A 72,089-nucleotide genomic window follows, 5' to 3' on the forward strand; every position below is an offset into this window, starting at 1 on the left:
TTTTTTTTTTAGTATTACATAGCGCAAGTGACACAGTTACCTTTGTTGCTATAATCCACTAGGATTGATTCCTTGCTGAATTTTTTCAGTTTTGGAAGGTTTTAAGATTTGAGAAGTAAATTCTTGGTTGGCGATTTTTTTTTTTGTAACTAAGATGTTGCCTTGACAGGATGATAGTTCTCAGTGGTTGAAGGACTGACATTGTGATTCTTCTAACGCAGGAGTGAACATATAGTGGGATATTTTGCTTTATTCATTATTTCTGTTTTGGTGGAGCTACAAAATTTGGGGTTTATTTATTGGATATTTCTATGATGAAGAGGTTTTTGTTGGGAAAACTTAACAAAAGGTTCAAACAAGAACCTGTCTAAAAGCGGAAGCACCAAAAATAATTTTTCCACAACCTGTGCAATTAAATAGGCAATACCAAAGATACTCCAAGCAGCAAAATATAATGGCAGAAATTAAATAATCAGACACCAGAATTTTAACATGGAAAAATTTCCAAAAGAGGGACAAAAAATCTACGGGACCTAGTCTACAAAAATCTTCCACTATCAGAATAATGGGTACACAAACAGTCTTCCTAGTGACACTAGGACATCTCAACAATCAACAAAATATATCATCAAAACTGATGGAATCAACATAAACCCTCCACAAAAGTGGGTATCTCAAATCAGGTAAAAGAGAAGACAATACAACTAGCAAGTTATATCCTAATGTTCATCTCTACACCAGGAATAACATACTAAAATTTCATAAAAAATGGAGCAAGTTTACCGATTCAATGTGATCAAAGTTGGCTTGCCCTTTTTTCCAATTTTCTTCTTCCCTTCGGCGCTGCTGCTAGGTGCTTCACTTGCTTTCTTTCAAATTGAAAGAAGTGCTCACTCCCGTGGCCTTTTTAGCCACTTCTTTTATTTATTTATTATTTGTTTTTCTTTTAAAACTTGTGGGCCCCACTTGGTTGGGGACCCACCAATAAATTTCTCCCTCACCAACTCAAGTGGGGATAGGCTGCTCCACCAAGCCCGTCTTCTCTTTGCAGGAATCAAACTTCACTACAGGTAAACTTTTAGTCATCATATCTGAGCCATTATCATTAGTATGTGATGTGTGGAAAACGATCCAACACAAAACTCACCGACAAGTGTACCGGGTCGCATCAAGTAATAATAACTCACATGAGTGAGGTCGATCCCACAGGGATTGAAGGATTGAGCAATTTTAGTTTAGTGGGTAATTTAGTCAAGCGAATCAAGTTTTGGTTGAGTGATTTGTGTTTAACAAGAAGTAAATGACAGTAAATGTAAAGGGGGAAGGGAAAAGTGCAGTAAATTAAAGAACAGGAAAATAAATTTGCAGAATCTTAAAGAACAAGAAAGTAAATGACTGAAACTTAAAATGCAAGAAATGTAAATTACAGTAACTTAAATGGCAAGAAAGATAAATGGCTTGAATATAAAAGGGGTTTGAGGACTGGGATTGCAGAATCTAAACCAAGAGAAAGTAAATTGCAACAATTAAGAGAGCTAAAATTGAATCAGAAGCAATAAGCATTCAAACAGAAAGGAAATAAAATGCAGCAGAGGTTCACAGAAGAACCAAAAGTAAAATTGGGTCTCAGGTCTCAAGAGACTAGGTAGCAGAGCCTAGATCTCTATTTGCCTTCCTAGATCCAAGTTAACAAAGCAATTGACAAGAATTAGAAGAGAAAGCAGTAAAGAAAATGTAAATGGATTCAATTATGCAGAAAGAGAATTGAAGAGAATTTGAATGGGAATTGAGACAGAATTTCCTCAATTTCTCACACCCAAAACTCAGAAACACAAGAGTAGAATTGCCCAAGTAAGAATGAGGAAGGAGATCAGTCAATTCTCCCTTAATCCTCTGAGTGCTTGGTCAAGTCTCTCAAGAACAATTACAAGAAATTCAAAGCTCAAAAGAAAGGTCAAAGTAAAATTCAAAAGTAAAGGTAAAAATCAAAATGGTAAAAGGTCCTAATTACATCAAACTAGCTTCTATTTATACACTTTCTATTCTTGGATTTTGGGATTTGGATGGGCTTTTGATTTGGTGAAGAAATGAATTAAAATGGGGTTTTAATTTAAATTTTCGGCCCATGAAAGTTCACTCCCAGGAGGCTGCCCTGCCCTTGTGGAGGGCAGGGCAGAAAATTGGTGCTTGGTGCATGAGATTGGTGCGGCGTGGTGCGCAGAATTTGCTTCTTGGTGCGCAAGGTGCTGCCCTGCCCGCGCCAAGGGCAGGGCAGGAAAAGTTGGTGCGCGCTGGATGGTGCGTGGTGCTTGTTGGTGCTGCCAGGGACGAGAGTTGATGCGCCAGATGCTGCCAGGGACGAGAGTTGGTGCGCCAGGATCGTGCGTGATGCGCCAGGATCGTGCGCCAATCCAAATGCTGCCCTGCCCGCGCCAAGGGCAGGGCAGAGTTCTCACATTGCTTGTCCCGTGTTCGAAACACGGAGGAAGCACACGCTACAATAATTTTCTTGGTTTCTTGGCACGGCACTCATCCTTAAGTCCTAGCTTCCTCATGGTTCCTTGTTCGATCCTTGTAGCATGCATCATAGGCATTTTTCCTTTGATTTCTTTCCTTGGAGAGCCCGATACTGCCCTCCACAAGGGCAGGGCAAGGTTCTCTTATGTTGCCCTCCTAGAGGGCAGTGTGCCCTTGTGGAGGGCAATGTTGCCTCCCCCTTGCATGCGGCACGCTTCATATTGCTTTGGCCACGCTTTCCTTTCCTTAGGCTACACTTCTTAGGCCACGCTTTTCCTTTTCTTTTCTTTTCTTCACCTACAATAAATCAAAACAACCACTCCAAGTATCACTAAATTCAAGAGGTTTATAAATCAATTAAAATTCAATTAAAATTAGCTTAAACCTCATGATTTATCATTAATTCCATGGTGGTTGCTTGATTTAGAGAAGTTATGCATTTTCACTCCAAATCACTTACTTAGGATGCAAGAAAGTGCATAAATGCTAACAAAACAAGTGAAATTAGCTTGAAAAATGGGTATATGATGACTTGTCATCACAACACCAAACTTAAATCTTGCTTGTCCCCAAGCAAGCCTCAAAACTAAGAGTAAATGAAATGAATAAGAAAAGGATATTTATCCTTATTATGCAGATAGCAGAACTTGATCTATGGGGCATTTATGCAGACAATGACAACTCAAGTTATTGTTCTTGTTACATGATATACATTTTGCATCAAAGGTTTGCTAAACTTGCTGTTATAAGACTCACTTTTTGATTCCTCCCTTGCTAACTTTTCTTGGCTTATAATGCTTTAACAAGCTTATTATTCTTTTAGAGGTTGGGTGTCAAATGCTGCAGCATAGCCTTTGGCTTTATTTTCTTTTCTTTTTGCTCAACATCTTTCCACCACAGACACATGGCTCACTAATTCTTCCTAGGATCATTGATGCCCAGCATCTCTTTGGATAACTAAATGTTCTGTATCTAAGTTGCTCTTTATTGTGGATTTTCAATTGGCCATCCCAAATCAGTTGATCTAAGTGACCAGGTTTTAAAATACCCCTTAGAATTTACTCATCCAAGCAGATCTTAGTACAAGAACACCACAGGCATATGTCCTAAGGTTCAAGCTATTGGTGTCCAACCTTTATTCTTTGTTTTTCTTGCCATTTTGGCTTTTTCTTTCCCTTTTCTTTCTGTTTTTGTTACCAAGGTTGTTTCATTCTTGATAAGAATCTTTGTAACAGCAAGCTAACTCACACTTGAATGAGAATGATATTATGCAACAATTATTTCATGAGTTATGCATTTAATCAAATACATATACCACCACCAACTTCCATTCATACTTATGCAACATTGGATATTTCACTTTTCAATTCAAACCAAACTCTTTTATTTAAGCATATGGGAAACAAAACAATTTTCAAGCTAAGTGATGGATACAAGCAATATGCAGACTTGGCATTTTTAACAAACAATTTCACTTGCAACTAGATGAACACTTTAGCAAGACAAACAATAGTTCCCATGTTCGAAACAATACACAGCAGCAAGGATTAAGTTCAGATACAACCTTTGAAGTTGCAGCCCTTTGATTCTTCCTTCTGTTGTGTTCTCTTTGAGTTAAAATGCATAGTGTCTTCAATTGTTGACTCATGTCCTGCATAATCCTCAAAGTTGCTTGCTTCTCAAGCCCTTAATTATATGGTTAGTGTGTATAAACTGAGTGTGGTTCTTGGATTGATTTTGGTGTAGGGACACCAAACTTAATTGTTTGCCACTACCTCAGATGTAACAAGTTAACCATAATTGAAACCATGTATCCTTGCTAAAGGTTAATGAAATTAAAGATAGGAAACAATTCAACAGTTGAATAATATGTTTGATTGCTTGGAGCTAGAATCATGCAAGAGGTGAGAGTGTGTTTTTAAATGATATTTTTGGTGGAACACCAAACTTAGAAGTTTTCATTCTCCCTCAAATTGTTTTGGTGTGCAACACCAAACTTAGCTCCTTGCAATGCATACCAATTATTCAACATTTTTATTGAAAAAGCTATGAAAAGAAACTACCTCAGGTTGGGTTGCCTCCCAACAAGCGCTCTTTTATTGTCACTAGCTTGACATCTTCTATTTTTGCTTCAAGGAGGGTTTAGGTTCTGGACCTCCTTTTCTTTGTTCCATTGTCCCCCTAGATACAATTTTGCTCTATGACCATTTGCTGTAAACTGATTCTTTGTTGCTTCATCTAGCAATTCGATGCTCCCATAAGGAAAAACCTTAGTTACCAAGTATGGACCCGTCCACTTAGACTTAAGCTTACCAAGGAATATCTTGAGCCGTGAGTTATACAGGAGTACTTGTTGTCCAGGTTTGAATTCTTTCTTCAAAATCTTCCTGTCATGCCATCTCTTAGCTTTCTCCTTGTATATCTTGGTATTTTCATAGGCTTCTAGCCTAAACTCATCTAGCTCATTCAGCTGCAACAATCTTTTCTCTCCTGCTGCTTCAGAATCCAAATTTAGAAGTTTAGTGGCCCAAAAGGCTTTGTGCTCAAGCTCTACAGGGAGATGACAAGATTTGCCATATAACAGTTGAAATGGGGACTTCCCAATAGGAGTTTTGAAAGCTGTTCGGTATGCCCAAAGTGCATCTTCCAACTTCCTAGCCCAATCCTTTCTTGTGCTACCAACTGTTTTTTCTAGGATCTTCTTTAGTTCCCTGTTTGCTAGTTCTGCTTGCCCATTAGTTTGGGGATGATATGGTGTGGCTACCTTATGAATAACTCCATACTTGTGGAGAAGTTTCTCCATTTGTCTATTACAAAAATGGCCACCACCATCACTGATGAGACCCTTGGGCACTCCATATCTAGTAAAGATGTGCTTCTTTAGGAATTGAAGGACAATTTGTGCATCACAGGTAGTTGTGGCTATGGCTTCCACCCATTTTGAAACATATTCCACTGCTACCAAGATATATCTAAATGAATGAGAAGGAGGAAAGGGTCCCATGAAATCAATGCCCCATAGATCAAATAATTCTACTTCCAAAATGAAGTTCTGTGGCATCTCGTTCCTTCTTGTTAGTCCTCCTGCTCTTTGGCATTCATTACATTGGTGGACAAACTCCCTGGCATCTTTGAAGATGGTTGGCCAATAGAAACCACTTTGTAGTACCTTTGCTGCTGTTCTTTCTGGACCAAAGTGTCCACCATAAGCCGAGCCATGGCAATGCCATAATATATCTTTTGTTTCACTTTCAGGAATACATCTCCTGATTATTCCATCAGAACACCTTCTGAATAGATAGGGTTCATCCCACAAGAACTTCTTTGCTTCATTGATTAGTTTCCTCACTTGTTGCTTAGTGAATTCTTGCGGTATCTTTCTCCCTACTTTGTAGTTTGCTATATCAGCGAACCATGGTGTTTGTTGGATTTGCATGAGATGTTCATCTGGGAAGCTTTCATTCACAGGTAATGAGGCCTTTTGAATTATTTCTGGTGGCAGCCTTGACAAATGGTCAGCAACTAGATTTTCAGTGCCTTTCCTGTCCCTTACCTCAATGTCAAATTCTTGTAGGAGTAGAATCCACCTGATAAGTCTTGGTTTAGCATCCTGTTTTGACATCAAATACTTGAGAGCAGCATGATCAGTATAAACCACAATTTTAGATCCTATCAAGTACGATCTAAACTTATCAAATGCATAGACTACAGCTAACAATTCCTTCTCTGTTGTAGTGTAATTTTTTTGAGCTTCATTCAATACTTTACTTGCATAATATATGACATGATGCAAGTTTCCCTTCTTCTGTCCAAGTACAGCACCAATTGCAATTTCACTTGCATCACACATGAGTTCAAATGGTAAGTTCCATTCCGGTGGTGTGATGATTGGTGCTGTTGTGAGTTTATGTTTTAAAGTTTCAAAAGCATGCTGGCAATTTTTATCAAAAACAAAAGGTTGATCAATCATCAAAAGGTTACTTAATGGTTTGGCTATTTTAGAAAAATCTTTGATAAACCTTCTATAAAATCCTGCATGCCCCAAGAAACTTCTAACAGATTTCACATTAGTTGGTGGAGGGAGTTTTTCTATTATTTCCACTTTTGCTTTGTCAACCTCTATTCCTCTTCTTGAAACTTTATGACCAAGAACAATCCCCTCAGGTACCATGAAATGGCACTTCTCCCAATTCAAAACCAAATTAGTTTCTTGGCACCATTTCAAAACAAGAGTTAGATGGTTTAGGCAAGTATTGAAATTATCACCAAAAACAGAGAAGTCATCCATGAAAACCTCTAAAAAATTTTCAACCATATCTGAGAAAATGGAAAGCATACACCTTTGAAAAGTGGCTGGGGCATTGCATAATCCGAATGGCATTCTTCTATAGGCAAAAACTCTAACTGGGCATGTGAATGAAGTCTTTTCTTGGTCTTTTGGATCCACCACTATCTGATTATACCCAGAATAGCCATCCAGGAAACAATAATAAGCATGGCCAGCCAACCTTTCAAGAATTTGATCAATGAAAGGAAGTGGGAAGTGATCTTTGCGTGTGGCATCATTCAACCTTCTATAGTCAATGCACATCCTCCACCCTGTCACCGTTCTGGTGGGAATGAGTTCACTCTTCTCATTAATAATGACTGTCATCCCCCCTTTCTTTGGTACCACTTGGACTGGGCTTATCCATGAGCTATCGGAAATAGGATATATGATTCCTGCATTCCATAACTTCATTACTTCCTTCTGGACGACTTCCTTCATTGCAGGGTTGAGTCTTCTCTGAGGTTGAATTACTGCTTTGGAATTGTCTTCCAAAAGAATCTTATGCATGCATACTGTAGGGCTGATGCCTTTCAAGTCATCAATGGTCCATCCTAAGGCATCCTTGTGAGCTCTGAGAACATCAAGAAGCTCTCCTTCTTCTTTCTTTGTCAAAACTGAATTGATGATCACCGGGAGGCTTTCTGAAGTGCCAAGAAATGCATATTTGAGATGAGAAGGTAATGGCTTCAATTCTTGCTTTTGCACCTCTTCTTTCTTGCTTAGTTCCACTTCTTCGTTTATGAAAGCCTCAGCCACATGTTCCTCTATTGTTTCTTGATTATCTTCTTCTTGCTCATGCTGATCAATGTCTAACATTTCTTCCACCATGCTCTCTATCATGTCCACCCTCAAATGATCTTCCTTCTCTGGGGGGTGTTGCATTGACTTAAAAACATTGATGATCATTTGCTCATTGTGTACTCTGAAAATCATTTCTCCTTTTTCCACATCTATAATGGCTCTTGCAGTTGCTAGAAATGGTCTGCCCAAGATGATTGAATTGTTGCCTTCCTCATCGGTATCTAGGATTACAAAGTCTGCAGGGAAGATAAACTCTCCAACCTTTACTAGCAAATTTTCCACAATTCCATTTGGTGTCTTGATTGATCTGTCTGCCATGACTAGTGACATCCTGGTGGGTTTGAGTTCTTCTATGGCCAACTTCTTCATCATGGACAAGGGCATTAAGTTGATACTAGCTCCAAGATCACAAAGAGCTTTGTCCAAGGATAGTTTGCCTATAGTGCATGACACTACAAAACTCCCTGGATCCTTGAGTTTTGGTGGGATTCCCTTTTGGAGCACGGCACTACATTCCTCACTAAGCATCACCGTTTCCTTCTCATTCCAATCTCTTTTCTTGTTGATGAGCTCCTTTAAGAACTTGGCATACAGGGGCATTTGCTCCAAAGATTCTGCCAAAGGTATGTTGATTTCCAACTTCTTGAAAGTCTCAAGAAATTTGTGGAAGTGCTGATCCTTTGTTTCCTTGTGAAATCTCTGTGGATAAGGTAGTGGTGGTGTTGGGCTCTTCTCCACTTGATGCTGTTTTGGAATTGGTTCTTCCAAGATCTTCTTTCCTTTCTTCAAATTCTGTGGTTTATTGTCTTCCTCTGTGAGTTTTTCTGGAGCATTCTTGCTTTTCATGTCTTTGTTGATGGCTTCATCATTCTTTGTTGGCTCAGTGTCATTCTCCATAAGCTTCTTTGTTGCTCCTTGGTTACCATCCACTAACATCTTTCCACTTCTTAGTTGCACGACCTTGCATTCTTCCTTTGGGTTGGGAATGGTATCACTAGGTAGTGAACTTGATGGCTTCTCAACAGAAATCTGCTTGGAGATTTGTCCAATCTGCCTCTCTAGGTTCTTCATGGAGGCTTCTTGGTTCTTGGTTGTCAATTCTTGGTTCTTCATCAGTTTCTCCATGAGCAGCTCTAGATTGGTGATTCTCTGTGAGTCTTGTGAGATGGGTTGATTTTGGGGTGTTGATGGATGAAGATAAGTGTTTTGGTTATTTGGGTGGTTATTGGGTGGGTATTGGTTAGAATTTGGGTAGTTGTTTTGTGGTTTTCTGTATGAGTTTTGGTTAGTGTTTGGCTGGGGGTTGTGGTTTGTGTTTTTCCAATTGTTCTGACTTGTGTTTCTTTGCCATGGTTGTTGGTTTTGATTATGGTTGTCTCCCCATCTGAGGTTGGGATGGTTCTTCCAAGATGGATTGTAGGTATCCCCATAGACTTCATTTGTTCCAGGATTTTGGTTGTGCATGTATTGGACTTGCTCTTGTTGTTGCTCTTCTTGAGTTTCTTCACTTTGCACCCAAGTGGTTGGAGGTTGGCTTGTGGTGCTCACTGCTGCCACTTGCAAGCCATCAATTCTTTTGGCCATTTGCTCAAACTGTTGTTGAATCTGCTGCTGCATCATCTTATTTTGAGCTAAGATTGAATCCACTCCTTCCAACTCCATTACTCCTCTTCTCTGTGATGGTTGGCGTTGTCTTTGATGAGCAAAGAAATATTGGTTGTTGGCCACCATATCAATGAGGTTTTGAGCTTCCTCTGTGGTTTTCAGGAGTTGTAATGAGCCTCCGGCAGAGTGATCAAGAGCTTCTTGAGCTTTAAGAGTGAGTCCCTCATAGAAGTTCTGTAACTTGTCCCACTTAGTGAACATCTCTGGTGGACATTTCCTCAATAGAGCCTTATATCTTTCCCATGCTTCATATAAGTTTTCAGCCTCTAATTGAGTGAACGTTTGAACCTCAGTCTTCAACCTTAGGATTCTTTGAGGTGGATAGAATTTGGCAAGGAACATGCTCACCAAGTCATCCCAAGTGTTGATGCTTTCCTTTGGAAAGGTCTCTAGCCATTGAGTGGCTTTATCTCTGAGAGAGAATGGGAAGAGCAGCAACTTGTAGCTATCAGGGGGTACACCATTTGTTTTCACTGTGTCACAGATTCTCAAGAAAGTAGACAAATGTTGATTTGGATCCTCCAAAGGCCCTCCTCCAAAAGAACAATTGTTTTGAACCAGAGTGATGAGTTGTGGCTTGAGTTCAAAATTGTTTGCATTGACATTGGGAGGAAGAATGCTACTCCCACAATGCCTAGCATTTGCAAATGTGTATGAAGCCAAGACTCTTCTCTGTTGTTGATTATTGTTGGCTCCTTCTCCTGGTTGATTGGTATCTCCTTCCATGTCTTGGAATTCCTCCTCAGATTCTTCTTCTCCAACAACGTTCTTCCCTCTTTCGGCTCTTCTTATTCTCCGAAGAGTCCTTTGATCAATTTCAGAGATAATAGGGGAAGATCTTCCTATACCTGACATACAAACACACAACAATAAACACACAAACTCAGAAAGCCAATGAAACTTCAATCTATAGCTAGAATGAAGGTTTAGTTAGTTTAAGCAAAAATTCAAACAGTTAGTATGTTAGTAAGAATTAGAATAACAGAAAAGAAGAAGAAAAAAATGCTTAATCTAGACCTCCACTTCACTTAATCATTGTCAATCTATTTCAATCCCCGGCAACGGCGCCAAAAACTTGATGTGTGGAAAACGATCCAACACAAAACTCACCGGCAAGTGTACCGGGTCGCATCAAGTAATAATAACTCACATGAGTGAGGTCGATCCCACAGGGATTGAAGGATTGAGCAATTTTAGTTTAGTGGGTGATTTAGTCAAGCGAATCAAGTTTTGGTTGAGTGATTTGTGTTTAACAAGAAGTAAATGACAGTAAATGTAAAGGGGAAAGGAAAAAGTGCAGTAAATTAAAGAACAGGAAAATAAATTTGCAGAATCTTAAAGAACAAGAAAGTAAATGACTGAAACTTAAAATGCAAGAAATGTAAATTACAGTAACTTAAATGGCAAGAAAGATAAATGGCTTGAATATAAAAGGGGTTTGAGGACTGGGATTGCAGAATCTAAACCAAGAGAAAGTAAATTGCAACAATTAAGAGAGCTAAAATTGAATCAGAAGCAATAAGCATTCAAACAGAAAGGAAATAAAATGCAGCAGAGGTTCACAGAAGAACCAAAAGTAAAATTGGGTCTCAGGTCTCAAGAGACTAGGTAGCAGAGCCTAGATCTCTATTTGCCTTCCTAGATCCAAGTTAACAAAGCAATTGAAAAGAATTAGAAGAGAAAGCAGTAAAGAAAATGTAAATGGATTCAATTATGCAGAAAGAGAATTGAAGAGAATTTGAATGGGAATTGAGACAGAATTTCCTCAATTTCTCACACCCAAAACTCAGAAACACAAGAGTAGAATTGCCCAAGTAAGAATGAGGAAGGAGATCAGTCAATTCTCCCTTAATCCTCTGAGTGCTTGGTCAAGTCTCTCAAGAACAATTACAAGAAATTCAAAGCTCAAAAGAAAGGTCAAAGTAAAATTCAAAAGTAAAGGTAAAAATCAAAATGGTAAAAGGTCCTAATTACATCAAACTAGCTTCTATTTATACACTTTCTATTCTTGGATTTTGGGATTTGGATGGGCTTTTGATTTGGTGAAGAAATGAATTAAAATGGGGTTTTAATTTAAATTTTCGGCCCATGAAAGTTCACTCCCAGGAGGCTGCCCTGCCCTTGTGGAGGGCAGGGCAGAAAATTGGTGCTTGGTGCATGAGATTGGTGCGGCGTGGTGCGCAGAATTTGCTTCTTGGTGCGCAAGGTGCTGCCCTGCCCGCGCCAAGGGCAGGGCAGGAAAAGTTGGTGCGCGCTGGATGGTGCGTGGTGCTTGTTGGTGCTGCCAGGGACGAGAGTTGATGCGCCAGATGCTGCCAGGGACGAGAGTTGGTGCGCCAGGATCGTGCGTGATGCGCCAGGATCGTGCGCCAATCCAAATGCTGCCCTGCCCGCGCCAAGGGCAGGGCAGAGTTCTCACATTGCTTGTCCCGTGTTCGAAACACGGAGGAAGCACACGCTACAATAATTTTCTTGGTTTCTTGGCACGGCACTCATCCTTAAGTCCTAGCTTCCTCATGGTTCCTTGTTCGATCCTTGTAGCATGCATCATAGGCATTTTTCCTTTGATTTCTTTCCTTGGAGAGCCCGATACTGCCCTCCACAAGGGCAGGGCAAGGTTCTCTTATGTTGCCCTCCTAGAGGGCAGTGTGCCCTTGTGGAGGGCAATGTTGCCTCCCCCTTGCATGCGGCACGCTTCATATTGCTTTGGCCACGCTTTCCTTTCCTTAGGCTACACTTCTTAGGCCACGCTTTTCCTTTTCTTTTCTTTTCTTCACCTACAATAAATCAAAACAACCACTCCAAGTATCACTAAATTCAAGAGGTTTATAAATCAATTAAAATTCAATTAAAATTAGCTTAAACCTCATGATTTATCATTAATTCCATGGTGGTTGCTTGATTTAGAGAAGTTATGCATTTTCACTCCAAATCACTTACTTAGGATGCAAGAAAGTGCATAAATGCTAACAAAACAAGTGAAATTAGCTTGAAAAATGGGTATATGATGACTTGTCATCAGTATGGATCTTCTCAAGTGCATATGACTTCATCTCAAGCGCTTGACGTATCCAATGATACCTCACTTCTATGTGCTTCGATCTGGAATGAAACGTCGGATTTTTGCTGAGATGGATAGCACTCTGACTGTCACAAAATAACACAAACTTCTCTTGATTGATGCCTAACTCTTGTAAAAATATCTTCATCCACAAGAGTTCCTTAGAAGCTTCAACAACAACAATGTATTCTGCCTCTGTACTAGACAAAGCAACACATTTCTGAAGTCGAGATTGCCACGACACCGCTCCCCCTATAAAAGTCATCATATAACTAGAAGTAGACTTTCTTGAATCAAGATCCCCAGCCATATCCGCATCTGTGTAACCATCCAACACAGGTTGGCCACTCCCAAAGCATAAACAAACTCTAGAAGTACCATTAAGGTATCTGAGAATCTACTTCACTGCTTTTCAGTGTTCCTTACCAGGATTAGAGAGAAACCGACTAACAACTCTAACAGCATGAGCAATATCCAGCCTGGTGCAAACCATAGCATACATCAAACTGTCAACTGCAGATGCATATGGAATCTTCTTCATTTCTGCTTTCACTTTCTCACTTGTAGGAAATTGCTGCGAACTCAGCTTGAAATGACTAGCAAGTGGAGTACTAATAGGTTTGGAATTACTCAAACTAAACCTCTCTAAAACCTTCTCAATATACTTCTATTGTGACAACCACGGTTTTCTATTCTTCCTGTCACGAGTGATACTCATGCCAAGGATTTTCTTTGCAGGACCCAAATCCTTCATAGCAAAGGATCTGTTCAAGTATTTCTTAAGACTTTCAATCTTCTTAGTGTCATGACCAACAATCAACATGTCATCAACATAAAGCAAGAGAATTATAAAATCACCATCAGAGAATTTCTTAACATACACACAATAATCAGAAGAAGTCTTACTATACCCATGACCTTCCATGAAGGAATCAAACTTCGTGTACCACTGCCTTGGCGCTTGCTTCAACCCATATAAACTCTTCTTCAACTTGCATATAAGATGCTCCTTTCCTTTAACCTCGAAACTCTCTGGTTGCTCCATATAGATTTCTTTATCTACGTCACCATGAAGGAATGCAATCTTCACATCAAGCTGCTCAACCTTTAAATTCAAGCTAGCTGCCAACCTAAGCACAACTCGAATAGAGGACATCTTCACAACTGGAGAGAAAATCTCCTCAAAATCAATACCTTTCTTTTGCTCAAAGCCTTTCACAACCAATCGAGCTTTGTACCTTGGTCGTGAGACATTTTCATCTGCTTTCAATTTAAACACCCATTTATTCTTGAATGCTCTATTACCCTTTGGCAACTTCACCAATTCAAAAGTATGATTCTCATGCAAGGATTTCATTTCTTCTTGCATGGCCTTCAACCAATCTTCCTTATGCTCATCAGACATAGCTTCCTGGTAGCTCTTTGGCTCCCCAGTCTCAGTGTTCATCACATACTCATGAGGAGAGTATTTCTGAGAAGGATGACGCTCTCTAGTAGATCTTCTCAATTCAGGCTCAACTGGTGGTTCAGGTGGAACTTCAACATCTGGCACCTCAGGTTGAGGTGTAGGTTCATCATGCAAATCATCACCATCATTGTCAACTTGTACATCTCCTCTATCAACAGGAGGTCTAGTGGAAGGACCAAGTTCATCATCAACAGAACGTCTAACAGTTACTGTTGGCTTATCTGTCTTCTCAAGATCTTCAATAGTTTGGTCTTCAAGAAAAATCATATCTCGGCTTCTAATTATCTTCTTGCTCACCAGATCCCATAATCTGTAACCAAAGTCTTCGTGACCATAACCCATAAAAATACACTGCTTTGACTTTTCATCAAGTTTAGACCTTTCATCTCTTGGAATGTGAACAAAAGCTCTGCAGCCGAACACTCTCAAGTGACTATAGGAGAAATCTTTCCCTCTACAAACTTTCTTTGGAACATCACCATTAAGTGGAACTGAAGAAGAAAGGTTAATTAGATCTATTGCAGTCCTCATCGCTTCACCCCAAAAGGATTTAGAAAATTTTACATGAGAGAGCATACACCTAACTCTATCATTGATAGTACGATTCATTCTCTCAGCAACTCCATTATGTTGAGGAGTCTTAGGAACTGTCTTCTCAAGCTTGATCCTATTTCCTTTACAATACTCTTCAAACGGACCCCTGTATTCACCACCATTATCTGCTCGAACACATTTCAATTTCTTTCCTGTTTCTCTTTCAACACTTGCATGAAAGTGTTTGAAGATTCTGAGCACCTGGTCTTTAGATTTCAAAACAAAAGCCCACACTTTTCAAGAATAATCATCAATAAAAGTAACAAAATATGATGCACTACCTAGTGTCTTAGCATCCATAGTGCAAACATCAGTGTGAACTAAATCTAGAACATGTGATCTCCTATGAGGTCCAGAATTATGAAATGATACTCTAGCATGCGTATCAACAAAACAATGAGTGCAAGTATTTAAAGTTGTACCTTTCATGGGAAGTGAATGCTTTTTAGCCAAGACACTTAGTCATTTCTTGCTCAAGTGACCAAGATGTATATGTCACAAATCAGAAGAGGAATCATCAGCTACATTCACATCTTCTTTGCACAACTTTGCTTGCAACCAGTAGAGAGTAGTGAGACTATTGTCTTCTCTAGCAACAATGAGATCTCCTTTGGTAATTTTGTATTTTCCACTACCAAAGGAAGTACAATACCTCTCTTGATCTAATACCTTCACTGAAATGAGATTGAACCGCATATCTGGTGCATGCCTAACATTCCTCAACTGCAACTTGCATCCCATGTTGGTTTCAAGCCACAAATCACCGATACCAATGATATCACACACTCCTTTATCTCCCAATTTGATCTTGCCAAAATTTCCAGCAGTATAGAAAGTGAAAAATTCACGCCTCGGAGTGACATGACATAAGGCACCAGAATCCATAATCCAAGTGGAATCATCACAGACAAGATTCACATAATTTTCATCATATGTGATAATAACATCTTCATAAACAATAGCAGCAGTCTCTTTATCACTATCTTTACCTTTGTCTTCGTTTCTTTCCTTTGATTGTTCTCTTTTCAAGAATCTACAATACCTCTTGATATGCCCCGACTTGCCACAATGGTGACAAATGAACTCCTTTCTTAGCTTGTACTTTTCTCTTGACTTGCTTCGACTCTCTGACCTATCAGAACTGTGAGGTTTTCTACTTTGACTTCTCCCCCGTGACTCTGAAACAAGTGCATTTGACTGGGAGGAGATATTAGTCAAACATCACTCTCTTCTTCTGACTTCTTCATTCAACATGCTCTCTTTAACTATTGCTAACGTCAACTTCCCATTTGGAGCTGAGTTAGTCAGTGTCACAACCAGAACTTTCCAACTATCAGGCAAAGAGCTCAACAACAACAAGGCTTGCAACTCATCATTCAAAGTGATTTCATTATTTGTCAGTTGGTTCACCGTCTCCTGAAAAATGTTCAAGTGCTCCGGCATTGATTTACCTTCAACATATTTCATATTGACAAGCTTCCTAATCAAGAATGCTTTGCTTTGCACATTCTTTCTCTCATATAACTCCTTCAATTTCTTCCCCATCTTCTCGGCATTCGTTTCAGTGTCAACATGTGGATACACGCTAAGATCAAGCCATTGTCTAATCAAAGCAACTGCCTTCCGATTTAGCTTCTTCCATTCAGCATCGGATTTGGTACCTTTGGATTTATCCCCCTCCACATGATCATACAAAGTCCTTGCTATACAATAAATCTTCTATGAGGGTCTTTCAAATTGAATAATTTTGGAAATTCAGTTTGACCATATTCGGTCCATGAGTATTCAGCACAGAGATAAACAACCAAAGCCCTGGATACCACTTTGTTAGGAAAACTCAACAAAAGGTTCAAACAAGAACCTGTCTAACAACGGAAGCACCAAAAATAATTTTCCCACAACCTGTGCAATTAAATGGGCAGTACCAAAGATACTCCAAGCAGCAAAATATAATGGCAGAAATTAAATAATCAGACACCAGAATTTTAACGTGGGAAAACCCCCAAAAGAGGGACAAAAAACCCACGGGACCTAGTCCAAAAAAATCTTCCACTATCAAAATAATGGGTACACAAACAGTCTTCCTAGTGACACTAGGGCATCTCAACAATCAACAAAATACATCATCACAACTGATGGAATCAACATAAACCCTCCACAAAAGTGGGTATCTCAAATCAGGCAAAAGAGAAGGCGATACAATTAGCAAGTTATATCCTAATGTTTATTTCTACACCAGAAATAACATACTAAAATTTCATAAGAAATGGAACAAGTTTACCGATTCAATGTGATCAAAGTTGGCTTGCCCTCTCTTTTGCCTGATTTGAGATACCCACTTTTGTAGAGGATTTATGTTGATTCCATCAGTTTTGATGATGTATTTTGTTGATTGTTGAGATGCTCTGGTGTCACTAGGAAGACTGTTTATGTACCCATTATTCTGATAGTGAAAAATTTTTCTGGATTAGGTCTCGTGGGTTTTTTGTCCCTCTTTTGCGAGTTTTCCCACGTTAAATTTCTGGTGTCTGATTATTTAATTTCTGCCATTATATTTTGCTATTTGGAGTATCTCTGGTATTGCCTATTTAATCACATAGGTTGTGGGAAAATTATTTTTGGTGCTTCCACTGTTAGACAGGTTTTTGTTTGAACCTTTATATGGAGTATCTCTGGTATTGGGGACTGAGATTTCTCGAAGTATCTAATCCAACTTACATTGCGTTTGAAATCAATGTTTCCATCAAACTAGACAAATCTTGCAAAGAGGGAAATCATTCTGCTGGTCAGAATGCTGTTGAACACAGCAATCCTAAGACAAGAATCGATAAGGATTGCTCGGCAAGGGTTTTAGTGCCACTCAAGCATTTCAAATTACCTATTCTTGATGATTCCTTTTTCATAAGGGACAATCAGGCAGCTGGCAGAAGCACATCCTTCTCTCAAAAGAAGCCGAGCTTAATGCTTGTATCAACAACCTTATCTCCAGGATCAAGGTTCGGTGGCATTCGGGACGCAATAGCTCTGTCTAGTTGAATATCAAGGACACGATCCAGGCAGCATTGCAGACATCAATCATGGATGTCTTGATGCCTGATCCACTGACTTTCATGTTGAGGCTCACTGGACATGATGTTGAATCAGAAAAACCTGATCCTGATAAAGAATCTAATATCGGCGAATCTTCTGCTTCCAAAGGTTCAGTGATTGCACATGAAATAAAGCCAATGGAGGTTCTGGTTCGTACTAACACAAAGGATATGATCAAAATCAATTTTAATATTACATGCAGAGATGTAGCTGGGGAGAATTGTGTCGATGAAACCAAAGCAACTGTTTTATGGACAGGTAATGTCCATAATAATTGCTTTCCACTTTCGACCATTGGCATGCATTTGTAAACTTTTCTAACACTGTATTATGTTTTTGCTATAATCAATGTTTTTCAGGTGTGTTATAAGTGACATCAGTGTGGAAATTCCCCCGCTTCAACAAATCACACATTCTTTCTGCTTGCATTTTCTTGTCCCGGGAGAGTACACGCTATTAGCCGCAGTAGTGATTGATAATCCAAGCGACATTCTACGTGCTCGTGCGAAGGCCACTTCACCATCCGAGCCAATTTTCTGCCGGAGACCACCGTATCGCGTTCGTGTTCACGAAACTGCTTGACATTTTTGGTCTATAAATACGATGTGAACTTCATGAGCTTATATTTGTGGATTTAGGGTGTTATCATTTGTATGAGTTTTTCATATGATGCCCCCTGGGTGGTTCTGATTGATATTTCTTGGAGCTGTGCTCTCTAAATTAAGAAGCTTGAATTTGAACTTGGTGCAGCTCTTTAAAAGGCAGTCAAATCTATGATCTCATCCAAGCTTCAGTTGCGGGTCATGCATTCTTGTATAGATAAGTTTTCTGGTTGGGAGACAACGGCTAATCCAATAATCCCAAGTCGCGTTAGAGTTTATTGTTTCAGAGTATTGGACTTTCATGAAATCTGCTGCATATGCTAAATATTGCCACTACATAATTCGTGGGCCTACTTCACTACACCAAATTAGTCATATAGCTACACTTGATTTATGACCCTTATTTTAAGGGTCTCTATTTATTAATATAGTGACATTTATATATGTAATTTTTTAACTGTCACTGATCTAATCACTAATCACAGTCTCACCCTTTTTTTTATCCTATTTTTTCAAAAAGCATATTCACACTTTCACAGTGAGAAAGAGAAGAGAAACTAACAACCTCACCGTGCTACAGTTCCCGTTTGCCATCGCGGTTCAAGTTTGTCATTCGCCATTCACCGTCGCAGTTCGAGTTTGCCGTTCACCCTTCATCGTCGCGGTTCGAGTTCGCCATTCGTTGTTCACCGGCGCGGTTCGAGTTCGCCATTCGCCGTTCACCGGCGCGGTTCGAGTTCGCTGTTCGCCGTTCACCATCGCGGTTCGAGTTTGCCATTCACTATTCTCCATCGCGGTTTGAGTTCGCCGTCCCGCTCCCCCACGCTGTTGTTTCTCTTTCCCTGTTTCGTGAGTGCAAACCCTAATTCCCTCCTTTCGGCGACCATTTCTTCTCTTCCAACCACAATATTGAACACCAGTAGTGAGTATTTGATTATTCTTCTATTATATTTATTTCTCCTACAATTTCTTTGTTGTTCATCTGATAGTGAATAACCTATACATGATTGTTATTCTTTGGTACTGTTACTTGTGATTTTCAATTGTTCATTGATTCTTCATCTAAGAGATTATGCTTTATATCTTATTATATGGAGGATTGTTTTGTTGGAAGCTTTAAATTTTGTTTGTCTTAAAATTCATTTTGATTTTACTTGCACACAACCTGCTCGATGAAATGTTTCAACTAAAATTATGGTTGATTTGATGCATTTCTAATTAGAAGGATAGATAATAGTAAAATTGATGCACTGATATGGTAGACCTCTCCTCGTCATCTCTCTCTATTTCAAGTCTTCAAGCTCTCTCTTCGACAAGTAGCACTCCTCCACTGTAATAATATCCCCTTTTAGAGTGATTTTAATTTCATTTCTGTTGTGTTTCGCAGGGGATTACAAGATTCTTACTCACCTTAATTCCTCACTTCAGAAAGGTATGTGTGCTTTATCCTTATGGAGTTATGGTAATGCTTCAATAATTTCTTTCTTTGCCTTTTTAAATAGGAATTTATTGTGTGCTTTAATTATATGATTAATTTTTGAAGCATGAATTTGTGATTATGGTATGTAAGCATAATGCATTGTTGCCTTTGACTTTTGTGCAGATTTTGTTGTCGGATTTTGAGTATCCTCATTGTGGTGAGAGGTGAGTTACTCTTCACTGTGAACTGTGTTTATTGGATGCAATGTGATTGCTTGCTCTAATTTCATTTGATTTTTAATTAGAAAACAAAATAAGATAAGGCATAATGGAAATTACATAGCAAATGAAGAAAAAAACTAAGACAAATTACATGGCAATGATGCATGATGCATTAGTCAAACCAATACTAAGAGAAACCAAAAGAGGATATACATGGATACAGTAAAGTGGTTCATTCAAAAACTAATTAAGCATATTGTGAAGATGGATTTCGAAGATGGCAAGCAGCTTGCTCCATAATATAAACTAATTAAGAGCATTTTTAATTAAGGAAAAGTACTGGGTACGTTAGCTGCATTTCTAATTGTGTCTCTTCCGTACATACATGTAGCACACTCCAGATATATTAAACCAGAGTCTTATTTCATAATTAGCTTATTCTACTATTTCTTTATTTTGTTAAGTAATAGTCCTTACATTATATCACTGATTGTGTAACTATGTTGCTAAAATTTATTATTCTATAGTAAATAATCACCCAGGCTTTCCTCATTTTATTTCTTTGATAAAATGAACTTAATTAAACAAAACAAGATATTGCTATCAATCTTGATATATGAATTATATTTTTTCTGTATTGGAGTTATAACTTATTTTCTTTGTGCTTTGTATTTTTTTTCCAATTTAGGAACTTAGTGCCATTGTTCCATTTTGAGAAAAGCAAAAGATTGTAAGAACTGCTATCAGCAAGGTACAAAAGTTATAGGAGGATACCAGATAGAATTTGCAAACCAGTTCTTTACATTTACTATGTCCTTTAGCATATAACTTATTCTCTCTTCCACTTTTTAACTTTCCAATATTCTTCAATGCAGTTCCGTGCAGCTATTCAGTTACAATTTGATTTCCATCGGGCAATTTACAATCTTGGAATTGTTCTGGTCATAATTCTTCTCCATTTTACTTATATATCATGCAATTGTGCTTTGTTTTACTTTGTTTGTGTGCATGTAACAGTATTAAGAGTATAGAATTCACTTTCTTTTTTCTGCACTTAACATGTTCGATGAAATGCTTCAACTAGATTTCTTTGAATTCTCCCTTTATTATTTCTTCTCTTGATTTCTTTGATGTTTTTGTGCCTTGATGACATCATGAATCGGTTAGTCATCTTCCTGAATTATGCAAATTGCTATACTAGAAATGGAAAAGCTAATTAACTGAACTTTAGTCTTAGATTTCATCTCTCTATCTTATGTCCATCCTTGTAAAATCTGGTAGTTTATTGTTACTTTCTTTTTCTAAATGCTGCCAGCTTCTATTCTTTTGATTGCACTGTCAAGCAAATTATTCTGTTATTCTTATTGTTACTTCCATCAAAGCCATTTTTATACTGTTCATGTTTTTTATAATAATAACACTCATTTGCTTAAATAAGTGTTGAAAAATTTAAATTCTCTCTTGTATATATATTGATCCGATCCAATATACATGTGTATGAAATTAAATATCAATGTGGGACTCAGACCAAAAGATTAAAAGAAGGAACAATTTGGAAGCAGTGTAGTAGTGTTCCTTTTTGTACTTGCATGCATATAATTCATGATTTGTTAATGTTTATGTCTGCGTCATGAAATCTACATTCTTTTCCCATTGAACCAAAGTAGATGCCACTTTCCAACTCACTTCGATTGTGTAACAGAGTAACACTTCACACCAGGTTTTGTTTATTTATTTAGTTATTTATTTATTGTATATTGTCAAAAGAAAGAATTTGTAACAGCGATTACTTGATTTGTGACAGCTATTTTAAGGGTCTCTATTAATCAACATTATGACACTTATACTCTTAATTTTTAAACCGTCAGTACTAACTCTATATCTCTCTCATTCTTTTTCTTTCTTTTTTTTTAAAACTGTATTCAGTGATGCAAAAATTTTAGGTGAAGGAAACTTGTTTAGTTAACCAACTTGTTGACCATAGTGATGCATCTACATTGAATTGTTGCTCTGGTTTTGTGGAGCAAGCTGCTTGCCAAGAATTATTATAGTTATTAGTTTATCAGTTTGCATGTACATTCTTCCACCCCACTTCATCAGTTTGGATTTGTGTGTCACTAGTGTAGTTAGTGCAAAACTGGGTCATGAAGCTAGTTTTCTTTGCCATCATTGTTGGCATGTTGGATGAACGAAACTGGAATATGTGATCTGTATCATTAGTAGTGGTGGTTGGTGTTTCAGGTAAGGTAGAAACCCAAGAGTGAGAGAGTGCTCTTTGAGCTATAGCATTTGTTTTCTTGAATATTCTGCAGATTGCCTAAGAGTCCTGCATGTTGAAATTGAAGTTAGCTAGAAAGTGTGAGATCGATCTTGTAGAAGACCAAAGATTTCTTGAGTCCAATGGACTTTGAACCCTCTGAGGAGTATATAGGCCTGTCAGTCCCTGTGGCTTTCCAGAACCCAGCTCCAGTTACCCTATTTGGCCTTGCACTGTTCCTGTATTTTCTGTCTTTTGGGCTATATTTGGGTTTGCACTGTAGTTACCCAGCTCCAGTACCATACGTGAGGGCCATGACATGATTAATTTGAAGGGGACTAAGTTGGAATTGGTTGTGTGGAACTTAAATATAATTTCTTATTAGTTTTTAAGAGTATTTCTTAAAATTAATTAACATGGAACTCTTTAATTATATTTTTTACTATGTTTTTACAGGTATGAAGAGAAAAAGGTCAATAAAGAAGTATCAAAGTCCTAAAAAATCTCTCAAAGATGTTGAAGATGATAAATTAGTGTCATCTCCTAATACAAGAGGAAATGATCATATCTCAATTTTCAATTTTACCAAATTCTTAAAGTGTGAACTTATACATGATTGTTTTTTTTTATTTAAGTAATATAGTTTTCTCTTATTTCTTTTATGTTTTTACAGGTATGAAGAGAAGAAGGCTAATAAAGAAGTATCAAAGTCCTAAAAAATCCCTCAAAGATGTTGAAAATGCTAGACTAGTGTCATCCCCTAATGCAAGAGGAAATGATCATATCTCAATTTTCAATTTTACCCAATTCTTAAAGTGCCATCCCCTAATATTGTTTTTCTTATTTTTTTTTATATTATTGCAGGTATTAAAAGGAGAAGGCTTGTACAATTTGAAGAGGAAGAAGATGAACATATTGAACCGAATGTTGTATATGCTGGAGAAAATATTCATCTCTCAAATGATGAAAATGGTAACTATCTCCTCTTTTAGCATACTATGAAGTTTTTAATTCCTTTAATTAGGTTTCTAATTTTTTTACTTTGAAGTTATCTTTGCACGAGAAAAAAGACATCTTTCAAGTTATTCTAGGTCAACATCTTCTAAAGGCACGAGTCAACAAGAACATATAGCTCAAAGTTCATCCATTCAAAATGAAGTTCATAGTCATAGCCTATCAGATGCTGATTTTCTTAATAATGAAGAGGTAAATGGAGTTGCTATTTCTAGAAAGAAGTGGAACACCACATGGTTTGTCATTGTTGTAGGTATGTTATTTTTTTTTATTAATTTACTAGTTCAAATAATCTGTTTTCAATTACTAGCTGTCTTAAATAATAGCTCTTTTATTTTCTTTTTAGATGAACAAGGGGTTGAAAAGAGTATGCATCTTAAGGTAAAAGATGCATTTTCCCTTCATCATAGTAGGAAACGAGTTCTTATAGAATGGAATGGAAGTGGTCAGCCAATTGGAGAATCCGGTGGACTCTTGGGAGGTGTTTTGGGGCTCATTGCAAGTAATTTTAATAATTTTCCTATAATGTACAAAACATGGCATAAGGTTCCACTACAATACAAAGATGCTGTTTTTGAGAATACTATTAAGGTATGCTATTTTTTATTATATTTTTGTTTTGAAAAATATTATTTGTTGTGTTTACCTTAAGTTTTGTATACTAACTACATATTTATGTTTTTTTTGAAGAAAATATTTGTTGTTAATGATGATGAACACAAAAAGTATATCTTGTCAAATCTTGGAAATAAGTGGAAGAATGATAGATGCAAGCTATTCAATGAGCATTATAAATCGGAACTTGGTTGGGATGCAAATGTTAATTTGAATCCAATTGGAATTCCCAAAGACCATTGGGCTGCATTTTTGGAATATAGATTGAGTCCAAAAACTCAGGTAAACACATTTGTTATTTGTTAGTTTTTATTTGTGTTTAAGATCCATTAACTTTTATGTTTGTTAATGTGCAGGAATTGTGTGAAAAGAATGCTATAAATCGGCAACAATTAAAAATTCCTCACACTCTTGGCTCAAAAACACTTGCTAGGAAACGCCATGAACTTGTACATTTGTTTACTTTCTTAGTATTTTTGTTTTATTAATTTTTTGTGTTAGTTATATTTTAATTTGACCAATCTTATAATAATATTAGGAAGTTAAAACTGGGCGACAATTTAGCAGAGGAGAAATGTTTTCTATCACTCACAAGAAAAAAGATGGAACATTTGTCAATGAGGAAGCACAACAAAAGAATGTAAGATAAAATTCTAATCTATATTTATTCCCACAATGATATAAACATAGTTAGATAGAGTGGGGTGGGGATGGGGTTTAATTACTTGCTGCATATGTCCTTAATCAAAGGAACTAATTAATATTGGTTTCACTTTTGTTAACTTTTCTAAACTTAGGTTTATCTTGGGGTCAGTTATATATAATGATTAATGGTATAGATGGAAGAGAGGGAGATTATTATTATCATTTATTTTGGATTCGGATTATTTTTGTGTGTATGTTGAGTTTATGGACTAGTTTGGTTGAATTTGATTGATATGTTCAACATTGTGGTTCGGAATTTAGTCCATGCAAAGAAAGAACATTATATAGCATTATTGCTACTGAAATTTTTATGTATCCACTTTAGACAATTAAAGTTGAAACTAACCCTACCAAACATAGTAGTACTCCTGTTACTTAATAAACTCGTAGTACTTCTTTGCAAAATGATTGATAAATTCTATTGGACTAATATTGCATATGTCACATTATTATTTATCTATGAATCACTTCAGGAAGACTTACAAAAGGAAATTGGTGAGGGTGCTTCTGAAAATGAAGCATATGTTAAAGTATTTGGCAAAGAGAATTCAAGCTATGTTAGAGGTATGGGATTTGGTGTTCGTCCATCTCAAATGATTGGATCTTTATCCCGCTCAAGAGAGTCTATGCAATCTACTACAACTAGTGGACCATCAAGAACTGAATATCAAAACTTGAAGTTACAAGTACAATTGCTACAGGAACAAGTAAATTTTCTTGTGAATTATCAAAAGGGTCAATTGCCACCCGGTTTTTCTACTGAGGTAAGATAAAGACATATGTTATACTTAATTTTATAGACTTGCGTACTTAAGTTTCATCATTAACAACTTCTAAAATGATTGTAGTTTAATTTGTAATCATAGCCTCTTGTATAACACTTGTTGATTTGTTAAGTATCTTTCTAAAATATTTCCTAAAATATATATTTTTTATTTTCAATTGTAGGTTGCAGATTTTGAATCACCGACACATACAAGACCATATTCTTCTGCCAGTCATGAACCTAAACAACATAGGCCATCCAACGTTTAAAGGAGTTTTATGATTGAATTGTTAGGTTTACAAGTTTGGATTAAGTAGGAATTTTTTGAATTTACATATGGATTATTACTATGTAATTAAAACTTGTAGAATTCAACTTTTGAAATACATTGTTGCTATTTTTGTAAAACTTGGGGGATTGAATTTGGATTTGTTGAAAAACAGTCATTTATGGAGAATTCAACTTTTGATAATAGAAATTTTGATGTTAGAGAGATTATGACATTTTAAAATAGTCACTAAATACAGGAAAAAACTGTCACAGGAATAAATAACTTAGTAACGGTTTTAAATCGAAAAAATGTCACTAAAAATATTGTGACGGCTTAAATAGTCACTAAATATGCCTAAAAACTGTCATAAGAACTAGTAACATAGTGACGGTTTAAATAGTCACTAAATATGCCTGAAAACTGTCACATGATTTAGTAATTTAACGACGGTTTCAAAACGTCGCGAAATACAGTATAAAAAATACTTTTACAAGTGTTATAAATTAGTGACAGTTTTATACTTTAAAAACCGTCACAAACAATTTAGCGACACTCCTTACCAACGGTGGTCCAAAACCGTCACTATGCCAGTTGGCGATGCTCAAATCTGTGACGCTTTTTTAAACCGTCGTAAAACTATTTAGTGACAGTTAAAACCGTCACCAAGCATTAAAAAAAACCGTCGTCAAAATACTGTTTTGTTGTAGTGCTTATTGCTGGTTTTCCGAAAATAAAAACCGGAAAATACTCGGGCTATGTTGGTCAATACTCAATATGTCTTTGGAAAATTGTTTCAACTTTCAACTCTTTATATATTGATGATAATATAGTTTGAATTTAAAACCTTGTACACACGATCTGAACTGCGTGTCTTTATATTGTCATAACCTTGCAAACGCCCTTATTTAAAATTAACATTTAGACCGCAATGCTCTCATCATAAAATAATAACCTTTTTATATTTTTAATACATTAATATGTTCAAAATGTATTAAAAATATAAAAAAATTAAAATTTTTAAGATCTTTATTAACTAAATTTTTTAATTATTTTTTTTAAATTCTGTAATGGTACAAGTATCTAAGGTTTTGATTTTGAATATGACAAATTAGGATGTAAGTTGCTTTCACTGTTGTTTTAGTTGAAGAATTAATTATTCTTTTTCATTATAAATTACGAATTGCAAAAGCTACTACAAATTTAAGATTGGACCATATTAATTAGGAGAGTCTCCAATAGTAGCATGTGAAATAGACTCTTGTTCGGTTGTCGGGTTCCAGACAAATCGGATGTGCGGATGGAGGAGTGAGAACGCCCTAGCTTTGGTCGCGCTGGTGGCGGATTTGCCGGGTAGACGAGCACTCGTCCTGGAGAAAGGATGAGGGGGGGTGCCACCTGCAAAGACACTCCGACGCTCAAGTCAGTTAGTGTGCAGGCGGGAAAAGTGATGTGGAAAGGTGACCTACCTCGGGGGAAGAGCCAATCTTCCCCTTATATACATGTCAGTAGTGGGCCCCTCGTGAGGACAGGCCCATATTCCCAAGGACATTGTCCTGCCGCCGCGTGTGGGACGTACAAGACACGTGTCCGGGTCGTTCAAAGGGCGAGGAGCCGGGTCGACCCGTCGGGTCCTTGGGCCAGACCGTAACAGTGCCCCCACGCGCCAATGGTAGCTGTGGGAGCTATCAATGGCGTGTTGTCTCGTCTCTCATTTGGGGTCGTCTGGTCGGTCGTTCGTGATAAGGATGTGCCCTCTACGCGCGTGTCCTTTGATTGCACCAGCAACCGTTTCGTCGCATCGTTCCCCGTGCCGAGCATTAAATGCTCATAATGGGGTGAAAAACCCTTGCTGAAAAGACCATTCTGCCCCCAGACGTTTCGCGCTTCCTGGGGCAGTTTTTAAACGGATCAGTTTAAGCACTCCATTCTTTCTTTTGTATCTCCCTTTTTCTGCCTTCCTCTTGCTCCCAAATCTCAACATTCCTTTGCAGTGTTGTGGTGCGCCTCTTCCTTCGCATCTTTCTTTAACAATATTCAGGTAACCTTCGAATCACACTCTCTTTTATGCATTATTTTTGCATGTTTGTTGTTTGGTTTTTTGCTGTTGTTGTGTAGCCTTTTAATTGCGACTAGATGTGTTAGGGGGGAAAGTACCATTCCAGGGTAGGCTTTTCTTGTTCTTTTCGTGATTTAGTCTCGATTGGCCTTAGTCGGGGAGTCGTGGGGGGTAGTGTCTGTATTCGGCCTGAGCAACCGATCTCTTAGACTGACTGGATGGTCCCCCCATGTAGGTATGGCTCGCACGGTTTCCCGGGCTTCCGTTAACCCCGCGGCGTACGACCCCTATGCTTGGGTCGTTTCCGACGTGAAGGATTCGCCTAACCAAATGGGCGAGGAGGAGCTCACCGAGTTCCGACAGGCCGGGTACTTGTGTGGAGGGACTGATGAGGAAGCCAATTATGATGTTTTTGTCCCGGCTCCTCACGAGCGACTGTATGAAATCAACTTCCAACATCCCCGAGTTGCCAACTGGATTTGGTTCTACAAGTCCATGTTCACCCAAGTCGGAGTTCGTATCCCGTTTTCGGCCTTTCAAATGGCGCTTTTAAGTCGAATTTCCGTGTCGCCGTCGCAGTTGCATCCGAACAGTTGGGCCTCGATCCGCTGTTTCGAGATGGTTTGTGAGTACCTTGAACTGCCGGTGTCCGTAGATGTTTTCCTCTTCTTTTTCACCCTCACAAACCCTTCCAAGGAGGGGAAACACAAAAAAGGGTTCATGTCCTTCCGGTCTGCCCAGGGTCGGAGGATTTTTGGCTTGTTCGAAGATTCCTACCATGGGTTTAAGGACAAATATTTCAAGGTCCGCCCTGTCAAAGGTCGTCACCCCTTTTGGTTGTCGTTGGAGGGAGTACGGCTCATCCCGACCTATTGGAGTTTCGGGGCAGGGTCCAATACCTTTATTAAGGTAACCTATAATGGCATGTCAACGGTAGATCGGCAGATCGCCGAGGTGTTGATGGCGGTCTTTGGGAAGAATCAAGTGAATCCCCACCTCCTTATGGGTGATCGGGAGTCCGGTCATAATTATATTTGTGAGAAACTTGTACTTTGCCTTTTACCTTTGTGTTTTTGCTGATACTTTGTGGCGATTAACCGATCTTCTTACTTTCCTGCAGTGGAGATGTCTGCGTCGGTGACGGGTCTTCCCAACTTGTTCCAAACTTTCCTCTGCGCCAGCGACGACGAAGGGGATAATGAAAAATCGGCCGCCGAGAAGTCCGCAATTCCCCCGGAGGACAAAACTACTTCCGAGCAAGAAGCCGCGGTTGACGGAACCGGGACCTCGGCCCAAGCTGCCCAGGTCGAGGGTGATAAAACGGTTCACGCTTCTCCTTTCCGCGAGGTGATAGGCACCGGGGGTTCGACGTCTACCCCTGAGGTCGATGATGGTGTGGAGGATGTTCCTAACCCCAAGAGGAAAAGGAAGATGTCCTCCAGTCCCGAGGGGGTCCTTACCGTTATGGAGAGGAATTTTGACGCTGGGAACTTCATAGATTCCCAGCTGATCCCTAGTACTGAGGAGTACTTTCACGAGTCTTCCCTTGCCGGGCAGGCGAGGTGGATGTACCGTACTCTTCTGCGGGGCGCCGTGATAGCCCGGAAGGCTGAGTTTGAGCTGTCCGGGATGGAGTCCCTCCGCAGGAGGTTGGAAGCTAGTGGGAAGGCTAATAATGAGCTGAAAAGTGAAGTCGAGACTCTCCGGGAGCAGTTGACCCAATCAAATGAAAAACTTGACGCCGCCGAGAAGAGGGCCACTGCTGCCGAGAAGAAGACTGCCACTGTTGAGAATAAGTTAAAGGACTCGGTCGCCACGGTTTCTCGTCTTGTCGATCGTGAGATGACTTTGGAGAGCCAGGTCGGCGCAGCGCAGAAACGGGTGGCCGAGATGGAGAAGGAAAAGCAAGCCGTGGAGGCCGAATCAGCAACATGGAAGGCTAAGTACAAAGATATCGTGAAGCAGGGGAAGGGTGCAATTTTGGCGACCGAGGAGGCTCTCAAGGCTCAGGTCAAAGTTATTGCTCCCGAGTTTGATACGTCGGCGATTGGTGTTCTCAAGGTCATTCAAGATGGCAAGGTTGTCGACGCCCCCAAGAAATGAGTCTTCTGTTTAAAGTTTTTGTTTAGCCGTTTCATCTTAGCTTGCGAACAATTTTAACTTTAGCCGTTTTGGCTTGTGAATAGTTTGATTTTAGCCGTTTTATTTTGGCTTGTGAACAATGACCTTTTTAGTCGTTTGCTCGTCTAGTCGTGTTACCGTTTCTATTAACCGTTTTTGGTATATTGTCGTCATTTATATCAACGGCCCATGGCCTTTCGTGTAGTCGTTGCGGCGGCGGTTGACGGGTTCCCGGGGTGATCAGTCCCGGGGACGCGCGTCATCGTTGGTCGTGATGGGATGGTTTATCTGGAGAATTGAGTGATAAAACAGGAGAGAAAATTTGCACAAGTATATCTTATTCGATAAGTCGCTACGAAAAGTTCACAAGTTAAATTTGTAAATTAACTACTTAGCTAGGTTGGGCGGCTTGTCGGGCCCTCCTCTAGGAGTAGAATCTTCTTAGGTTGTCCGCGTTCCATGTTCTCGGGACTTCTTTACCGTCAAGCCTTTCTAGTTTGAATGCTCCTTTCCCCATCACTTTCTTGACTCTATAGGGGCCTTCCCAGTTCGCCGCTAGCTTGCCTTCTCCGGGGGTCGGTAGGCCGATATCATTTCGCCTCAGGACGAGGTCGTTTGGCTCGAATTCCCTCTTGAGTACTTTGGTGTTGTAGCGCAGAGCCATTCTTTGTTTTAGCGCCGTTTCTGTCAAATGGGCCATTTCCCTAGCTTCATCTATCAGGTCCTTTTCTACGGTTTCCTCCACTCCTTTCAAGAGCAACCGCGGGCTTGGTTCCCCGATCTCCACGGGTATTACTACGTCCACCCCGTACGTTAGTCGGAAAGGAGTTTCCTTAGTGGAGGACTGTTCGGTTGTTCGGTAGGACCAGAGAACCGCTACTAGTTCATCGGCCCAAGCACCCTTTTTATTGTCCAACCTCTTTTTTAACCCTGAAAGGATAACCTTGTTGGCAGACTCCACTTGTCCGTTCGTCTGAGGGTGTTCTACCGAAGAGAACCTTTGCCTTATACCCAGGCCGTTGAGAAATTCCGTGAACTTTTTGTCAGTAAACTGCGTGCCGTTGTCCGAGATGACGACTTCCGGTATCCCGAATCGCGTTATCACCTGCCTCCACATGAATTTCCTGCAATTGGACGAGGATATGCTAGCTAGTGGCTCGGCCTCTATCCATTTGGTATAGTAGTCAATTGCAACTATGAGGTATTTGACTTGCCCAGGGCCGACTGGGAAGGGCCCTAAGAGGTCGACTCCCCACTGAGAGAACGGCCGGGAGGTCGTTAGCAAGCTTAACTCAGAGGCCGGCGCCCTGGCAAAGTTGGCGTTCTGTTGGCACTTTACGCATTTTTTGACAAACTCTTTGGAATCCGCCATCATCGACGGCCAGTAGTATCCGGCTCGGATTAGTTTCCTTGCTAGGGCTTTGCCTCCGATGTGGTGCCCACAGCAGCCCTCATGGACTTCCCTAAGGACGTAGCCCGTCTGGTCGGGGTGTAGGCACTTCAGGGGTTGGCTGAGCCCTTTCCTGAACAGCTGTCCTTGAATGACGGCGTATTTGGCCGCTTCTCTCCTTAATTTCGCCGCATCCTTTTCATCACTAGGGAGTTTGCCGTGTTCTAGGAAGTTGGTGATGGGGTCTAGCCATGAAGAACTTAGGGTTGTCATGTGCAGTGCGATTGCTGGTTCTCTTGTCATGCCTTGGATGAGAGACCGGTTCCCTTCCCCTGGCTTTGTGCTGGCCAACTTTGATAGGAGGTCTGCCCGTGTGTTCCTTTCTCTAGGTACGTGATGGACCGTGACCTCTTCGAACTTTTGGCTCAAGCTTTTAACCTTTTCCAAGTACTTCTGTAGCAAGGGGTCTTTGGCCTGATAGCTGCCGTTTACTTGGGAGGTGACGACTTGGGAATCGCTGCATATTTCTAGTCTTCTTGCGCCGACTTCTGCCGCCAGGGTTAAGCCTCCTATAAGGGCTTCATATTCTGCCTGGTTGTTCGAGATGGGGAACTCGAACCTGACCGACTGCTCGTATACAATCCCAATCGGGCTTTCCAGGATGATCCCGGCACCTCCGAAGGTCTGGTTGGAGGCTCCGTCCACAAGGAGCTTCCACCGTGTACCCACCTCTTCGCTTGGATCTCCCGTCACTTCTACTAGAAAATCCGCCATTGCCTGCGCCTTGATGGCTTGCCGGGGTTTGTATCGTATGTCATACTGGGAGAGTTCGATGGACCAAGTCATCATTCTTCCCGCCAGGTCGGGTTTTTGAAGTACTTGCCGGATCCCTTGGTCCGTTCTGACGACAACTTGGTGACTCTGGAAGTATTGCTTTAACCTTCGTGAGGAAGTTAGGAGTGCTAAGGCTAGCTTTTCCAACTTGCTATACATTAATTCTGCCCCTTGCAAGGCCCTGCTTATGAAATAGACTGGCTGTTGAGCTTTTCCGTCCTCCCGTACCAGAACTGCGGCCAGGGCTTCACTCGTTATGGCGAGATATAGGTATAGTGGTTCCCCGTTTTTTGGCTTCCCGAGAACGGGTGGTGCTGCCAAGATTTCCTTGAAGTGCTGAAAGGCTTCTTCACATGCGGGTGTCCACTCGAACGCCATCCCTTTCTTCATGAGGTTAAAAAATGGCAGGGCCTTGGTTGCCGAGGCTCCGAGAAATCGGGATAATGAGGTCAACCGCCCTGCCAACCTCTGGACGTCCTTGATGCAACCCGGGCTCTTCATCTGGAGTATTGCCTGGCATTTCTCCGGGTTAGCTTCTACCCCTCTCTGTGTTATCATAAATCCCAGGAACTTGCCGGCTTCCACGGCGAAGGCGCACTTGAGGGGATTCAGCCTCATACCGTGTTGACGGAGGGAGGCGAATACACTTGCCAGGTCGTTCAAGAGGTCGTCAGGTCGTGTCGTTTTTGCCAGAATGTCGTCCACGTAGACTTCGACTGTTTTCCCTATGAGGTCGTGGAATATCCTGTTCATCAGCCTTTGATATGTTGCCCCCGCATTTTTCAATCCGAATGGCATTACCTTATAGCAGAAAGTTCCTTCTGGCGTTATGAACGCCGTCTTGTCTTCATCAGGACGGTGCATCGGTATCTGATTGTAACCGGAGTAGGCGTCCATGAAACTTAGATACCGATATCCCGCTGCAGCGTCGACGAGTGCATCTATGTTAGGGAGGGGGAAGCAATCTTTGGGGCATGCTTTGTTGAGGTCGGAATAGTCCACGCACATTCTCCACTTGCCGTTGTGTTTTCTCACCAATACCACATTCGAGAGCCATGTCGAGTAGTCTACTTCCCGTATGAAGCCTGCTTCTAGGAGGCTGGCCGTCTGCCTGGCCACCTCCTCTGCTCTTTCTGCCGACATCTTTCTCCTCCGTTGGGCCACTGGGCGTGCCTCCGCCTTGACGGCTAGATGATGTGAGATGATTTTTGGGTCTATGCCCGGCATGTCGGCTGGAGTCCAGGCGAACAGGTCCTTGTTGGCTCTTATCATTTCGATCAAAGGCTCCTTCAACTCATGTGGGAGGTTCTTGTTAACGAATGTGAATTTTTCCACGTCGTCGCCGATTTTAAACTTCTCCAGATCCCCTTTTGGTTCCGGTCTCGACTTGTCGTCCACTCTGGCACCAAGGTCGGCTAGGAACACGCCGGATGCCTCCTTGGACTTCTTTCTAAGGGAGAGGCTGGCGTTGTCACAAGCGACCGCCGTCTCGAGGTCTCCCCTTATGGTCCCTATGGATCCGTCATCGGTAACGAACTTCATGACTAGCAGCTTTGTGTTGATTATGGCTTCGAAATCATTGATTGTTTTTCTTCCTAAGATGATGTTGTAGGCAGTGGAATCTCGGAGGATTACGAACTCCGCCATCGCCGACCTTCGGCCTTGGGCTTGCCCCACCGAGATTGGTAGGGATATTACTCCGTCCGGTTTGATGAAGTGGTCGCCCAACCCAATAACCCCGTGCTGGTGAGTCGTCAGGTCGGCGTCTTTTAGCCCTAGTGCGTCGAACACGTTACGGAACATGATATTTGAATCAGCTCCTGTGTCGACAAGGATTCGTTTGACGAGGCCGGTTCCCACTCTGGCCGTGATGACCATGGGGGGGTTTTCCGGGGCGTCGTTAAACCATTGGTCTTCCGGGCCGAAAGAAATGGAGGGAGGTTTCTTAGAGTTTTGCACCTGCGGGGATGAAATCGTCAGAACCTTAGCGTCTTTCTTGTGTGCCGACCGGGATCTTGGCGCGGCGTTTTTTGCCGTTACCACGTTTATCACAGTGAGGCCGTGATCTCTGTCTTCGGGTTCTTGTCGCCGCTTGGCCAGATGGGCTTTGCCTTCCTCATCTTGATCGCGATAACGTCTTCTCGGCTCCCTGATGAGGTGGGAGAATGCCGCTAGCTTGCCTTCTCTTATTGCTTGTTCTAGTGCGTCCTTCAGGTCAAAACAGTCTTGTGTTTGATGGCCGTAACCCTTATGATAATCACAATAAAGGTTCTTGTTCCCTCCCGTTCGGTCCTTAAGTGGTCGGGGCTTCGGAAGGATTCCCTTCTCAGCTATTTGCTGATAGACTTCCACGATGGGGAGAGCAAGTGGAGTGTAGTTTGTAAATTTCCCGACTCGAGGGAACGGTCTAGGTGCCTTGTTAGTTGCCTCCTCCCTGACTTTTCCTTTTGTTCTTTCCTCATTACCTTGTTGTCGAGCCTGGCTATAACCGGACTGCCGCTTATTGGCAGCCACGACTCGGCTGACTTCCTCGTCGTTTATGTACTCCTTGGCCACCGTCTGGATTTCATGCATTGTCCAAACCGGCTTCGGGGTAAGGTGTTTTCGGAAGTTTTCGTTGAGGAGGCCGTTTGTCAGACAGAGACTGGCCACCGAGTCGGTTAGGCCGTCGATTTCCAGGCATTCGTCGTTGAACCGATCTAAGTACCTCCTGGTCGGCTCTCCTTGTCTCTGGGTTATCCCTAGAAGGTTGATAGGGTGCTTGGCCTTTGCTATCCGCGTTGTAAATTGGGCCAAGAATGCGCGACTGATGTCCGAGAAACTGTAAATGGAACCTTGAGGGAGGCCGTTAAACCATCTGATCGCTGGCCCTGCTAGGGTCACCGGGAAGGCGCGGCATCTTACTTCGTCCCCCACTCCCTCTAGATTCATCCTGGCCTCAAAGGCCGTGAGGTGTTCTAGAGGGTCTTGAGTTCCGTCGTACCTCATGTCCGTTGGTTTGTCGAAGTGTTTCGGCAACCGGACCTCGAGGATGGATCGGTGGAACAGGGTGACGCCCATTATCACAGGTTGTCACGTTCTCTCGTATCTCCCTTCCCCGTCTTCACGACCTCTCGCCGCTCGGCGGGTTGATCTGCCGCGGGAGTAGATGATCGTGTCATTTCGCCTTCTCATTATGGGTGACTCCTCCCGCGTGCTCTCCGCTTCCGTCCGGGATGCGGATGTACGTCGCGGGCGGCTTCTGTGAGAGTCTTCTTCCTCACTCCCGGGAGACGGGGTATAGCTGGGATCGGTAGATCGTCCCTCCCGCTCCCGGTCGACCAGCTGTCGTTCTAGGTTCTGGACTCTGTGGTGTAGCTCTTGCATTATTATGGCGCTATCGCCGCCCGTTCCCCCGAATGGTCGTGTTCTCGTGTGTTGTTGGGGGGACCTCCGCCGTCCCCTTGGCGAGGCGACGGAGGCTGCCCCCTCCGCTCCGGCTGCTCGAGCTTGGTCGCCGGGACCCAGCACGACTTCCATTTTGGCAGGGAGTCCCCACAGACGGCGCCAATGTTCGGTTGTCGGGTTCCGGACAAATCGGATGTGCGGATGGAGGAGTGAGAACGCCCTAGCTTTGGTCGCGCTGGTGGCGGATCTGCCGGGTAGACGAGCACTCGTCCTGGAGAAAGGATGAGGGGGTGCCACCTGCAAAGACACTCCGACGCTCAAGTCAGTTAGTGTGCAGGCGGGAAAAGTGATGTGGAAAGGTGACCTACCTCGGGGGAAGAGCCAATCTTCCCCTTATATACATGTCAGTAGTGGGCCCCTCGTGAGGACAGGCCCATATTCCCAAGGACATTGTCCTGCCGCCGCGTGTGGGACGTACAAGACACGTGTCCGGGTCGTTCGAAGGGCGAGGAGCCGGGTCGGGTGGAGCTCGGGCCAGGGTCGACCCGTCGGGTCCTTGGGCCAGACCGTAACAACTCTCTTTCTTTCTTGGAGAAAAAATATAAAATAAAATGTGAAAACAATCAACTTTTGTCATTTGGTGACTTTAAATACAACTAAAATAAAATCGGTATATCTAACATTTTCTAACAAAATAGGATCAATTAAAAATTTTTTAACATTTTCTAACAAAATTTTTTTTGTGTACATATATATTTTTTGTTAGTTAATCTTTTATATATTTTCATCCTATATATATTTCTATATATCTATCCAAACTTCTCTGTTTTTATTCTTTCCCTCTTTTAAATGTCATTATTCATATTTAATAATATAAATACATGATAGAGAGCAACTATACATTTTTTTTAACTTAACTTTATTATAAAATGGGTGGTGGTCCATGACTTGCTGACTCTCATGATGTCCGACATTTAGTAGTAATTCTTGGGTAGTTAGTTGACTCTTGTTTCCATTGACGCTAGCTTTTTACTAATTAATTTGGTAAGTTAATTAGGACTTATGGATTTAGGTCAATTATGCTTGTTTGACCTACTCCTCGATGTTAGGGGTTAACTAGACGAGATTGACTCATCATAATTATCATGGTTGTGGTTATGACGATGATAGAATTCCTTTGATTCTCATTTCCAAATCAATACTTTTTTATGCATTTTAGCATTTTTACTAAGTTTTTACCTTCCTTTTTATTTGTAATAATATCAATTTTGATCATTTTTTTGTTCTTTTATTTCTTAGTTTTTTATCTTTAGTTCTTTGATTGTAAAACTCCTTTTTTTTCACAATCGAAAATGTAATACTTCGATTACATCTTGGAAAAAACGATCCTAATTTAAATGACTTTCGGTTTAATAAATTTGTATTGAAAAATATTAAATTTTGATTGAAAATTGTTTGTTAACCTAGACAATACTTACAACGAGAACTTATATTTTATAAAATTTTAGATCGACGACAGTTCATCATCAATGACGGCACGATGATTAATTTAAAAAGTAAAAATCTAATCTAAGTATTCTTCACATTAAAAAGATTTCGTCCCACTACCGCCTGCAATGGCCAAACTATCTACTTATTTAATGTGTGTATTTAATTTAGGTATCCTTCCATCTCCGTTTTTACTCATTTGTTTCTAATTTTATTCAATGTAAAAATAGAAGATTAACTAAAGTTGTATTAATAATCACGAACGACGCGTTTATTTACACCAAAAAATATTTTTGAATAAAAAGACAAATAAATCCTTAATTCTTTAATTTGAAAATAAATAAATTTTTAATTAATTAAAAATATTAAAATATTTATTATTTTTTAAAATATGAGATATTTAAATTTATTTATTTAAAATATATGAAAAAAGAAATTAAATGTTTGATTTCATATTTAATTTTAAAAGATGAATGACATTTTTATATTTTTAATTAGTTAAAAATTTATTTATTTTAAAAATTTTTATAATCATATTTATTTTCGAACTAAAATGTCAAAAAATTATTTTTTAAAAAAATATATTTTAAATAAATAAAGATGACAAATGAAAATATAGTTGTATACCTTCCCAATCAAACCGAACAACCACAACTTCTACTTCACATTTGCAATCGGACCAAAAATATTTTATAACAAAATAAAATTAATTAGAGCATATTATAAATATCAATATAAAAATAATAAAAAATTAATTAAATAAAGATTTAGCTAACAAATACTTTTAAGATACTGTAGTTAAAAGATCACAATAAAAATGTTTACTGTGTGATTTTGACATCTCATGATCAGGAATAATTTTTCATAATAAAATTTGATCTTGATTTTTTGCCTTCCGTCATATTAAATGTGGTTTTCATTGATATATATTAGGTATTGGTGGCTTTATTGTGTTATATTAGAGAATTTTATTCAATTTTTTTGACTGTCGAACTCTTTCAACTCATTAATAAATAAGTACATATGATATTATATAGGATTTATGATATTATTCAATTTTATTCTTTTTCCGATATTACATGAGTGTATGAGTTGTGCGTGATTATGGTATATACAGGTGTTAGATGGAAGTGTGGGACAGCCTTTTTTTGAACAATAGCAGAGAGAATTCGGACCTTCCGAATTTTTTGTTTTGAAATTAATTGACCACCACTCGGACAGTACGAGTTGATTGCAGGAAAAATTTGAAATTGGCCAAGCTAATCGGACCATACAATTAGTAAAATTTTTTTTGTTAGAGTGAAGTCGGAGGGTCCGAGTTGCTAAAGAAAATATTATTTAATTTGCCTAAGACTAATCGGTGGGTCCGAGTCGTATATGTGTGTGTGGAACTCGGGTTCAACTTCTCAAATCTCGTTCTTCTTTTTGTTCTGTTTCTTCTTCTTCCCCAACTCCTGCGTCTCTCTATTCTTTCGTATGAACTTTAAGAATATGATAGTAGTGTAGTTCATATTTTGGAGAGTGTGAGAAATGGATGATATAGTTTCACTTAGAGTATATTATTTTGGTCAGATTTTATTACAAACGTATGAAGGAGTGAAATTTAGTTGCGAGAATCCGTTAGATATTGTTATTCCATTTACAATCTCATTTGAAGAGCTAAAATGTGTGATATGTGAGAAGATAGATTCTGAGATATCAAAAAAAATATCGTTTATTTTATACAGATATCCCGTACCGGTATTTGGTGGATTTGTGCAGTTTCAAACCAAATATGTAACCGACGAAGTGAGTATGCAAGAGATGTTTTCAATGTATATTGAAACTCGCGCTCAGATATCGGTCATCGACTTGTACGTTGAATTCGAACAATCTAAAGCCGACCGAAATATTGAACGCGAAGATTACAATAGTGCCAGTGAAAAAGAGTTTGAAAGCAATTACGAAGTTGTTACTCCAGACGGAGATGAAGATCAAGGTGACGGAGCCATGGATCCGAATGTGGCAGACGTTGCAAATGCGCTCGCAAACGAACATTCATTTGAGGAGTCGTCTTTCATGCAGGTTTTGGACTTGGAAGCCATGCATGCGTCGGAGTTTCCAGAATATATGAGTGCTAGTACGTAAATGTATATATTTATACAAAGAATTAGACTTTTGGTAATAGTCTGTATCAGTGTTATCAAAATCAGACCGAACCGGACCAGACCGGAAACTTCGACCGAAAAACCGGTGAATATTAAATAATAGTATAATAAATATAAATTAATTAATAAATTGTTGAAAATTAAAAATAATAGTTGTTTTAATATAAATAACAGAAAAAAATATGTATAATATAGTAAAAATAATAAAATATATATTGTTCTTGTTTCATATTATTGTAAAATAGCTTGAAATTCTTAAAATGTTAGTGATAATATGTATTTTAAATTTTAAGTTTGAATTTTTAATTATATTTTAAATTATTTGTTAGTTAATTTTAAATTTTTAAAATTAAGATAATAATATTTTGAGTGATTTATTGATTTAGTTAAATATTAATTAGTATGCAAACATCCATAACTAATTATGTGTTTATATTTTTATTATATTAAAAGTGAGATGATAACATGTTGGAAAGTGACTTTTTATTAATGTGCATGTAGTGAGCATTGATTTACTGTTAATTTCAGTTATTAAATATTTTTATATTAAATATTTTTTATATCGCTGTTGTTGTGGTAGAAATTTCCATGGTCGCAGATGGTGAATTTGCAGTTGGAATGGAATTTAGTTCAAGGGAAGCTGTTATTATGGCGATGAAAGATTATACCATCCGAAGAGGCATAGACTACCGTGTGTATGAGTCAGAGCCTTTGACTTTTTATGCAAAGTATACACAGTATGGATCAGGGTGTGATTGGCTTATCAGGGTTAGCATGATTAGCAGAAAGTACTGTTGGGTTGTAAGGAGGTACAACAGTAGTCACACTTGTACCAGAGCCACTATTTCTCAAGATCATTCGAAACTGGATTCGAATACAATTGCAAAAGCAATAAAGCCGCTGGTTGAGGCTGACCCCTCAATAAAGGTAAAATCAGTTATTGTGGAAGTGCAGTCGAAGTTCAATTACACCATCAGCTATCGGAAAGCAGTTGGCTAAGCAAAAAGCAGTGGAAAAAATATTTGGAGGTTGGGAAGTATGATATGAAGCTTTGCCTATATGGTTTGAGGCCATGTGTCATAAGGAGCCATCAGCAGTCATCCATTTTGAGACTATGCCTACATATCAAGGCAATGACTTGGTAACCGATATCAGGGTATTGCACATAGTCTTCTGGAGTTATTACTCATGCATTAGAGTGTTCAAACATTGCAAGCCAGTTGTTCAGGTGGATGGAACTCACTTGTACGAAAAATATAAGGGTTGTCTGTTGTTGTAATTTCACAGGACGATAACAATAATATCGTCCCAATTGCATTTGCAATTGTGGAGGACGAGACTTCTAATGCATGACACTTCTTCTTTAACAACCTACGACAATTTGTTGTGACTCGAAATAATGTGGAACTCAATATTATTACAAAAAATTGACCACCAACTTAATTTATTTATTGTTGAAAAATTTATCATAAGTCCAAATATTATAATTTCTAAAATTGATCATAACAGTTAATTAATTAATTACAATTTCTAAAACTACTACCAAAAAAATTTCTAAAATATTCTATAACTAACAACATCTAAACATAATAACAAAAAATTATCATAACCTAAAACTATAATTCCTAAAATTATACGTAAAAGTTAATTAATTAATTAGAATTTCTAAACCTATAACCAAAAAATTTCTAATAAAATATCCTCTAACTAACAACATCTAAACCTAATAACAAAAAATGATCATAATTCCTAAAATTACAATTCCTAACATTAATCATAAAAGTTAATTAATTAATTAGAATTCTTAAGACTATTACCAAAAAATTTTTAAAATATTCTCTAACTAACAACATCTAAACATAATAACAAAAAATTATCATAATTCCTAAAACTATAATTTCTAAAATTGATCATAAAAGTTAATTAATTAATTAGAATTCCTAAACCTATAACCAAAAAATTTCTAAAATATTCTCTAACTAACAACATCTAAACATAATAACAAAAAATTATCATAATTTCTAAAATTAATCATAAAAGTTAATTAATTAATTAGAATTTCTAAACCTAAAACTAAAAAAATTTCTAAAATATTTTCTAACTAACGACATCTAAACATAATAACAAAAAATTATAATAATTCCTAAAATTATAATTTCTAAAATTAATCATAAAATTTAATTAATTAATTAGAATTTCTAAAATTATTACCATAAATTACTAAAATATTTTCTAACTAACAACATCTATATCTATATATATATATATATATATATATATATAGATATATATATATATATATATATATATATTCAATTTCTAACAATAATACTAAAAAAATTCTTAAAAAATTAATTATAATTCTGAAATTTGAAAAAAATTAAAAAAATAAACTTACATAATTAGGATGACACAGATAATTTACAATGTGAAGTTCAAGATGATCAACATCTTTAACTTTGTGTTTTTTTGACATTGGGTTCAGATTTTTGGGCATACAAGCTGAAGAACAATGGAGGGAGAAGAAGAAGTATAGAGAATGCAGTGAGTTTGAGTGTTAGGGGGGGTTCAAAAGTGATATTTCGGATAGAGGGAGTGGGGGCAACAAAGGGTGTATGCTGGCTTCAGGGGCGCCATTCTGGGGAGCTGGGGTTGCGCGACACGTGGAATGGGTGAGACAAGTCGGACCGTGCGTTTGGTTCTTACAAATCGGACCGTCTGATTTCCTCCAACTCTGTCGCACCGTCCGATTTCCTTTAAACTGAACCCACAACCTGGTTAAGCACACACGCTCCCCATATCTGCGGCTAACACCATCAAGTGCTCCATACGAAAATTAAAAAGCAATATTATATACATAAATTTGTTTTTTTTTTCTAAAAAAAATTCTACTTTCTATTTGATAATGAAATTATAAATAAAGCTAAAGACAGAACATTCCATCAGAATTTAATGTATTCTTTAATTTATCTACATTATAAACTAACTAAATATTTACAAAATTAAAAAAAACGTCTTTGATATCAGATGGAATAAAAATCACAAAGCTACCTTATTTTTTTTCATACTCCTTGTCTTGAATTGAGACGTCCATTAATGAATAGTGAGCATAGTTAAAAAAATTGAACCGGACCAGTTGATTCCACCGAAAAACTGGTGAACCAGACTCTAAGCTAGTTTGATTTACTCTTTGAACCGTTTAAAGAAAAAAAACCAATGTGAATTGATAAGAACCAAATTAAACCGGTTAAAATCAGTACAAACCGGTCTGACCAAACTGGTCTGCTTGAAAATTTTTTTAAAATTTCTCCACCAAGTTTTGAACTAAGAACCTCTGAGCAAAAGTAGCTTCCACTTGCCACTAAGTCATTGCACTTCTTAATATTATATGTGACATGTATTAATTGTATAGTATACATAAATATCTAATTTAATTTAATCTTTGTTTTTTCTATTTTTCCAAATTAATTATATTTTAATTGTATACCATCATTAATATAAATATAAATTTCACTAAAATTTTATTAATCTACTTGATCTATTTCAATACTAGTATTGTGATTAAGGTTATTTGTTTTGATATTAGTATTAAAATCTACTGATATTATTGATGATAGGCTTTGTGAGTTAATTATTTTTTTATTGTGTCAAATTAAGATACTATTGTAGTATTATTGATAAATTTTATGGTTTTTTTTATATTAGTTATTTTTAGAAGTTGAGACTTGATTCTTCATAAAATATTAGTGAAGATATGTATTTCAAATTTTAATTTTAAGTTTTTAACTATTTTATATTTTATATTTATGTGAGATCGGTTTTACCGATTCAACCAGTAATTTATCGGTTGAACCAATAAACCATTGAACCAGTAACTTGACCGATTCGATCACCGGTTTGGCTTTGACAACTATGATAGTGAGAGTTAAATTAAGCCTAACATGTACAAAATCCCACCAACTTTTGTCACGTATTTTTTATTTCAATGGCTTTGGTAAATAGACTCAACCATGTGCTACTTCTTTTGCTACAGCAGATAGTATCAATGCAATAAGAGTTACTTGTAGCATGTCATTTTCATAAGAAAAAGGTAGTAATTTAAATGCACTCTAGTTATTTTTGTGGGTATTGATATTAACATATAGTATCATAGTACTACATGGTTTCATGATCACACATCAATAAATATAGATAAACAAAATCCTTTTCTTTTTGCGAGAACCAAAGTGCAGGATGGTCAGGGAAACATGATAATTACAACAGTTGGCATGAAGACTCAATGGGGGAAGTTGATCGAAAATTTAAGCGAGGGAGGTGAGGGGGAGACTCCATTGAAAAAATACTGAACAAAAAACTAAGTGATTGTACTGAAGGAATATTTAAGGGAATTGTCCACATCATTTTCATTACTGAATTGTTTCTTCATTTACAATTGTCATTGCCTTAATGACCATAACCATAACTATTAATGATTCACATTTTGTCTTTAATAGGAAGGTTTGTATGTTACTGATGCATGTGAATGTTTTTTATTTTGGCAGTAAAGACTGCTTTAGTTGCACTAATTGCATTCATGCCAACCAACCCATATGGTTCATTTGGCTCATTAAACTACAAGAAAGAAAAGAGGCACACATTGACAATTAAATCCTGATATTTTGTTCATCTATATTTTCTGTACCCAAGTGAATGATAGGCAAGAGAAGACACAGGAGTTGTCATCATGGTATAGTATTTTAATCGGTGTAGTGTGGGTAATTTATAACGACATAACATAATACCCTTATCTTATACTTCTATGCAGCTCTGGGCCTTACCTCTCTAGCGGTGATGAGCTGCATTTAAGAGGCTCATTGTAGAGAGGGCCTGTCCTTGAAAAGAAAGTAGCTGATATAGTAGCTTCTTATATAGTCAGTTCTCCCGGAGCAAGGGCGGGAAAACAGGCTGATCGCACCACCATGGATGATAATCTCTTCCTATCATAGTTATTAAAATCAGAATGAACCGGTCGGTTTGACTAGAAAATCGATAAATTGGACCTAATACCGGTCCGATTCAAGATTAGAATTGCTTAAGGTAGGAAATCATCACAAATTGGTCAAATCCGGTGAAAATTAGACCGGACCGAACCGCTTGGTCCAGTTGAAGACAAATCTATGACGCACCATAGTTCTACAAGTCCACCATGCTCCAAATGCTCCAGCGCCGCCAAGTGTCAAGGCTTATGATTTCTAAAAAATTTTTCAAAATGCATTAAATGGGTTTAACCCAAGGTTGCAGCAAAGACACTCTTACCATCAAGCTAGCAATGCTTCTTACTAATATGTATATACAAATTATAATACATATAGCAATCTTTTATTTTACTGTAGCATAGTCTCAATCCAACTCTACACAGAGTTCCTGGGTGATAGCTTCCACACCGCGCCTACACATTGTATCATTCTGAGGTTGCTTTCCATACCTCTTTCTTTGATGATTATTATTGTTGTTCCTTTGGAAGTTGTTTTAGACTTGCTGAGGTTGTTAATTGAAACCTTCTCTCTTAAAGTTCTGGCCCCTTAGAGCAAAGGATCTCGCACACTCTCGATTGTGGTAGTCACCACGGTTGGTCTTTGGAGTTTCAATCCCCTTGGAGAAATTCTCTACCATGCGGCTCTTGTTTACCAACTCCGCAAAGCTCTTGATCTCAAGAGGCGCAATATCTCACATGATATGTCTCTCAAACTATCTTGATACTTCATACATTTTCATTCCCCGTACCCTTCAGGGAACCTTGACAAACCCTCAAAAAGTGGCATAACTCTTCAAACTTGTTCGTGTAAGCAGCCATTGTCAAGGATCCTTGTTTTAATTGTAGCAATGACGAACTGATTTCTGCCGGTAAAGAATTTCATAGAAATAATCACGTTGTAAGTATAGTTTCTAAACCAGCAAAGAATCCCTTCGTACAAAAGTTTGGTTATCACTTAAGCAAACCCAATAAAATTTATAACCGAAGTATTGAAACTTCGGGTCGTCTCTCAAGGAATTGTAGGGAAGTATGATTTATTATTGGTTATAGAAAAAGGTATCTTTTTGGGTTTTTGAAATAAGGAACAAGTAATTTAAATGGAAAGAAAAATAAATTAATAATTAGAAAAGCTCTTGGCAAGATATGAAAACTAGAAATCTTGTCCTAGTTATCCTTATCACTGGTGATGAGAATTGTTTATTGCTCCCACTTAGTTAACCCTTACTAAATAAAGGAAAGTCAAGTGGACTAATCAATTTGATTCCTCAAGTCCTAGTCAACTCCTATGGAAAGACTAGCTTTAGAGGGATCCAAATCAATCAACAAATTCCAATTTTCAATCATCAGCTGAGTTTGATAACTCAAGTGTCACCAATTATTCAACCAAAGCCAAAAGGAAAAAAATCCAAATTATTTATATAATAAATAAAAGAAAGCAATTTATAGATCTGAAATACCTCAATGTGTATTAAATAGAAAATCAAATTAAACATAGGAATCTATAACCCAAATTGGGAAAATAAACAAACTAAAGTAATAGAATAATTAAAAGTAGAAGAGAAAATAATTTAAAAGAACATTGAACCTGGAATGAAGAAACAATCCTAAAACTAAGAGAAATCATGAATCCTAAGAGAGAGGAGAGAGCCTCTCTCTCTAGAAAACTACATCTAAAACCAAAAATTATGAATTATGTATGTTGTGTTCCTCCCCCTTTGAATGGATGCATTTTCCCACTTTATAGCCTCTAATCTGTGTTTTCTAGGCTTGGATTTGGGCCGAAAAGGATCCAGAAATCGCTAGGGGCGAATTCTGCAACTTTCTGCATGTGGCGTCCGTCACGCGTGCACGTGGGTCACGCGTGCACGTGGGTCACGCGTGCGCGTCATTTGAAAGTTTTTCTTGTCACGCGTACATGTCAGTCACGCGTACGCGTTGCTTGTACTTTGCGCTTGGCATGCGTTCGCGTCGTCCACGCGTGCGTGTCGCTTAGGTTCTGTGCGAGTCACGCGTCCGCGTCGTCCATGCGTGCATGTTGCTGCAATTTCTGTCAAAACTTCATTTTCACGCGTTTCTTCCACTTTTGCATGTTTCCTTTCTATTCTCTAAGCCATTCCTGCCCTATAAAGCCTAAAAATACTCAACACACGGATCACGACATCGAATGGTAATAAAGGATAATTAAAATTAATAATTTTATGGTCTAGGAAACATATTTTCACATATATTAAGGAATAAGGAAGGAATTGTAAAACCATGCAATTCATATGAATAAGTGAGCAAATACTTGATAGAAACCACTCAATTGAGCATAAGAAATATCATAAAATAGTGGTTTATCAACCTCCCCACACTTAAACATTAGCATGTCCTCATGCTTAATTCAAGAGAAATTATAAAGGGGTGAAGGTAGAATGGTGAAATCTATGCAATGAAATCTATCTAAATGTAAGCTACCTAAATGAATCATGCAATTCTAATTACTATTCACTTGTATACACATAGAGCTTACATGTGGTCAAGTTAAGTCAAAATTTTCAAGGAATCATATACGCACAACAAAGGTTGAACCATATTAAAATATACTCACAATTGAGTTGAGCTAATCAAAAGAATTCATAAACTTGCAAGACAAGCAATGATTAAAACATGGATATATGGAATTGAGCTATTGAACCCTCACTGGATTTGTGTTTACACTCTAATCACTCAGTGTTTAGGGTTAATCACTCTACTATTCTCTAGTCATGCTTTCTAAAACTTTGTTCTTCATCTAACCAATCAACAAATATTTAATGTACACATGCAAACATCATGAAGTATTTTCAAGGTTGTAATGGGGCTAAGGTAAAGGTGAGGGTGTATATATAAGGCTAAGTGAGCTATAAATTGAATCCTTGATTAGTCTAAAATCTCACCTAACATATACATACTCTATACAATTTTTAAAATTATGCCTAGCTACCCAATTTTCCCACTTTTGTATTACATACTCATGCATCAACCTTTCTTTTAATTTTTTTATTACATGTGTATTGATCTTTCACTAAATTTAACATTGGGGTAATTTTGTCCCCTTATCTATTTAATTAATCATAGGGATTTTGATAAGGAATTTACTTACAAAAGGATAAATAAGGTTTTCCTACTAGACCTCTAAGAAACCTGTTCTTAGCAACCTAGGTCACCGGAAAGGATTCCCTACTAGACCTTCAAAGAACTTGTCCTTGACAACCTAGATTAGAGGGGCGAAAATTGAAAGAAGCCACCACGCAGATCACCTTAGTGTTGGATCCTCCAATCTTCCTCATGCAACAAGTGAAGCAAATCACTCACCTCACTTCTCACACAATAAAAAGTGCTTAAAAAAAGCAACTAAAATTTATTCATTAAAGTTATGTAAATTGTCTCACCAAAGGTGTTTAAATAGGCACCTAACAATTAACTAAAAGATAAAATAACTAATTTAAATCAGATTTGATCTTATTGGATTAGATCAGATTTGATTTAAATTTTAAAATCCTAAAGATATGATAACTAATTTAAATCAGATTTGATCTTATTAGATTAGATCAAATTTGATTTAAATTTAAAATTCCTAAAAATACTACTAAGCATAGCAGATTTAAAATAAGTCTTCTAACAAACTTTTGACCACAAAACAAACTAAAATAAAAGTCTAGAATTTTGAAATTTAAAGATAAATTATGCCTCCCACTGAATTCGAAAAGCATTATTGGGCTTCTTGCTGTCCTGACTTAGCCCAATGGGCCTTGCCCATTCTTCCTTGGTTAGAACTTGATGTAACTCCATATGCACAAGCACTGCCAGGTTCCCAAAACTCTCCTTGAGCTTCTTTGCACGTGCTCTAGTGATGGGGCCCTCTGGAAGTGTGAAATTCCCATTTTTCCCTTTTGTCTTAGAATGCCCTTGTTGTCTTTCCGAGCATGTATCATTCCCTCCTTCCTCAAAAAGATTCGTCCTCGAATCTGTGTCCATATCAAAAGGAGAGAGATCAGAAACATTGAAAGTAGTAGAGACATTATACTCACCTGGTAGGTCAATCTTGTAGGCGTTGTCATTGATCTTCTCAAGCACTTGGAATGGGCCATCCCCTCAGCATCAAGTTTAGTCTTCCTCTGAGCAGGAAATCTCGCCTTCCTCAAATGTATCCAAACCCAATCTCCTGGTTTGAAGACTATATGCTTTCGGTTTTTGTTAACCCTTTCAGCCGTGGTTTTGTTCTTTCTCTCAATTAGGTCACGAGCCTTTGCATGTATTGCTTTAACTTTCTCAGCCTTGCTAGCTCCATCTAAAATAATAAGATCACTCAAAGGTAAAGGCATTAAATCCAAGATAGTGAGAGGATTAAAACCATAGACAAGTTCAAAGGGTGAAAAACCAGTAGAAGAATGGATTGTCCTGTTATAAGCAAACTAAATAAAAGGTAAACAATCTTCCCAGGTTTTCAAATTCTTACCAACAACATCACGCAATAAGGTTCCCAATGTCCTATTTACGACTTCAGTTTGACCATCAGTTTGAGAGTGGCAAGTAGTTGAGTATAATAATTTTGTTCCCACCGTACTCCACAACAAAAATGTGTGGCAACATCAGTTTTATGGCAAGCAATGAAATGAGCCATTTTACTAAATCTATCTACCACAACAAAAATGCTATCTCGACTTCTCGTAGTTCTAGGAAAACCAAGAACAAAATCCATAGAAATATCAACCCATGAATGCATAGGAACAGGTAAAGGAGTATACAAACCATGTGGTAAAGATTTAGATTTAGCTTGTTTACATGCAATGCATTTAGCACAAAATTTCTCAACAACTTTACGCATGTGGGGCCAATAAAAATGCTCACATAAAACAACCAAAGTCTTATGCACACCAAAATGACCCATCAAACCCCCCACTATGTGATTCTAGAACAAGTAACTCCCTAATAGAACAAGTAGGTACACAAATCCTATTACCCCGAAAAAGAAAGCCATCATGCTTATAGAATTTGTTATATGCACCATGTTCACATGCATCATAGATAGAGGCAAAAGCAGAATCAGTTGCATACAATTCCTTCATACACTCAAAACCTAACAGTTTAGAAGTAAGGGTGGTGATTAAGGAATACCTTCTAGATAATGCATCAGCAACCACATTCTCTTTGCCTTGCTTATAGGCGATTACATATGGAAAGGATTCAAGGAATTCTATCCATTTTGCATGTCTCTTGTTAATCTTCCCTTGGCCCTTCAAGTGTTTGAGGGATTCATGTTCAGTATGTACCACAAATTTCTTTGGTAGCAAATAATGCTACCACGCTTCCAAAGCTCGCACCAAGGCATAAAGCTCTTTATCATAAGTGGAGTAGTTGAGGTGGGCCCCATTCAACTTCTCACTAAAATAGGTGATTGCTTGCTTTTCTTGCATCAAAACAGCACCTATACCAATTCAGAAAGCATTACATTTGATTTCAAAAGTTTTAGAAAAATCTGGTAAAATAAGAATGGGGGCAGAACACAATAATTCTTTCAAGGTGTTAAAGGCAAGTTCTTGTTCCTGATCCCATTTAAAGTTGACATGTTTCTTGATGATTTCAGTTAAAGGTGCAGCAATAGTAGAAAAATCTTTAGCAAACCTCCGATAAAAACCCGCAAGACCATGAAAACTTCTAACATCAGAGACACTCTGAGGTGTGGGCCATTCTCTAATAGCCTTCACCTTCTCATCATCTACCTCAATTCCTGCAGAACTTATCACAAAACCTAGGAATACGACTTTACTCAAACAAAACGAGCACTTTTGGAGATTAGCATACAATTTTTCCTTTCTAAGTACCTCTAAAACAGATTGAACATGCAAAATATGATCATCAAGACATTTACTGTAGATAAGGATATCATCAAAATAAACAACCACAAATTTACCTAAAAACTCTTGCAAAACATGATTCATTAGTCTCATGAATGTACTAGGTGCATTAGTCAAACCAAATGGCATAACTAACCACTCATACAAACCATATTTAGTTTTGAAAGCTGTTTTCCATTCATCACCAAGTTTCATTCGTATTTGATGATAACCACTCCTTAAATCTATTTTAGTAAAAATAACAGAACCATGCAATTCATCAAGCATATCATCAAGTCTAGGAATAGGATGGCGATACTTTATCGTAATCTTATTTACAGCTCTACAGTCAACACACATCCTCCATGAGCCATCCTTCTTGGGCACCAATAGTATCGAAACAGCATAAGGACTCCTGCTTTCTCTCACAAAACCCTTAGCCAAAAGGTCCTCGACTTGCCGTTGCAGTTCCTTCGTCTCCTCATGATTGGTCCGGTAAGCTGGCTGGTTAGGAATGCTTGATCCGGGGACAAAGTCAATCTGATGCTCAATGCCTCGTAATGGAGGTAAACCTGAGGGCATCTCATCCGGAAACACATCGCCAAATTCCTGCAAGAGTGAAATAAAAGTAATAGGCATGTTATGGTTAGTTTCAATGGTAGAAAGTAAAGACCCTCTAAAACGTACTAACACCAATGCTTTTTTTCCTAAACTAGCATGCTTCAGATCCCTCTCTTTGGCATAAAAACATATTTTATGAGCACTCTCACTCTCCACAGATGCGTCTCTTTTAGAACTCTCTTTTTCACTTAGACCCTGACTCGTTTTCTCACACATTTTATCTCTCAAAGTCCTCTCATTACCCTCTTATTTTTCAATTTTCTCATATCCTAAAAATTATTTAGTAGATTTGTGCATGCTCAGTTGCTCCAGGTACACTTCTTTAGGTGTCAAAGGTGCAAGGGTAATCTTCTTCCCAAGATAAGTGAAGGAGTATCGGTTTGTGAAACCATCATGGACCACCTTCTGATCATACTGCCATGGACGGCCTAGGAGTAGATGACAAGCCTGCATGGGAACCACGTCACAAAGTACCTCGTCACTATATCTTCCAATAGAGAACTGTATGCGGGCTTGCTTCATAACCTTCAACTCACCAACATCACTTAACCACTCTAGTTTGTAAGGGTTAGGGTGTTTGGTGCATTTCAACCCCAATTTTGTGATCAAAGTAGAACTAGCAACGTTTGTATGACTTCCAGCATCAATGATCATGAGTCCAACCTTACCTCCCAATAAAACTTTTGTACGAAAGATGTTCTCTCGCTGTTCTAGACAATCATCCTTGGCTTGTACATTTAAGATCCGCTTAGTAACAAGGGTCTCACCACTAACAGCATACTTAACTATATCTTCATTATCTGTAGCATCATCCGCATGTGGCATGTCTTCATACCCATCTGAGTTATCAGATTCTGAGAAAATATCATTTGCTTTAATTACCATGGTCCTTTTATTTGGACACTCGGAAGCATAATGGCCTAATCCGCGGCACTTAAAGCAGGTAATATCACGATGCCGTGTAGGAGGTTTAGAAGTGGAAGTAGGTGTGTTCGGCTTCCTGTGCTGCTCTGTGGGCGTCTCCTTTGATTCGGTAGGTTTGGATCTAGTCTTCTCCCTGAAATTAGCACCTCTCAAATCCCACCTTGAAGTAGAATTACGCAGCCCTTTTGCCTTTTACTGTCTTTCCACTTTGATAGCTAGGTTCACCAAGTCTTCTATTGTCACAAATGGGAGATGTTCTACAGTATTTGTAATGTCTTGGTTCAGCCTACTCAAGAAACGTGCCATAGTAGCCTCAGACTCCTCCTCTATGTTTGCTTGGATTAGTAGCATCTCCATCTCTTTATGATACTCATCTACAGACTTAGACCTTGTATAACCGTTGGAGCCGTTGATGTAGCTCCCTGTAGTAGTAAGAAGGGACAAACCGTTATCGCATGACCTTCTTCATCTTTTCCCAAGACAGAATTGGTGGTTTTCCATTCCTTCTCCTCTGTTTGTCCAGCTCGGCTCACCAGACAAGGGCATAATCTGAGAATTTGACAGCCGCTAGCCTTACCTTTTTTACATCAGTGTAGTTATGACACTGAAATAGGAGCTCTACCTTGCGTTCCCATTCTAGGTACACCTCAGGGTCACTTCTCCGGGATCTGGATGAAGTCTCCTCCTCAGACTCCGTAGAATCATTATGAATAGATTCTCGTGACCATGCTTTTTACCCAGGGGAAAAAGAGTTAATTCGAGAATCCATGTCATCAAGACATTGTTGAATCCCTATAAGGATGCTGGCAAATGCGTCGAGGTGGAAAGTTAGTTGTGGATCGGGGTTTCCTTCAGTGTTAGCCATCAATGAACCTGTAAAAGAAAAAGACCTTACAACACTCTTCTCACGTGTATCACTCGGAATAGGACACTCGTATTTCACTCAATACGTGGCTTTTACCCTCTGATGAGCTTACCACTCTTGCGTTTTTTCACTCTTGGATTGCCTTAACAAGTTGCACTTCGGAAGATGAGGAATTGAGACACCAAACTAAGATAATTTGAATGATAGAAACGTTCAACTTGACAAGAAAACAATTAAAGTATGTGAAAAAAGGAAACAACGAGTGATACTAGGATGAAAAAACTAGCAAAATTGAATCCTACGTGGAACCCAAGGAAAATTTGAAAAGATAAAACAACAGGAAAACTTAAAATTTCGTTTTTTTTGTTTGTTTTTTGTTTACATTTTTTTTGTTAACTAGAATAAACAGAAATTGCAGTAATAGAATTTAAGGAAGATTTTTTTCGTTTTTTTTAATCTAAAGTAAATTTGTAGAAATTGAAGAGAAAAATAAAGAGATTAAACAAGACCCATGAAACATGTAGATAAATAAGAATTTACCTACGACCTATAACTGATACCAGATGATAAGGAATTTACTTACAAAAAGATAGATAAGGTTTTCCTACTAGACCTCTAAGAAACCTGTTCTTAGCAACCTAGGTCACTGGAAAGGATTCCCTACTAGACCTTCAAAGAACTTGTCCTTGACAACCTAGATCAGAGGGGCGAAAACTGAAAGAAGCCACCACGCAGATCACCTTAGTGTTGGATCCTCCAATCTTCCTCATGCAACAAGTGAAGCAAATCACTCACCTCACTTCTCACACAATAAAAAGTGCTTAAAAAAAGCAACTGAAATTTATTCATCAAAGTTATGTAAATTGTCTCACCAAAGGTGTTTAAATAGCACCTAACAATTAACTAAAAGATAAGATAACTAATTTAAATCAGATTTGATCTTATTGGATTAGATCAGATTTGATTTAAATTTTAAAATCCTAAAGATATGATAACTAATTTAAATAAGATTTGATCTTATTATATTAGATCAGATTTGATTTAAATTTAAAATCCCTAAAAATACTACTAAGCATAGCAGATTTAAAATAAGTCTTCTAGCAAACTTTTGACCACATAACAAACTAAAACAAAAGTCTAGAATTTTGAAATTTAAAGATAAATTATACTTCCCACTGAATTCGGAAAACATTATTGGGCTTCTTGCTGTCCTGACTTAGCCCAATGGGCCTTGCCCATTCTTTCTTAGTTAGAACTTGATGTAACTCCATATGCACAAGCGCTGCCAGGTTCCCAAAACTCTCCTTGAGCTTCTTTGCATGTGCTCTAGTGATGGGGCCCTCTGGAAGTGTAAAATTTCCATTCTTCCCTTTTGTCTTAGAATGCCCTTGTTGTCTTTCCGAACATGTATCAGATTTTTTTTTAAATCTGAGAAAATAAACACAACTTATCAATGCACGTAGTATTTTAATTATTTTGGTCTTACATGAGCACGCACCCAAATTTCAAATATTTTATCAATTCAATACCTTCCTATGAACCCAAGTTCCCACGGTTCCCCACACTTAATTGATACACAATCTCTTATTTTAAGCTAACGAAAGATTCAATTCCTTGGGATAATTAATTTGTTTTTCTTGTTAAGGCTAGTGATGTGGTAATATTTAGAATAAATGGAGATACCAAGACTCAAGGTGACTAAAAAGGGTGATTTAAAAGGGTATGCTATTTGGGATAAGTGAGCAAAAGCAAATAATGGCCTCAATCATATGCATGCATGTAAATACATTGAATATTGGACATATAGAACGAAACAAAGTAAAGTATGCAAGTATAGAGAAGAAAGGCAAAACACACAAGAATAATAACTTATGGTTAAATAATATAACCATGCAATTAAGCTCAAAAACTCACGGGTTATGTGTTCTTTGGCTCAAAAACCATAGATCAGTTATGTATATCATGCAAGTAGAAATTAAGAGTTTCCATTTAACTCAATGTGAATCTTTGAATGGCTCTTATAAAAATAAGTATCTTCCTTGAAAAATGTTGTCAATTTACCAACATTTATTGCTATATATGGTGTGTGGATTGTTGTGATTCTGAAAAATTAAAGTTTCTAGTTTACTCTTTATTCTCAATTAAACCAAATTATCATATGCTAAAAGGGTCAACTAAACTAAATAATCCATATTTTCTATATCACAACTAATAAGCTAGCCCAAAATACAAAATGTAATAAAGTAATAAAAAATACAGCAAAAGAAAATGTGCAAGTACTGAAAGACAAATAAGATAAAAATACAGAAAATCTACAAAATAGAATAAAAAGAGTCTGAAAGTAGTTCACCAAAATAAGATTCGCCAGAGATGGCAACCTCCCCACATTAAATAATAGCATCGTCCTCGATGCTCAATCAAGCTAGGTGTGAAGAAGTGTCATCTTCGGAAGGGTGTGCTGTAGGTGTCTCTGTGGTGGCATGAGGGTCTGCCTGTTGTAGCGGAGGCTCTGTCTGTAGAGGGACCTGTGGATCGGCTGGCTAGATCTACTGAGGCTCCTCATGGTGTGGCACAGTCTGATCGGGTCCTGCCTGTTGATGAGCGGATAATTTATACGCTTTTTGGCATTGTTTTTACATAGTTTTTAATATGTTTTAGTTACTTTTTAGTATAATTTTATTAGTTTTTATGCAAAAATCACATTTCTGGACTTTACTATAAGTTTGTTTTTCTTTGATTTCAGGTATTTTCTGGCTAAAATTGAGGGACCTGAGCAAAAATCTGATTCAGAGGCTGAGAAAGGACTGAAGATGTTGTTGGATTCTGACCTCTCTGCACTCGAAGTGGATTTTCTGGAGTTACAAAAGCCCAATTGGTGCGTTCTTAATTGCATTGGAAAGTAGACATCTTGAGCTTTCTAGATAATAGTCCATACTTTGCCCGAGATTTGATGGCCCAAACTGGCGTCCAAACGCCCACTAGAGACCTTTTTCTAGCGTAAAACGCCAGAACTGGCACTAAAGTTGGAGTTAAACGCACAAACTGGCACCAAAACTAGCGTTTAAACTCCAAGAAGAGCCTATACATGTGAAAGCTTCAATGCTCAGCCAAAACACACACCAAGTGGACCCTAAAAGTGGATTTCTGCACTATCTACACTTAGTTACTCATTTTCTGTAAACCTATTTTACTAGTTTAGTATAAATAGCACTTTTTACTATTATATTCATATCTTTAGATAATTTTTGAGACTATCTTTGGATCACTTTTGATCTATTGATCATATTTTGGGGGCTGGCCATTCGGCCATGCCTGGACCTTCATCACTTATGTATTTTCAATGGTGGAGTTTCTACACTTCATAGATTAAGGTGTGGAGCTCTGCTGTTCCTCATGAATTAATGCAAAGTATTATTGTTCTTCTATTCAATTCACACTTATTCTTGTTATAAGATATTCACTCGTACTTCAACCTGATGGATGTGATGATCTGTGACACTCATCATCATCCTCCCTTATGAACGCGTGCCTAACAACCACCTCCGTTCTATCTGTAAGAGCTTGAGTGTGTATCTCTTGGCCTCCTGGTTCACGACGCATGGTTGCCTTTCCTGACAACAGAGCCTTCCATTTCATGAGATCAGAGTCTTTGTGGTATAAGCTAGAATCAATTGGCAGTATTCTTGAGATCCGAAAAGTCTAAACCTTGTCTGTGGTATTTCGAGTAGGATCTGGGATGGGATGACTGTGACGAGCTTCAAACTCGTGACTGTTGGGTGCAGTGACAGTGTGCAAAAGCATCAATGGATCCTATTCTGACACGATCGAGAACCGATAGCTGATTAGCCATGCGGGAAACCGTAGCAGATATGTTTTCACTGAAAGGACGAATGGTAGCCATTGACAACGGTGATCCACCAACATACAGCTTGCCATGGAAGGGAGTACGCATGATTGGATGAGGACAATAGGAAAGCAGAAGCTCAGAGGGAACAAAGCATCTTCATACGCTTATCTGAAATTCCGATCAATGAATTGCATAAGTATCTCTATCCTATTTTATGTTTTATTTCTCTTTTAATTATCAAAACCTCATAACCATTTGAATCCGCCTGACTGAGATTTACGAGATGACCATAGCTTGCTTCAAGCCGACAATCTCTGTGGGATCGACCCTTACTCACGTAAGGTATTACTTGGACGACCCAGTGCACTTGCTGGTCAACTGCACATAGTTGTGAAAAAAGTGTGAACTCATGATTTTGTGTACCACCTCCTCAGCCTCAGCTTCTACCTGCTCCTCCTGGACATCCGCCTCTTCCTCAAATGGCTCTGATGGTGTGTCAGGCTCTGAGGGGATGTCATGGTGGTCGGACCGGATCATTAACTTCAAATGCTTATAGCAGCACTTGCTGCGACGCTCAGACTGCTCATATCGCCACTGGTTGCGGCACTCCATCTGGTCCAAGCGCTCGAATAGGCGGTGCACAAGGTGGTAGACGGGCTCTAAAGCAGGTGGAGGTCCTGTGGTGGTGGCTGGTGCCGTAGGTGCTGAAGGGGCAATAGAAGATGTGGCTGCCTCCACGGAGGCAGTGAGAAAGGGTGGTCTGTAGCCCAAAGTCTGGAATTTCCTGCTGTGTGGGATAATCTACTTGCAGTCGGCCACAGGTGGCTTTTCATCCGCAAGCTCCCAGGGCACCTCAGCTCGGCGGCCCAACTCAGTAATCAGATAAGGGAAGGGCAGAGTGCCTCTATCCCTCTAACATGAACTTTAGCCATGGAATGCCTGATGAACCGAGAAAGGTACAAGTCCTTGCCTTCCATCACGCACCAGATAAGAGTAATCATGGCAGCTGGCACCTCCGTCTCATGAGTGCTTGGCATCACATAGTTGCTCAGAATTTGCTGCCATAGGTGAGCCTCATCATTCAGATACATGATTTTGATGCCTTTTGGGTTTACTGTTGACTTACCCATAACCCATAGGGCAGCTGGGTCAATGGATATGGTTCGCTTCACTGGAGGATATCTTCTGATAACCATCTAGCTGATCGGATTTAGGCAGGAACTGGAGGATATCTTCAATTGCCTCCTTAGTGACTAGAATCTATTTTCCTCTGAGCTGCACTGCATCCAGGGTTGTCTTGTAATAGTTGCAATAGAATTCCTGGACCCAGGATGCATTAACTTTCGTCAAGTCCCTCTCCAGAAAGAAGCAACCTCTCTGTTTTATCTGTTCTGTAGTGTACGGTTGTAGTTCACCTGGAATACGGAGGGTCTTTTCCAGGTATAGGTGCCTTTTAGTCCCAAATACATCATATTTTAGTTCACAGTAACGATTTACGAACTTGATCAGATCAGTGGCAGAAATCATCATGCAGGATATCTAACAGGGCGGTAGATGATTCTTCTCTCTTTCTTTTACCCGTGCCTGCTGTAGTTTTTCCTTTCCCCTTTGGATCAGACATCCTGAAAAACAGAAGTTTCAAGATATAATTTATCCACTCAAAGCAGAAAAATAGGAAAGCATATAGTATTTAAGCAATATAAGCATAGAGGGGAAAAAAGAGGAATAAAAGAGCAATATAAGCATGTAGTGAGTTAAATATATGTAAAATTTTGGACTATATGCAAGTTAAAAGTCAGAGATTAAAAATCACAATCCAAAATCTATGATATTCGGAATTCTTGTTAATCAGGAACAACAGTAATAACGCCTTGAAATGGTTTGAAAGTAGTCAGTTGAAAACTAAAAGAGAAGTCAGAAACTTAGTGCAGTTAAGAGTTGAAAAGTGAAGTTAAAGTAAGTGGCATGGTGTTGTGGTTCCTAGTTAACAAAAATTTGCAAAAACTTGAAGAACAAGCAACTCACATTCAGGCACATATTGCAAATTATTGATGATAAATCATATAAATAAAAGAAGAGCAAAATGAATAAAATCATCAATAATGTGATTTAACTAAGAAGGGAACTAGAAGGAGAAGGAATGCTAGCCCATTCGTCCATGAATTGGCTTGGTTGAAACCAATTAGTGCATAATTCAAAAGTACTAAAGCCAATTATGAACAAGTTGTGGAAAAAATTGGGCAGCACTTCGGCTATAAATTGGACGTTCTCGGGTAATAAACAGCAACAGAAAGTAGTTCATATGACGATAAAGTAATGCAGAAAAGAGTAACAAATAGTAAGGCACATCAATTCAGGAGAAACAAACTCAATCTGCAGTAAGGAATGCAATTCAGGTTGAATAGTGTAACAACAGCATTAAACAATAAAGAACAGCATATGAACAACATTATCATCACAGCAGTTTCAAAATTGCGAAATGGAGAAAACAAGCAACAAGAACGGCGCAATTATCAGGCCTAAATCCACTAACCACATCCTAGCTACCTAACCACCTAAAATTTACTACAATCATGCATTTCTAACTATCCTAATTTGAATATAATTTGAAATAAAATATGCAACTAACTAACTAACTGGGAAAGGAATTGGTGTTTGGCGGAACCTGGAGGGCAAAGGAACAGAAATAGAACTCAGAGAGATAGTGATGGTGTGGTAGTGGTGGTGGCGATGTGGGGGCACTGGGAGGCGGCACGGCAACGCTGTGCCGGTCCTTGGGGGAGGCAGGGTGGCGGTTCGGTGGTTGGGGAAAGAAAGAGGGTTATGGAGGGGAGAAGAGAAGAAGGGGGCGATGAGGGTGAGGGTTGTGGGGGGTGGTGGTGGCCGGCGGTTCTGGGTGGTGGCGGTGGGGTTGGTTTGGCTCGGTGGGGGCAGGGGAAAGGGGAGGATGGAAGAGGAGGAAGAGGAAGAGAGGGGGGAAAGAGGGGGTGAGGGCGGTGGTGGTGGGATGGCAGGGGCACGGCGCGACGGTGGAAGTTGCAGAGGGGGAGAGGAGAGTGGAGGGGGAAGGCTGTGAGGGAGGAAGTGGGGAGGGGGGAATTGACCCAAAGGGGGCTAGGGTTCCACGTCGGGGGGTAAGTGGATTCAAATCCACGTGGACGTGTAGATTACGCGAGAGCGTGGGTGGGGCGAAAGTGCAACGACGCGAAAGCGTCATTGATGCTAACGCGTGGGTAGGGGTGGGTGGAAATGACGTGGCCGTGTGAGGCACACGGTCACGTCAACCAGAATCATGCCAAACGCAAGAAACTAGCATCGTTCTGGCACAACCTTCTATTTCAATTGAGGGGGCAATAATCTCCACGTGACGCATACGCGTCGCTCACGCTTTCGCGTGGTGTGTGTGAAGTGAAAGTGACGCGTTCGCTTCACTGACATGAACGCGTGGCCCAAATTGTGCCTAACGCATACCAGCCGCATGATTCCAGCACAACTTTCTGGGCGTTTGATGGTGACGCCGATTTGGAATCGACGCTCACATGTGGCCCATGCCAACGCGTGGTTTGGCGCTTTTTTTGTGCAAAATGCAAAATACAATGCTGATGTAGATGTTATGAATAATTCCAAGTTCAATAAAATAAAATAAAACTTAAAAATAAACAAAATAAAATGAAATTAAAATTGAAAAAGGAACGATCCTACCATGGTGGGTTGTCTCCCACCTAGCACTTTTAGTTAAAGTCCTTAAGTTGGATATTCTGGTGAGCTTTTTGTTATGGTGGCTTATGCTTGAACTCATCCAGAAATCTCCACCAATGTTTGCAATTCCAATAGCCTCCGGGATCCCAAACTAGGTGCAGAAAGCCTTCAAGCAAGTTAAAGCAAGTGACAAGGCCCCAAGAGTATTGATTACTAGACTGAATTCTGGGATCCCAAATCTTGCCTTTGCATCCGTCTTCTTGTTGAGCAATATTGTTCCATCTGGGTGGCAAGCAGTCTGAATTCTCACCGAAGTGGCCAAACAACATCCTAGACCCATTCAATTGAACTTGATACCAATCCTTGCACTTCAAATTGAAGCGTGGAATGGTGGACGAAATTGTGATCACTATTCTTTGTACTTGTATGGATTTATTCAATAATTGTCTTTATTTGAATTCACAACTCCGTTCAACTAACCAGCAAGTGTACTGGGTCGTCCAAGTAATAAACCTTACGTGAGTAAGGGTCGATCCCACAGAGATTGTTGGTATGAAGCAAGCTATGGTCACCTTGCAAATCTCAGTCAGGCAGATTAAATTGGTTTATGGGTTTCTTTGAAAATAGAAATAAGAGAATAGATTATAAAAAGGGATAGAAAACTTATGCAGATTCATTGGTGGGAATTTCAGATAAGCGAATGGAGATGCTGCATGGCTCAAGGACGCCTGCTCTCCTACTGCTTCTACTCAATCCTTCTTACTCCTTTCCATGGCAAGCTTTGTATAGGGGTTCACCATCAGCGGTGGCTACTTTCAATCCTCTCGGGAAAATGATCCTATGCGGCTGTCACTCGCACGGCTAATCGTCTGGAGGCATCACCCATGGTTGATGGCTACATCCCATCCTCGCAGTGAAAACTAATGCTCACGCACTCTGTCACAGTACGGCTAATCACTGGTTGGTTCCCGCTCCTACTGGAATAGAATCCCTTGATTCTTTTGCGTCTGTCACTAACGCCCAGCACTTGCAAGTTTGAAGCACGTCACAGTCATTCATTACCGGAATCCTACTCGGAATACCACAGACAAGGTTAGACTTTCCGGATTTCCAGGATCCTACTCGGAATACCACAGACAAGGTGAGACTTTCCGGATCCTCATAAATGCCTCCATCTATCTAACTTATACCACGAAGATTCTGTTGGGGAATCTAAGAGATACGCATTCAAGCTCTGTTGCATGTAGAACAGAAGTGGTTGTCAATCACGTGCGTTCATGAGTGAGAATGATAATGAGGGTTACTTATCATCACATTCATCATGTTCTTGGGTACGAATGAATATCTTGGAATAAGAATAAGAGAGATTTGAATAGAAGAAAATAGAATTTCATTAATACTTGAGGTACAGCAGAGCTCCACACCCATAATCTATGGTGTGCAGAAACTCCACCGTTGAAATTACATAAGTAAAAGAGGTTCAGGCATGGCCGAATGGCCAGCCCCCCTAACGTGATCAATGATCTCTTAGGATGAAGAATAAAACAAAACTGAGACCAAAGATGTCTAATACAATAGTAACTTATCCTATTTATACTAGACTGGCTACTAGGGTTTACATGAGTAAGTAATTGATGCATAAATCCACTTCCGGGGCCCACTTGGTGTATGCTTGGGCTGAGCTTGATTAATTCACGAGTTGAGGCATCTCTTGGAGTTGAACTCTGAGTTATGACGTGTTTTGGGCGTTCAACTCCGGATAATGACGTTTTTCTGGCGTTTAACTCCAGACAGCAGCGTGTACTTGGCGTTCAACGCCAAGTTACGTCGTCATTCTTCGAATAAAGTATGAACTATTATATATTGCTGGAAAGCCCTGGATGTCTACTTTCCAACGCCGTTGAGATCGCGCCAATTGGAGTTCTGTAGCTCCAGAAAATCCATTTCGAGTGCAGGGAGGTCAGATTCCAACAGCATCAGCAGTCCTTTTGTCAGCCTTCTTCAGAGTTTTGCTCAAATCCCTCAATTTCAGTCAGAATTTACCTGAAATCATAGAAAAACACACAAACTCATAGTAAAGTCCAGAAATGTGAATTTAACATAAAAACTAGTGAAAACATCCCTAAAAGTAGCTCAAACTTACTAAAAACTATATAAAAACAATGCCAAAAAGCGTATAAATTATCCGCTCATCACAACACCAAACTTAAATTGTTGCTTGTCCCCAAGCAACTGAAAATCAATTAGGATAAAAAGAAGAGAATATACTATAAATTCCAGAATATCAATGAATATTAATTTAATTAGATGAGCGGGACTTGTAGCTTTTTGCTTTTGAACAGTTTTGGCATCTCACTTTTTCCTTTGTAGTTTAGAGTGATTGGCGTCTCTGGGAACTTAGAATTTCGGATAGTGTTATTGACTTTCCTAGTTAAGCATGTTGATTCTTGAACACAGCTACTTATGAGTCTTGGCCGTGGCCCTAAGCACTTTGTTTTCCAGTATTACCACCGGATACACAAATGCCACAGACACATAACTGGGTGAACCTTTTCAGATTGTGACTCAGCTTTGCTAGAGTCCCCAGTTAGTGGTGTCCAGAGCTCTTAAGCACACTCTTTTTTTGCTTTGGATCACGACTTTAACCACTCAGTCTCAAGCTTTTCACTTGGACCTTCATGACACAAGCACATGGTTAGGGACAGCTTGATTTAGCCGCTTAGGCCTGGATTTAATTTCCTTGGGCCCTCCTATCCATTGATGCTCAAAGCCTTGGATCCTTGCTACCCTTGCCTTTTGGTTTTAAGGGCTATTGGCTTTTTCTGCTTGCTTTTTCTTTTTCTTTCCATTTTTTTTCGCCACTTTTTTTTTTCAAGCTTTCTTTTTCACTGCTTTTTCTTGCTTCAAGAATCAATTTCATGATTTTTTTTCAGATCATCAATAACATTTCTCTTTGTTCATCATTCTTTCAAGAGCCAACAATTTTAATACTCATAAACAACAAGATCAAAAATATGCACTGTTCAAGCATTCATTCAGAAAACAAAAAGTATTGCCACCACATCAATATAATTAAATTAAATTCAAGGATAAATTCGAAATTCATGTACTTCTTGTTCTTTTGAATTAAAACATTTTTTTCATTTAAGAAAGGTGAAAGACTAATGGATTTTATTCATAGCTTTTAAGGCATGGTTACATACTAATGATCATGAAGTAGAGACACAAAACATAGATAAACACAATAATTAAAAACCGAAAACAGAAAGAAATAAAGAACAAGGAATGAATCCACCTTTTAGTGGCGTCTTCTTCTTGAAGGACCAACAATGTCCTTAAGCTCTTCTATGTCCCTTCCTTGCCTTTGTTGCTCCTCCCTCATTGCTCTTTGATCTTCTCTTATTTCTTGGAGAATGATGGAGTGTTCATGATGTTCCACCCTTAATTGTTCAACATTATGGCTCAAATCTTCCAAAGAGGTGCTGAGTTGCTCCCAATAGTTGTTGGGAGGAAAGTGCATTCCTTGAGGCATATGTTGATGATGAACTTCCTCATGTTCTTCTTGAGGGCCGTGAGGAACTTCTCTTGTTTGCTCCATCCTTTTCTTGGTGATGGGCTTGTCTTCTTCAATGGAGACATCTCCATCTATGATAACTCCAGCTGAGTAACATAGATGGCAAATAAAGTGAGGGAAAGCTAGCCGTGCCATGGGTGAGGACTTGTCGGCTATTTTGTAGAGTTCATTGGAGATGACCTCATGAACTTCTACTTCCTCTCCAATCATGATGCTATGGATCATGATGGCCCGATCCACAGTAACTTCAGATCGGTTGCTAGTAGGAATGATGGATCTTTGGATGAACTCCAACCATCCTCTAGCCACAGGCTTGAGGTCCAGTCTTCTTAGTTGGACTGGCTTGCCTTTGGAGTCTATTCTCCACTGAGCTCCTCCCACACATATGTCCATAAGGACTTGGTCCAACCTTTGATTAAAGTTGACCCTTCTTGTGTAGGGGCATTCATCACCTTGCATCATAGGCAAGTGAAGTGCCAACCTCACATTTTCCGGACTAAAATCTAAGTATTTCCCCCGAACCATTGTGATATAGTTCTTTGGATTCGGGTTCATACTTTGATCATGGTTCCTAGTGATCCATGCATTGGCATAGAACTCTTGAACCATCAATATTCCAACTTGTTGCATGGGGTTGGCTAGGACTTCCTAACCTCTTCTTTGGATTTCATGTCGGATTTCCGGATACTCATTCTTTTTGAGCTTGAAAGGGACCTCGGGGATCACCTTCTTCTTTGCCACAACATCATAGAAGTGGTCTTGATGGCTCTTGGAGATGAATCTCTCCTTCTCCCATGACTCGGAGGTGGAAGCTTTTGCCTTCTCCTTTCCTTTTCTTGAGGATACTCCGGCCTTAGGTGCCATTGATGGTGATGGAAAAACAAAAAGCTTAGGCTTTTACCACACCAAACTTAAAATTTTGCTCGCCCTCGAGCAAGAAAGAAAAGAAAAGTAGAAGAAGAAGAAGAAGAAGAGAATATGGAAGAGAGGGAGAAGAGGTGGTTCGACTATGTGGGAGAATGTGGGTTTGTGATGTGTGAAAATGAAGAAGAGTGGAAGGGTATTTATAGGGAGAGGGGAGGGTATAGGTTCGGCCAATTTGGGTGGGAATGGGTGGGAAAATGAATTTGAATTTTATGAGGGTAGGTGGGGTTTATGGGGAAGAGGAGGTTGATGTGAATGGTGAATGGGGTAATTGGGAAGAGGAATTGAGGTGATTGATGAAGAATATTGGGAATTGTGACATGGGGTATTCAAATCACAAAAATAGGATTAGGAGGTAAGGTGGGAATATGGTAGGTGGGGATCCTGTGGGGTCCACAGATCCTGAGGAGGATCCTGTGGGGTCCACAGATCCTGAGGTGAAAAGAAATACCATTCCTTCACCATATAGGCATGTAAATTGCCTCCATGCATCATTCTGGCGTTCAAACGCCCATTGGTGCATGTTCTGGGCGTTCAACGCCCATGTAATGCATGTTTCTGGCGTTGAACGCCAGTTTCATGCTTGTTTCTGGCGTTCAGCGCCAGCTTGTCCTCTCTGTGCACCTTCCTGGCGTTTAACGCCAGGTTGTTGCTTGTTTCTGGCGTTCAGCGCCAGAATGGTGCTCTGTTCTGGCGTTGAACGCCAGCCAGATGCATCTTACTGGCGTTGAACGCCAGTCTGCGCTGCCTCCAGGGTGAACAATTTTTTTCTTCTGTTTTTGACTCTATTTTTAATTTTTTTGATTTTTTCGTGACTCCTCATGATCATGTACCTAATTAAACACAAAAATAACAAAGAAACAAAATAAAATAAAATTAGATAAATAAAATTGGGTTGCCTCCCAACAAGCGCTTCTTTAATGTCAATAGCTTGACAGTGACTCTCATGGAGCCACAAGATGATCAGGTCAATTTTTGTGTGTAGTCCCAACACCAAACTTAGAGTTTGGATATGGGGTTTGAACACCAAACTTAGAGTTTGGTTGTGGCCTCACAACACCAAACTTAGAGTTTGACTGTGTGGGTTCTTCTTGACTCTGAACTGAGAGAAGCTCTTCATGCTTACTCTCTTTTGTCACAGAGGGATGGCCATGTGCTTTAAACACAAGGTAGTCCCCATTCAATTGAAGGACTAGCTCACCTCTATTGACATCTATCACAGCTCCTGCTGTGGCTAGGAAAGGTCTTCCTAGGATGATGCAATCATCATCTTCCTTCCTAGTGTCTAGGATTATGAAATCAGCAGGGATGTAAAGGCCTTCAACCTTTACTATCACGTCCTCTACTATTCCATAAGCTTGTCTCACTGACTTGCTGCCAATTGTAATGAGAACAAGGCAGGTTGTACCTCAATGATCCCCAGCTTCTCCATTACAGAGAGTGGCATCAGATTTATCCCTGATCCCAGATCACATAGAGCTTTTTCAAAGCTCATGGTGCCAATGGTACAAGGTATTAAGAACTTGCCAGGATCTTGTTTCTTTTGAGGTAGAATTTTCTGAATCCAAGTATCTAGTTCACTAATGAGCAAGGGAGGTTCACTTTCCCAAGTCTCATTACCAAACAACTTGGCATTCAGCTTCATGATAGCTCCTAAGTATTGAGCAACTTGCTCTCCAGTCACATCTTCATCCTCTTCAGAGGAAGAATAGTCTTCAGAGCTCATGAATGGCAGAAGGAGATTTAATGGGATCTCTATGGTCTCTATATGAGCCTCAGATTCCTCTGGATCCTTAATAGGAAACTCCTTCTTGCTTGAAGGACGTCCTAGGAGGTCTTCCTCACTAGGATTTTCGTCCTCCTCCTCCCTAGTGCATTCGGCCACTTTGATTAAATCAATGGCCTTGCACTCTCCTTTTGGATTCTCTTCTGTATTGCTTGGGAGAATACTGGGAGGAGTTTCAATGACTTTCTTACTCAGCTGGCCCACTTGTGCCTCCAAATTTCTAATGGAGGATCTTGTTTCATTCATGAAACTGAAAGTGGCCTTTGACAGATCAGAGACAATATTGGCTAAATTAGAAGTGTTTTGTTCAGAATTCTCTGCCTGTTGCTGAGAAGATGATGGATATGGCTTACTATTGCTCAGCCTATTGCGTCCACCATTGTTAAAGCCTTGTTGAGGCTTCTGTTGATCCTTCCAGGAGAAATTTGGATGATTTCTCCATGATGGGTTATAGGTGTTTCCATAAGGTTCACCCATGTAATTAACCTCTGCCATGGCAGGGTTCTCAGGATCATAAGCTTCTTCAGAAGCTGCCTCTCTAGTACTGTTGGATGCATGTTGCAATCCGTTCAGATTTTGAGAGATTATGTTGACCTGTTGAGTCAACATTTTGTTCTGAGCCAATATGGCATTCAGAGCATCAATTTCAAGAACTCCTTTCTTCTGAGGTATCCCATTATTCACGGAATTCCTCTCAGAGGTATACATGAACTGGTTGTTTGCAACCATGTCAATGAGTTCTTGAGCCTCTTCAGGCGTTTTCTTCAGGTGAATAGATCCACCTACAGAATGATCCAGTGACATTTTCGAAAATTCAGAGAGACCATAATAGAATATATCTAATAGGGTCCATTCTGAAAACATGTCAGATGGACATCTTTTGGTCAGCTGCTTGTATCTTTCCCAAGCTTCATAGAGGGATTCACCATCTTTTTGTTTGAAGGTTTGAACATCCACTCTCAGCTTGCTCAACTTTTGAGGAGGAAAGAATTTATCCAAGAAGGCAGTGACCAGCTTATCCCAAGAGTCCAGGCTATCCTTAGGTTGTGAATCCAACCATATTCTAGCTCTGTCTCTAACAGCAAAAGGGAAAAGCATGAGTCTGTAGACTTCAGGATCAACTCCATTCGTCTTTACAGTCTCACAGATCTGCAAGAACTCAGTTAAGAACTGATAAGGATCTTCAGATGGAAGTCCATAAAACTTGCAGTTTTGTTGCATTAATGCAACTAGTTGAGGCTTAAGCTCAAAGTTATTGGCTCCAATGGCAGGAATGGAGATGCTTCTTCCATCAAACTTGGACGTTGGCTTTGTGAAGTCACCAAGCATTCTCCTTGCATTATTATTATTATTATTATTATTTTCGGCTGCCATCTCCTTCTCCTGTTCGAAAATTTCTGAAAGGTTATTTCTGGATTGTTGTAATTTAGCTTCTCTTAATTTTCTCTTCAGAGTCCTTTCAGGTTCTGGATCAATTTCAACAAGAGTGCCTTTTTCCCTGTTCCTGCTCATATGAAAGAGAAGAAAACAAGAAAAGAAAGAGGAATCCTCTATGTCACAGTATAGAGATTCCTTTATGTTAGTAGAAGAAGAAAGGGGTGAAGAATCCAAATACAAGGGATATAAGAAGTTTGGATTCTTAGATGAAGAGAGGTGAGGAGAAGTGTGATTAATTAATTAATTAAATAGAATAAGAGAAGAGAAGAGAAATTTCGAAAATAATTTTTGAAAAAGAGGTTAGTAATTTTCGAAAATCAAAGACAAAATATAATTAAAATTAAAATTTAAAACAAAAAGAATTTTTGAAAAAGAGAGGAAGAATTTTCGAAAATTAGAGAGGAAAAAGTAGTTAGGTGGTTTTGAAAAAGATAAGAAACAAACAAAAAGTTAGTTAGTTGATTGAAAAAGATTTGAAATCAAATTTTGAAAAAGTTAAGAAGATAAGAATTTAGATAAGATATTTTGAAATCAAATTTTGAAAAAGATAAAGTTTTTGAAAAAGATAAGATAAAAAGATAAAAAGATTTTTAAGAAAAAGATATTTTGAAAAAGATTTAATTTTTAAAATTGACTTAACTAACAAGAAACTACAAGATAAGATTCTAGAACTTAAAGATTGAACCTTTCTTAACAAGAAAGTAACAACTTCAAATTTTTGAACCAATCACATTAATTGTTAGCTAATTTTCGAAAATTTGATATAAAGATAAGAAAAAGATTTTTGAAAATATTTTGAAAAAGATTTTTGAAATTTTCGAAATTTATAAAAAAAAATGAAAAAGATATGATTTTTGAAAAAGATTTTGAAAAGATAAGATTTTTAAAATTGAAATTTTGACTTGACTTGTAAGAAACAACTAATTTTAAAAATTTTTGACCAAGTCAACCCAAAATTTCGAAAATTTGGAGGAAAATAAGGAAAAGATATTTTTTTGATTTTTTTGAATTTTTAATGAAAAACACAAAAATGACCCAAAACATGAAGATTTTGGATCAAGACACAAGATGCATGCAAGAACACTATGAATGTCAAGATGAACACCAAGAACACTTTGAAGATCATGATGAACATCAAGAACATAATTTTGAAAAATTTTTAATGCAAAGAAAACATGCAAGACACCAAACTTAGAAATCTTTAATGCATGGAAAATATGAATGCAAAAGTGCACATGAAAAACAACAAACAACACAAAACAAGAAATCATCAAGATCAAACAAGAAGACTTGTCAAGAACAACTTGAAGATCATGAAGAACACTATGAATGCATGAAATTTTCGAAAAAAATGCAAGAAAAATTTTAAAAGCATGCAATTTTACACCAAACTTAAAAATTAACACAAGACTCAAACAAGAACACAAAATATTTTTGATTTTTATGATTTTCTAATTTTTTTGTATTTTTATTAATTTTTTTCGAAAAACATTTTTGGAAAAACGAAAAAGAAAAGAAAAATTTTTGAAAAAGATTTTTGAAAAGAAAATTACCTAATCTGAGCAACAAGATGAACCGTCAGTTGTCCATACTCGAACAATCCCCGGCAACGGCGCCAAAAACTTGGTGGACGAAATTGTGATCACTATTCTTTTTACTTGTATGGATTTATTCAATAATTGTCTTTATTTGAATTCACAACTCCGTTCAACTAACCAGCAAGTGTACTGGGTCGTCCAAGTAATAAACCTTACGTGAGTAAGGGTCGATCCCACAGAGATTGTTGGTATGAAGCAAGCTATGGTCACCTTGCAAATCTCAGTCAGGCAGATTAAATTGGTTTATGGGTTTCTTTGAAAATAGAAATAAGAGAATAGATTATAAAAAGGGATAGAAAACTTATGCAGATTCATTGGTGGGAATTTCAGATAAGCGAATGGAGATGCTGCATGGCTCAAGGACGCCTGCTCTCCTACTGCTTCTACTCAATCCTTCTTACTCCTTTCCATGGCAAGCTTTGTATAGGGGTTCACCATCAGCGGTGGCTACTTTCAATCCTCTCGGGAAAATGATCCTATGCGGCTGTCACTCGCACGGCTAATCGTCTGGAGGCATCACCCATGGTTGATGGCTACATCCCATCCTCGCAGTGAAAACTAATGCTCACGCACTCTGTCACAGTACGGCTAATCACTGGTTGGTTCCCGCTCCTACTGGAATAGAATCCCTTGATTCTTTTGCGTCTGTCACTAACGCCCAGCACTTGCAAGTTTGAAGCACGTCACAGTCATTCATTACCGGAATCCTACTCGGAATACCACAGACAAGGTTAGACTTTCCGGATTCCCAGGATCCTACTCGGAACAACCACAGACAAGGTGAGACTTTCCGGATCCTCATAAATGCCGCCATCTATCTAACTTATACCACGAAGATTCTATTGGGGAATCTAAGAGATACGCATTCAAGCTCTGTTGCATGTAGAACGGAAGTGGTTGTCAATCACGTGCGTTCATGAGTGAGAATGATAATGAGGGTTACTTATCATCACATTCATCATGTTCTTGGGTACGAATGAATATCTTGGAATAAGAATAAGAGAGATTTGAATAAAAGAAAATAGAATTGCATTAATACTTGAGGTACAGCAGAGCTCCACACCCTTAATCTATGGTGTGCAGAAACTCCACCGTTGAAAATACATAAGTGAAAGGTTCAGGCATGGCCGAATGGCCAGCCCCCCTAACGTGATCAATGATCTCTTCGGATGAAGAATAAAACAAAACTGAGACCAAAGATGTCTAATACAATAGATAAATGTCCTATATATACTAGACTAGCTACTAGGGTTTACATGAGTAAGTATTTGATGCATAAATCCACTTCCGGGGCCCACTTGGTGTATGCTTGGGCTGAGCTTGATCAATCCACGAGCTGAGGCTTTTCTTGGAGTTGAACTCTGAGTTATGACGTGTTTTGGGCGTTCAACTCCGGATCATGACGTTTTTCTGGCGTTTAACTCCAGACAGCAGCATGAACTTGGCGTTCAACGCCAAGTTACGTCGTCATTCTTCGAATAAAGTATGGACTATTATATATTGCTGGAAAGCCCTGGATGTCTACTTTCCAACTCCGTTGAGAGCGCGCCAATTGGAGTTCTGTAGCTCCAGAAAATCCATTTCGAGTGCAGGGAGGTCAGATTCCAACAGCATCAGCAGTCCTTTTGTCAGCCTTCTTCAGAGTTTTGCTCAAATCCCTCAATTTCAGTCAGAATTTACCTGAAATCACAGAAAAACACACAAACTCATAGTAAAGTCCAGAAATGTGAATTTAACATAAAAACTAGTGAAAACATCCCTAAAAGTAGCTCAAACTTACTAAAAACTATATAAAAACAATGCCAAAAAGCGTATAAATTATCCGCTCATCATGGAACCTCATTGAATCTTGCATACCAGCTCTGAGTACGAACTATTTCCCTCTTACTCTTAAAGCAGCAAAGAGCTCTAAGCTGGCCATCTATTTCAAGCAAACCATATTCAAGTGAAAAAGTAAAGATAAAGGCTAAGGATTTTACCCACTTGAAGTTTGTATTGGGTGGTAATGGCCTTGGGTAGGTATTTCCAGTGGTCTTGCAAGCTCTACTCTCTTGTATTCTTCTGTGAATTCTTCCACTTCTTTGCAAACTTCTTCAACTACAACCACGTCTTGATCCAAGTCTTCGATTTCTTCCTCATCACTAAAGTCATAAGTTGGAGGTTGAGAAAAATCTACCTCAACATCATCTTTGTATTCATGATAAACCCTATTTGTAGGCTTTATCTTGTGTTGAATTTAAGGGATTTTATGACCTTTTACCCACATTTATTCAATGAAATAGCATGGTTTCATGATTGTCTCCTAATTTGTGCTTAAGTGTGAAAATATGCTTTCTAAGCCCTAAATTAGCTAAATTTAATTCACCTTTGATTCCACTAGATGCCTTGACTTGTTTGTTAAGTGATTTCAGGTTGAAAAGTGCTAAGGAAGGATCAAAGGAGTGAAAGGAAAGCATACAAAGTGGAGAAGATCATGAAAAGCCAACAGAGTTGAACTCGCCCATGGACGCGCACGCGCACCTGGCGCTTACGCGCACCCTGCGAAATGGCCCATGGACGCGTACGCGTGCTGTGCGCGTACGCGTTGATGCTGATACTTGATTTTTAAGTGAATTCACACCCAACAAATTCTGAGGAGTTGTGGGGCCATATCCCAACCAACTTTGGCGCCTAAACTGCTATTTAAAGCCAAGGATTGGAGAGCAAAGGGGACTTTTTGATCATTCTTACACATTAGGATTAGTTTAGAGTTAGTTTTAGAGAGAGAAGCTCTCACTTCTCTCTAGGATTAGGATTAGGATTAGGTTTAGTTCTTAGATCTAGGTTTTCATTCACTCTTTCTTCTACTTCTACTTCTCAATTCTTTGTGTTACATTCATTCTTCTTCTATTCTTTTGTTGTAATCTCCTTTATGTTGCTTCTATATTTTGTTGTAGATCTACTATTGTTCCTTCCATTTTTTTCAATCCAATTCAAGGTAATTCATAATAATTTTATTTCCTTTGATCGTTGTTGTTAATCCCTTTCAATAATTATTGTTAGATTCTCTTCTTGTTGTCAATTTGCTTTGCTTTTCTTTTGTACCTTCCAATTGTTTGATGAAATATTTGGTTGGGTTTTAG

At 38.9% G+C, this 72,089-nt stretch overlaps 1 protein-coding gene, 1 long non-coding RNA gene and 1 pseudogene across 2 annotated transcripts; all 3 read left to right on the forward strand.

Annotated features, from left to right (window-relative positions):
- The first annotated feature begins 17,097 nt into the window (after positions 1-17,097).
- Positions 17,098-18,140, forward strand: LOC112805642 (trafficking protein particle complex II-specific subunit 120 homolog; annotated as a pseudogene).
- A 4,500-nt stretch (positions 18,141-22,640) lies between these two features.
- LOC140173361 (uncharacterized) lies at positions 22,641-23,625 on the forward strand. Its single transcript, XR_011861985.1, has 3 exons — positions 22,641-22,791; positions 22,891-23,293; positions 23,387-23,625. It is a non-coding gene; the product is annotated as an uncharacterized lncRNA (long non-coding RNA).
- A 90-nt stretch (positions 23,626-23,715) lies between these two features.
- Positions 23,716-25,220, forward strand: LOC112805643 (uncharacterized). Its single transcript, XM_029287385.2, has 5 exons — positions 23,716-23,937; positions 24,012-24,104; positions 24,194-24,295; positions 24,834-25,124; positions 25,209-25,220. Exons 1-5 carry the CDS (start codon positions 23,716-23,718, stop codon positions 25,218-25,220), a joined length of 720 nt encoding a protein of 239 aa, XP_029143218.2.
- Positions 25,221-72,089: the final 46,869 nt, after the last annotated feature.

Source organism: Arachis hypogaea, chromosome 6 (genome assembly GCF_003086295.3).
Source record: "Arachis hypogaea cultivar Tifrunner chromosome 6, arahy.Tifrunner.gnm2.J5K5, whole genome shotgun sequence".
In the NCBI taxonomy this organism is placed as follows: domain Eukaryota; kingdom Viridiplantae; phylum Streptophyta; class Magnoliopsida; order Fabales; family Fabaceae; genus Arachis; species Arachis hypogaea.

Excerpts from the sequence above, each read along its gene's own strand:
- LOC112805643 (XM_029287385.2), top strand. The coding sequence starts at position 23,716 with ATGTTTTTTTTGAAGAAAATATTTGTTGTTAATGATGATGAACACAAA. Across the intron at positions 23,938-24,011 it reads GATTGAGTCCAAAAACTCAG|GAATTGTGTGAAAAGAATGC; the intron begins GTAAACACATTT and ends GTTAATGTGCAG. Across the intron at positions 24,105-24,193 it reads CTAGGAAACGCCATGAACTT|GAAGTTAAAACTGGGCGACA; the intron begins GTACATTTGTTT and ends TAATAATATTAG.